This window comes from Carica papaya, chromosome 8 (genome assembly GCF_054855325.1).
Source record: "Carica papaya isolate Zhongbai chromosome 8, ASM5485532v1, whole genome shotgun sequence".
NCBI lineage: Eukaryota > Viridiplantae > Streptophyta > Magnoliopsida > Brassicales > Caricaceae > Carica > Carica papaya.
In genome coordinates, this window is record NC_142316.1 from 9336924 (window position 1) to 9397871 (window position 60948).

Genomic DNA, 60948 nt, shown 5'->3' on the forward strand with positions numbered 1-60948 from the left:
GTTATGAGGGGCTTCGAAGTCAAAACAATGATATGGTAAAAACTGAGTAAGCCTTGCCCAAGGTTTACACTTCAGTCGCACACAAACCTTGCCTAAAGCTAAGACAAAAAGCTAGCAAGGGAGCATTCTTAGTTGACCACGTAAGCCTTACCCACCCTAAGTTTATGACCTACCCTTAGACCCTATGCAATCTATAAACCTTGCCCTAGGTTTACCCTCAAAACAACGAGATCTGATAACTCATGCCCAAGGCTATTGTGTGAAACAAAAAGAAACAAAGGAGAGGAAACCCCGAATAACCCTTACCCTAGGCTACAGCCACTTGGTGCCCAAATTAAAATTTAAAAACAAAATTCATAAGAAAACCCTAACCTCCCCACTTCCCCTCTCCTCTTTTAACTCCAGATTCTCCTTTCTTCAATCCCTAACTTCCATTTTCTCCTTTTTGGTGCCAAATTAGCATATCAGGCATCCCTAAACCACCTGCAAATGAGGCATAAGAGATTTGTATGGAAGACAAGCGGCCTTCGGCCCTTCGTGCGTTATCGCACTCTAAAGGCAGTGCCATAATCTCTGTCAACCGATGCGAACATATCTATGACCTCTATTTTGTCCACTCAAAGCCCTATCATCGACATTTTTGATCCCCTTTGCAGACACCACTACTCACGAAGCCAAAACAAGTCAGATGACTGAGACCCAACACCCTCCATCACCTACTACCAGCAAAGCCGCTGAGGAAGAAGAAGCACCCGAAAGAGCACTAAAGAGGGCCCAAGTCTGAAACGACCAACTGATCCACCAACCTGTTGAATCTAAACTTCATTGGTATCTCATCTTTGAAGATGACTTAGAGAAAGAACAGTACAAAAATATCCACAAGCTATCGATTGTCGTAGGTAAATCTATTCCTGATTCAACTCTCGAAACCCTCCATATCAAAACAGGTGTTCTGAAACTGATATATGCCATCGGCTAGGAAAGTTTTTTCACTGCTGAGATGCCCACTTACGTGAAATTGGTTACGAAGTTTTACACAACCTTCTAGTTTCATAAATCCACCCAATTCAATCTCCAGACCCCAAATCTCATCTCTTACCATCTCCAAGATAAAGGTTTCCATTATTCTATTACACAGTTCAATGATGCCTTAGGATTTTTTAAGTGGGAAGCTGAACACCCATATTGTGACTTTTATAAAGATTTTGAGCATGTCACTGTCTATGATGAACTCTATGACAACCCAGTAGCTGCATATGACCCCAGCAAGTCTAAGGACCTCTACTTGCATGACTTTTACATGGAAGTACATTCACAAGTTTTTAGCCTATTCCTTTCCAGGCCGCATGGTTGTATCGAACATCATATTTAAAACTGAGATGTACTTTCTATGGGGCATGTTACAGCGACGCCGGGTGAACTTGGAATATTATTTTGCATCACAATTTGCCAACGTCATCTCATTACAATGACCGTTAATCTTAGACTCGATTATTACCAAAATTGCTATATTCACCACCCAATTTGACGTAGATGAGACGGATCTACACAATACATGTCCACAAGCACCTTTGGATCTTCGGCCCCTAGACGATATGAGCCTTTTTGAAATAAATGATGGCCTCCCCTTATTTTTCACCATTTGGGCCATTGTTGCCCCGAGATAGAAGAATATATAGTTAGCAGCATGAACACCACACACAAGCCACCCCAAATACCCCACCACCCAACTTCAAGGAATTCATGGACCATACCCTGTTGTACATATGAATGATTGATGGTAACCTGTACTCCATCTAGCAGTCTTTACGCAAATTGAACGAGAAAGTTGAGACCCTGACACACTTGATAACCCAAACTAAGCACACAACCGCACAACCCCACAACAAATGGACACCAAGGGAGTCTCCCATCCCTTCTTGTTTTACTTTACTTTTAATTTATTCTTATTGTTGTTTTGTTATTTATTTTTGCTTTTTGTCTTCTTCATTAAATATTATTTATCTTGCATCATATTGGGGACAATGTGTAGTTTAAGTGTGGGGAATAGGCATTTTACATTCTGCATCTTAAGTAACTAGTTCTTCTTTTTAGTATCTCATTCTAGGTGCTTTGATCTTGCCTAATTTTTGCCAAACCACACATACACCTCCAATAATTTTTGTCACCAATCTTCACAACTATCTCTATTATTTTTAAATAACTTAAATGCGATATTTCAAAAATTGAATTACACTTATAACCATATCCTAGGAATTGCAGCTTATCTTTCATTTTTTTACATATTGAATAGTTATATTTCATCATGTATTTTAAGCATGACTTATTTGGGGATTTCTTATTAAAATTAATTTTTTCTTATTTTTGAGTGAATGTCAATTTTTAGAAAGAGCTCTACTACAACTTATCCGGATTTGTGTCCCTAGAATTCTAGGGTGCATGTCTAGGACTGCATATTGAACCACAAAAAAACTAAGGTTTGGATTAATATAACAAATTGCCTAGCATGTGATGGATTAGATAGAGCGTAAATCACACTCACTATTAAAAATATATTTTGGGTAAAAGTGTGAGATGGAGTATAAAATACACTTATAATGAAAGAAATTATGAGAAATAGAGCACAAAAAATAGACTACTCATCTACTCACTTGAAATCGCTACTAATTGAGTAATTGGGTGCATTCGTCATAAATGTTTGTCCTCACGTCAAAAGATTTATGACATTTCAAGCAAAAAGATTAGCTACAAATATATTTTATATTTTTAGCTGAACTAGTTGCATGAAATCCTTATTTAGACATGTTTGTAGCTTTTCTACTAGGTATTGGTTGTTCCTCTCAATGAAACTTTTTTTGTGTGCTAAAATTTGCAAATTTCTCTCATGTTATGTTTGGATATTAGTCAAAGTGATTATTTATTGGTGTGGTTCCCTGAAACTCAAACCTATAAACTACTAGTTGATGGTTCTTTTTATAACTCGAGGGTTAAGGTGTAACATGTGAATTGTGATGGAATTATTGGGTTAGGCGAGTTAAAGGTGAAGATATGAGAATTGGTGATGTGTACTGTGTAGTACTTGAGGGCAAACACAAGATAACTGTGGGAGAGTTTGATAGTGTGCAAAAACAACATCCTCATCATGTACATTTTTATGCTTATTTAAATTGCTTACTATTTAATTTAAGTTATTTTTTCTATTTTGACACAAGATAGGAGACGGAGCCTAAAATCTAGAAGAATAACGAAAAAAGGAGGAAGAATTATAGAGCAACTATCTATCACAATTTCAGCCTTGGGCAAGGCTTAGTCCCTACAATAGCAGCAGACTTTGGCCCACACACTTAACCCTCGGGCAAGGCTAAGGCATTGACAGGATCATAAATCTCGAATATGCCCAAGTAAGCCTCTCCCCAAGCTTATGCCTCAGTAAAAAGAATAACCACAGCCAACCCTTGGACGCAGCAAGTAGTCAAGGCAGTAAGAGGAAGAGATTCTCGACCAAGCCTTGACCAAGACTAAGGCAGCATATAAGTTCGCAAGTCGCGCATAACCGAAATAAGTCTTACCCAAGGCTAAAATCTAGAAGAATAATGAAAAAAGGAGGAAGAATTATAAAGCAACTATCTATCACAATTTTAGCCTTGGGCAAGGCTTAGTCCCTACAATAGCAGCAAACTTTGGCCCACACACTCAACCCTCGGGCAAGGCTAAGGCATCGGCAGGATCATAAATCTCGAATATGCCCAAGTAAGTCTCTCCCCAAGCTTATGCCTCAGTAAAAGGAATAAGCACAGCCAACCCTTGGACACGGCAAGTAGTCAAGGCAGTAAGAGGAAGAGATTCTCGGCCAAGCCTTGACCAAGACTAAGGCAGCATATAAGTTCGCAAGTCGCGCATAACCGAAATAAGTCTTACCCAAGGCTTGTGTCGCGAACAATAGCTTACTTGAAGAAAAAGATGATTTTTTGAATCCAAAAAAGATCACATTTTAGCTGAGATTTAAGCATTAAAAATCAAGGAATATTATTTTGAAAAGATAATGATGAGCCGAAATCAGTGGAAAAGATCTTAATCAAAGAAAAAAACAACCTTAGCCTCGTTTGGTTATAAAAATTGGGGTTGCCAAGTAGAAAAGATCATCTATCTTTCTCTAGCTGCCGCTCGTAACTGCATCCACAGCTGTCGCATCTTCTTTCTTATCTTTGTTCTTAAGAAACTTGTTTTGTATTAAAATCTACCATGAGTGGTTGATTTGCTTTCTTTTCCTAGTTGACGTATTTAACAAACTTTAGTAATCTATTATGATATCGAATTGAGTAATCTAAGTTTTATTTGAATCTTCGTACTTATTTACTTTTTGCACCTATATATTGTTGTCTTTGAATAAGTTTGAACATGGCTCATCAAATGTGAGGTGAAATTGCAAACAACTAATTAAACCACTTAAATCCATAATTTTTTGAGTAGTTCTAGCACCTAGTGGTGATTAGTGTTGAACTGAGAAGGTAAGTAATTTGGTTGACTGGTTCACACGGATGAATATAACAATCTGAACCAGGTTCTTTTAGCTCTCAAGCTCGTTGCCAGATTAAATCTTATTGACGTTGCCAGGATTATTTGTTAGCAAAGAGCTAGCAAACAAACTTTTTTTGTTTGGTTTAGGAATAAGGAATGATTGGTTAGCGGAACATTTTCGACATCTATAATTGATTTATCGTATTTTTTTAATACAATTAATTTTTGCATCTATGATCAACTACGTAACTTGAGCTTAAATATTTTGTTAAGTAAGAATATTTCTTATAATTGATTTACGCAAGAATATTTCTTATAATTGATTTACTTTCTAACTTTCACATACAAGTTTTTTTAATTGTTTGATGCTATTCTTGTTTTATATTTTATATTTTACTATTGATATTTAATCCTACAAAAACTCCTATTGTTATTTTTCATTCATTGGTCAAGAGAGATATTCAGTTTCAAATCCCCTGTGGATTTGATAATTAAGATTTTATTTTTGATGGATTCGGCCCCATCAAGTAGGATAGTAGATCGACATAGCAATAGTATGGTTATTGAAACTAAATTCTCATAAGGAGTTTGGTGAGTTTAAGTGAGAGGATAATGGGTCAAACCAATATATTAGCGTTGGTATGTGAATTGGAGCTCTAATTGTTCTTATTGAACATGCATGACTCACTAGTTTTTATTATTTCTAGAGCAAGGGAAACATGACCAAGTCAAGGGACCATCATAACCGTGAAAATTTGTGAAAAAAGAACGGAAGATGGAAAACCCTCATTTATATAAATTTGATTTTCCATATTTTAAAGTGCTATATGACCTTTTAGGATTTAAGGTGTTTAAGGAGTGTTGAATACCTTTCAGTATGTTATATGTAACACCCCAGAAACTTTTGTGCTTAATTGTATTGTAAAACCTCTAATTATTCGAGCCCTAAAGTCATTTGAACCCTTTAAATTTCATGCTCTAATTTTCGAATGAAATAGTTTAAAGTTTATTTTAAATTTTACAAAACTAACTTATTTGTTGTTTATTTAATTAAATAATTGTTTAAATTATTTTATAATTTGTTGAATTGTCTAAATTTGTTTAAAAAAGATTTCAAGAAAAATAGAGAAGAAAATAGGTAGAAAAATCCAGTAGAAAAATCCTACGAGGTGTGCAGTCTGCTAGTGGCCCTGTGTGCCCTATGCGCGCACCTACATGCGGGATTGGCTGGCGCAGCACGCACTATGCCTTGGGCATCGTGCGCTGCCCATTGGGGGACGTGCACCACTAGTTGGGCGGCACGACACTGTCATTTGGGTGGCATGCCTTCGATTTTTACACTGTCATCATGTCGCCATCGTCACGTCACTCATCCATCAGTCACGTCTATTAGTGGTCCCGTTGAATCAATTCACCTTTTCCTTTCCTCTCTCCTCACAAGATTTCGTCACTTTGTGCAAATTTAACAGTTCCTATTTTTATAAATAGGGATCCCACTTTACGATTTCCTTACCACTCTAACTTCATTCTTCCATCCACCAAAGAGTTCTAGAGAGAGAGATAGAAAGCTAGATAGAGAAGATGAAGAATTAAAGGAGAAAAAAATGTAGGAAAAACTCTAAAGTTTCGGTAAGGAACTTAGTATTTATTTTTACCTACTAAAGAGTATTTATAGATTAATTTGACAGAATTTTAATCGATTCGTTGCATGCTTAATTTTATATAATTTAACTTAATTATTACGTGTTAATACATGTTTATATGAAGGAATATAAGTCAGTTATTTGCATGTCTAAGTATAATTAATTAATTTGTCTATGATGAATGTTAATGCATGTTACGTTGTATGATGACAAGCATGATGTTATATTATAAACATGAGAAATATATATTGGTATTGGCATAAATTGTTTATAAATGACATGATTCGTTAGCCTTTTTATCTCTGAGAGGTTTTTGCTCTCCTCCATCTAGTCTAAAAAGACGTGAGAAGACCGCTCCCTGTGGATGACGGTGTACCCTTTGACGAGAGTGGTGACACAACATGATTGTAGGGGTCACCTTTGGTAAAGTACAACCGTGACTATAGCATACGTGTAGGACCACTATGGTTGGCAAGGCTGTGGTCATAGATTGTATCACGGTTTGATAAGTGGTAAATGTGTTGTTGATTTATCAAGCTGCAAATTACTGATATGAAATAAAATAAATTGCTCGTTCCACATGGGTAGTCGAGAGTTTGTATTGCCCTTAGTAGATTGAAGGCAGAACGACTTCGTGTGAAGAATAAAATGAAATAAAAGCATGTCATAATTTGTTTGATTTTCTTTATTTTTCAGTATGATTGATTTGATTGACATGATATGATTTGATATGATTGATTTGATATTTTTGTTAATAAAGTAAATTATTTTCATAATTACTGAAGTAGCCCTTGACAAAATTTCCGATGGTAAGTAATTATGGTACTCTATTTATGTCTAAATTACTTTTGAAATCTTAGTAATGTTATTTAAATACTATTTTTTTTATGAGTATGTGGAACTCACCTCTTTCCATGGCCCCCTCATATGAGGATGATAGTGAAGAATCAGTTGTTGACTTGCCTCTTAAAGCTTTAGAGGATCCTGTGGATCTATGAACTATTATGAATGCATGTTTTGTTTTGCACTCTGATGAGTCCATCTTTGTAGATGCTTGTATTTAAATTTTGTTCACCTTAGAATTGTAAGATTTGAAACTTTATTACTATTTTGTAAGAGATTGTAATATTTTATTCCGTTGCATATAATTATCTTAAATGCACTAGTATCTATTTCTATATCTGACACCCTTATGCTTTAATTACTATTTGAGATGTCGCAAATAGTATCAAAGCAGTTAAGGAGAATAATCCCTTACAATTGAGGCTGTAGTTAGAAAACCACTCTAGAATACTTAGGATATTTCTTATTTTCGAAAACTAGACCATCAACTCGTGTTTTCCTTTTCTTTTCTAGGAATGATGTGAGGAAGACCTTCTATTGAAGGAATTGAGAGACTCGAGGCCCAAGATCATTTGACCAAGACCAAATTTATCGAGCTTTTTCGAGTCATTCAAGGTCTAACTGCAGCTATAGGCCAAAACCAAAGAAACCACTACCAATACCCTCATGCCTCTGACCGTTGCCCAATCGAGAGATCTATTTTCCATAAATATAATCGAGTTTAAGAAACTTAACCCACCTCACTTTAAAAGAGGCCCCGACCCCTTAACAGCTGAAGTCTAGACCCTGCAAATAGAGAAAATTTTCTCTGTCCTAGACTTGACCAAGGAAGAAAAGGTCCCCTTAAGAGCTTTTATGTTAACCAAAGAAGTCGAACACTAGTGGCGGCCTAAGAAAAATGTCTTACCTAACCCTACTACCTGAGAGGTTTTCATGAATGCTTTATTTAAAAACTTATTCCTTGTATATGTTCGGAAAAAAAAAAAGAAGAATTTTAGGACCTCTGTCAGGGAAATAACGGTTGTCTAGTATGTAGGTCGATTCATCCAGCTGTGTAGGTTTGCCCATCTAATGGTCACCCGTAAAAATCGTAAGGGTAGGAAATTCCTAAAGGGCTTTCATGCCGATATTTACGACCGGGTCGCAATGTTGAGACCCAACTCTTATGTTGAGGTGCTGGAACATGCCTAGTTGGTTGAAGATCTTATCTCAACTCGACACTAACACATTGCCCGAGTTCATACCCAATAACATTAACACAAACTCCAACAATAAAGGAGAAGATTGTCTAACGTAGTTAGTAGCTACCCTGATAAACGACCCAAGTTGACCCTCCTCTTGCTTTGTCTCCACCTACTGGACACCTCGATCGACCTACCCAACCATGTCAGCATTGTGGACATTTGCATGGTGGCATATGAACAGCACCTACTATACATGCAGAATTACTTAACACTTTGTGGAGGACTATCTCTAAGGGTCGAAGGATAGGATCAGACCAGTAGCCCAGGGCTGTACGTACCATCTTGATGAGCCCGGTTCCCTCACCATTCCTGCTATTGTTCAGAGTATGCTTTCTATCTGTGATACTACTACTCGAGCTCTAATTGATATAGGTGCTATCCACTCTTTTATTTGTTGTTCTTTTGCTTCTAAATTAAATGTTAAGCCTGAACTTCTAAACGATGTATTAGCAGTAGAGACTCCCTCTAGAGGTCTACTAAAAGTTCATTGTGTATATAAAAATCTCAAGAGTAAATTTGTAAGTAGATATTATACTCTTAGATTTCTCAGAGTTTGTTATCATTTAGATATGAATTGGTTACAAAAATATAGAGCAATCATTAACTATGAAGGTAAAGTTGTAACTCTTCATTCACCAAAAAGAAAGTAAAAGTTTTATGAGTTTTGTTTCGTTATTTTCTAACCTTTAAATAAACATGAATATTGATGTTGATCCCATAGTATATGCGATCCCTACTGTTTGTAACTTTTTCAGATGTCTATATGGAGGAACTACCCAATCTACCTCTCCCACGAAAGATAGAATTCTCTATCGATCTGTTTTTCAAAACTCAACAAGTCTCAAAGCCTGCATATCGCATGAGTCGCACTGAACTCCCTGAACTTGAGCACCAACTCTTCGATCTTCTTGGCCAAAGACTTATTCATCCCACTCATTCCCCTTGGGGTGCCCTAGTGCTATTTCTAAAGAAAAAAGACGGATCCCTCCGACTATGTATTGACTATAGAGAACTCAACCGAGTGATAGTAAAAAATAAGTATCGTTTACCCCATATTGATAATCTCTTCGATCAGTTGTAAGGTGCAACAGTTTTTTCGAAGATTGATTTTAAATCGGAGTACTACTAGTTAAGAGTAAAAGAAGAAAATATCCCTAAGACAACCTTTTTTATGCCGATATGGTCAGTATCAGTTTAAGGTTATACCCTTTGGACTGATAAATGCCCCTATTACTTTTATGGATCTAATTAACAGGGTCTTCCGGCATGCACTGGATCAATACGTCATTGTCTTTGTTGATGACATCCTGGTGTATTTAAACAATTATGAAGAACATGCAGACCACTTGTCCTGAGTGTTAAAGACCCTCTGACGGAATCACTTATATGTAAAATTTAGTAAATGTTATTTTTGGTTAGATCGAGTCACTTTCCTCGGTCACGTAATTTCTAGCGAAAGAGTATCTATTAATCCACTTAAGGTTGAAACTATGATTAATTGGAGCCTGCCAACAAATGTCATTGAGGTACATAGTTTTCTTGGTTTAGTTGGTTATTATCAGCGATTCATTAATGGATTTTTCATGATTGCAACTGTGTTAACCAGTCTCACCAGAAAAGGCATACCTTTTATTTCGGATTACGAATGTGAAAAAAGTTTTGCTGAGTTAAAGTATTGCCTCACCTTTGCTTCAGTGTTAATCCTTCTTGATAATGCTAAACGATTTCATGTTTGCTATAATGTATCTCACGTGGATTTGGGATGTGTTTTGATGCATCATGGTCGAGTAGTTGCTTATAGATCAAGATTGTTGAAACCCCATGAGTGTAACTACCTCATGCATGACCTGAAGTTGGCTGCTCTAACCTTTGCTATGAAGATATGGTGCCATTATCTATATGGTTAGACATTTAAAATTTATACTGACTATAAAAGTTTGAAGTATATATTTTCGCATAAAGAACTGAATATGAGATAGAGACGCTGGATAGACCTTTTAAACAATTATGATTGCAAGATCCTTTACCACCCGAGTAAAGGTTATGTGGTTGCTAATACTTTAAGGTGGAAGGAGTCCGCTTTGTTGGCCCAAACAATGGTCTCCAGTTGGAAGCGAGTTGGTACAATACAGGCACTCCGCCATAACCATTATGGTAATGGTGCCTATTTTGCCCAAATTCGGGCCTTGCCTAATCTTTTCATGAAGATTTGGAAAACTTAGTCCATCGACCTAGAGATAACAAAAAATCTAAGTAATTTTACTTCTTACAAATTTCTTGATTTCAGGCTCACCGATGATGGCTTGTGTTGGTTCCGGGATCGTATTTGAGTCTCTATTGCTGTTAGAATGGATGTTCTCAAGGCTGTCAATGCCTCCAAGTTATCCATTCACCAAGAAGTACCAAGGTTTATCGAGACCTGAGGCATTAATACTAGTGATCTGAAATGAAGAAAGACATTGTTGATTATGTTTCTCGATACCTTATTTTTCAGCAAATTAAAGCCAAACACAAGAGATTTAGCTGTTTGTTACAAGGCTTCACTATTCCGGAATAAAAGTGAAAACATGTGACTATGGTTTTTGTCACCGGTTTACCCAGAACCATTCCGGTTGCAACACAATATGCGTCATTATTGATAGGTTGACCAAGACTGTCCGATTTCTAATAATTGGAATAACAGACTCTACTAACAAGTTAGTCTGCCTGTATGTCGAGGAGATTGTTCGACTCCACGACGTTGCCTCATTTATTATTTCAAATAGAGATTCTCGATTCACCTCCCATTTCTGGGATAGTTTTTAGAAAACTCTTGGTTCAGAATTGTACTTCAGTAATACCTATCACCCTTAGATCAATGGTCACTTTGAACGTACCATTCAGACGCTTGAAGATATATTGCACACTTGTGTTTTCGACTTTAATGACAACTAGTATGAGTACCCTCCCTTATATGAATTGTTTATAATAACAGTTGTCATTCCAATATCAGCATAGTTTCGTATGAAACCCTGTATGATAGGCCTTGTCAGTCTGCCACTTGCTATAGAATGAACTAGCGTCACTTGAGACCAGATTCCATTCAAAAGACCATTGAGAAAGTCGCCATTATCCTAAAGAACCTAGTTGCCGCTCAGAGTCGCTAGAAAAGCTATACTAATAACAATAAAAGACCCTGAAATTTGTTGTTGGCAACTATGTTTTCTTCAAGATCTTCCCTTACAAGAAAAAAATACAATTCAGTAAGAAGGGTAAGCCGACCCCCCATTATGTAGGAACTTTTCAGATCGTGGACCGTATCAGACCCGTGGCATACCTCCTCACTTTACCTCTAGAGTTTGCAAGTCTGCATGATGTTTTTTATATCTCCATGCTTAAAAGGTATCATCCTGACACTTCTAACATCATTCATCACCAAGAGATGCAACTCCAAGCCGACATGACTTATAAGAAGCTCCCCACGGAAATTTTTTGTTGGACTGATAAAGTTTTGCGCAATAAAAGGATCCTGATGATGAAGGAGCAGTACCAACATCACACACCAAAAGAGGGACGTGGGAACTAGAGAGTCAAATGCGAGAGAGGTTTCCTCATTTATTCATGACAAATTTTGAGGACTAAATTTTCTAAATCTGGGGGGAATGTAACACCCTGGAAACCTTTATGCTTAATAGTATTGTAAAATCTCTAATTATTTGGGCCCTAAGGCCAATTGAACTCTTTAAATTTCATGCTCTGATTTTTTAATGAAATAGTTTAAAATTTATTTTTAAATTGTACGAAATTAACGTATTTGTTTTTTATGAAATTAAATAATTGTTTAAATTATTTTATAATTTTTTGAATTGTTTAAATTTGTTTTAAAACAATTTCAGGAAAAACAAAAAAGAAAAACAGGGGAAAAATCCTGCGAAAAAAGTTGCGAGAAGGCCTCCCTATCTACGCGGGTCCTGTGCGACACAAACACTTATGCATGCGCGGCCAGCATGAGACATACTCTAGCGCGCATGTCCCATCTGTGAGTAGGCGCGAGGTGCGCGGTTTGCGCACATCACATCACATGCAGACAAACACACGTAAGGTTGGGGCGGCACATGCTGCCTTGGGCAGCGAGCGCCGCTCTTTGGGCGACGCGCGCCACTCCTTAGGGGGCGTGAGCCGCTGCCGCTATCGTTTCAGTGGTGTGCCTTTAGTTTTCGCACCATTGCCATGTTGTCATTGTCACATTGATCATCCATCACTCACGTCCGTCAGTTGTCGCATCGCATCAAATCACCTTTTCTTTTCCTCTCTCCTCACAAAATTTTGCCATTTGACATAAATCTAACAGTCTCCATTTTTTATAAATAGGGACTCCTCTTCACCATTTCATTACCACTCTAACTTCATTTTTTCATCCGCCAAAGAGCTCTAGAGAGAGAGAGAGAGCTAGAGAGAGAAGAGGAAGAATTAGAGGAGGTAAAGACGTAGGGAAAACTCTAAGGTTTTAGTAAGGAATTTATTATTTATTTTTAACTACAAAGGATTATTTTTAGATTATTTTGATGGAATTTTAATCGGTTGGTTGCATGCTTAATTTTATATGATTTAACTTAATTATTACGTGTTAATACATGTTTATATGAAGGAATACAAGTTGGTTATTTACATGTATAACTATAATCAATTAATTTGCAAATGATAAATGTTAATGCATGTTATGTTGTATGATGACAAGCATGATGTTATACTGTAAACATGATAAATATATATCGATATTAGCATGCATGGTTTATAAATGACATGATTTGTTAGGCTTTTTATCGCTGAAAAGTTTATGTTTCTCCCCCATATAGTCTGAAAAGATGTGAGATGACTGCTCCCTGTGGATGACATGTACACTTTGACAAGAGTGGTGACACAACATGATTGTAAGGGTCACCTTTGGTAAGTAAACCCATGATTATAATATACATATATGACCACTGTGATTTGCACGGTAGTGGTCATAAATCGTGCGATGGTTTGACAAGACGAAAGTATGATGTTGGTTTAACAAACTGCAAATTATCGATATGAAATGAAATAAATTGGTAATTCCACATGGGTAGTCAGGAATCCATATTGCCCTTAATAGATGGAAGTCGGAACAAATTCAATTGAAGAATAAAATAAAATAAAAGCATGTCATGATTTGTTTGATTTTTTCTATTTTTAGTATGATTGATTTGATTGACATGGTATGATTTGACATGATTGATTAGATGTTTTGGTTAACAAAGTAAATTATTTTCATAATTATTGAATTGGACTCCCGACAATATTTCCAATAGTAAATAATTACGATACTCTATTCAAGTTTAAATTGCCTTTGAAGTCTTAATAATTTTATTTAAATATTGTTTTCTTTACTGAGCATGTGGAACTCATCCCTTTTCATGACCCCGCAGATGGGGACGATAGTGAGGAACCGATCATTGACCTACCTCTTGAAGCTTTTGAGGATCCTGTGGATCCATGAACTATTACGAGTACATATTTTCTTTCGCACTCTGATGAGTCAATTTTTGTAGAGACTTGTATTTAAATTTTGTTCGCCTCAGTGTTGTAAGATTTGGAACTCTATTACTATTTTCTAAGGGATTGTAATATTTTATTTTGCTACATATAATTATCTTAAATGCACCGTATCTGTTTTTGTATCTAATACTCTTATGCTTTAATTAACATTTGGGATGTCACATTATGGTTTCATCATGATAGATTAATTGAAAGGATGATAGTTACGTTGTAAGCATATGAATTTTATTACTTATTATGATGAATGAATGAAAAGTAACAATTGTGATTGCTCATGAAAAACTAGGTTGTTACAACATTAGGGAAAACAAGCTTTCATATATCTCATAAGAATGATGACTATAGGAAAAAACTCAATGTCTTTTAAGTTCATTTCCTTACTTGCATCATATATAGGAAAAAACTCTATATATGGTTTTCTGTAAATAGTAGGAGAACTCAAACAAAGGAGATTACTATTAACCTCACTGTTGGTTTGGGACCTGTAAGAAAAAATATTCCATGATAAGCTCCATTTCTTGAATTATAATCTTCCATGTTTCCATGTCAAAAATTTTATATCCCTTGATTCCAGAGGTATATCCCATGAGACACTCTTTCTTGCCCTTGGATCAAATATGTGTTTGTTGTTGACTGAAGTGGAGACAAAAGCTAAACATCCTGAAAACCTTCAGGAGTGTGTTTGTTGGCTTAGTTTTGAATTACAATTCAAATTTTGTTTAGTCATCTATAGTGTATAGAAAAGCCTTATTCACTAAATAAACAACAATAAGGATGAATTACTCCAACATTTCAAATTAAGGCAATTTTGGAACTTTAGGGCTCTAACAATGTTTAATGGACAATTCCTTTTTCCCAAAAAAAAATTCTTCATTTTAAACTCTTTCTCATTGTCACGTCATATGGTTTTGATCTTTATGTTAAACTGTGTCTCTACAAATGTGTAAAATTTTTGCAAGTAAGTCCTACCTTAAAGTGTGACCTAAGTAGGTATACCCAAATACAATCATGAGAAAGTTGTGATATCTATCATAATAAACTTCATTACAAAGCCCCCAAGTGCCACAATTATGAGATCAAAACAATGTATACTTTTATGTTACTTTTATATTGGATAATAGGAGATGAAAGTTTATAAAGCTTAGTAAAGGGACAAATATAATCGAAGCTTATATTTTATATCATTGAATATCTTTAACAAATTAATTATAGGTAATTAAGAATGTCTATGGCTGTAATGCTAAACATCAAAAGAGTTCATCTTCATTTGTGTTAGAAATAATTGTTTCCGATAATGACTGGCCAGATATGGATAAAGGAATTTTATGCTACTACAACTAATACAGATAATACCTTGCCTAGCCCATCTTAATTGTTTTCCAAGCTCAAAAGTTTTCTATCATAAAATTGTTGTGAGAAGACGAGATAAAATTTTAAGTCATGGCCCAATCTTCTAATAAATATAAGATTAAAGTTAAAACATGGAGAACACAAAATATTGTAAAGAGTTAATTAATCAGTAATATTCATGGTTTAATCATGAGACATATTTACCCTAGCATTAGTTGGTAAAACAATTGGAAAAGAAATGTTTCTTGTAATGCTTGTGCATAAAGAAGGTGTGGATATGATGTGATATAAGGCATTAGTATCAATGATCTAATAAACAATGCATGTTTATTGAATTTTATCAATGATTAGAGAAATAGAAAGATATACCAAAGAACCTAGAGACATTTGATCTTAACAAGGAGCAATAAGTGATTGTACCATATGAACTAAATAATGATTTTGTTACAGTAATACCATTTTTATGCATACTGATCTTGAGTGATTGGAGATTGTTTTTAGGATTATTCTATTCTTGTGGGGACAATATTGACCCCTTAGTCAGCATTGTGCGCCTTAATCTTCCCATAAAGCATATGTCCCTTCAGGCATCCCTGTAACTTCTAGATGGTTTATGTAGTGTGCTCGAACATGTTACAATAAAAACATGCATACTTTCCTAAATTGGCCTCGAAGCATCGATTAAATCAAGTGACCTACAATCTTATATTGAGAATAATAATACACTTCATATATATTTTGTTTGATTCCCTTATGTTAAAAGCAAAGGTCATGTTTGCTGAGTTGGCCAACAACATTTCTCCATTTTTTTTTTCTTGTTGGATAATGAAATACACTTCATAGACTAAGGAAAAGATTTTATTAGTAGTATTGTGCTTAGATGGCTTTGTACGACTCATTTAGTCCCATGAGAAATTTCATCTTTAGTCCCCTTCTTACTATTCGACTACAGCTCTTAACCCTCACATGTAAAATTTATGATTGATTCGTAATTTAGCAATTCATCATAGTTTCAAAAAATAAACACTTATACTATCTTGATTCTATAACTGTCTATATATTTTAATATATTCACATAATTGTTTATATATTAAAATGTTACATATTAAGATATGTTATATAGACAGTGGTTAATAATGTCACAACACAACATTGAAAAAATGGCATAGTAAAATCTTTGAGATACAGTAGATATATATATATATATAATCAAGTACACAAGGTTTGAAGGAAGAAAGATTATATTAATGAAAAGATGCAATATCACTAAACGATTACAAAATCCTTTAATAAATAACATAAAATAAGATGCCTCTTATTTTAGACCAAATCCTCACTCATACTAGAAGCCGAAACCCTAAAACCAAACATAATCTAAAGATTAATTAGGAGGCATTTATTGTCTAGCAAAAATTTAAAAGCTATTTTAAATAATTATCAAAAGTTTATTTAGAAGAATCTTTGGTGAAATCCATGATACCCTGGAGGCATCATGTTTGGATTGTTGAATAGAACAACGCTAGACCTGAATCCAGCCGGCCTTGTCTCAGATTGAAGCCCTGTTCCACTAGAAGAATTTCTCAGAAAAAAAGGATGATGAGGTTGATGATGATGATGTGGAAGATGAGGATGAGGAAGATGAGTATTTGAGGTATGAAGCACAATATTCTCAGCATGCTTAGCCACAATCTTCTTCGTCTCATCAAGAGAGGCCTTTAATTGTTGAAGTTGTGCCAAGCTTAGATCTTCCTTAGGACCCATCCACCAACATTCATTCTCATTGGCCTTTTTCGTTTGGTTAAGCTCCTCGCTTCGCGTCTTTTCAATTTCGAGTTGGTTAAGAATCTATATATGTAGCAGAATTAATATATAGTTTATATTGAAAATATTTTATTAAAATAGAAAAAAATCAAAATAACCTGAGTAAGCTGCATGTTGAGCTCATGAAGACTGGTGTTTCGATGAGCCTCAATGAGTTTCTCAGTTCCTGAAGTAACCTGTGGTGGATTACCACTAATGAAACGTTCCACCACGGTCTCAACAGAAGGATGGCCAAAAGAGAAAACTTTTCGACCAGGTGAGAAAACGATAATAGCAATATCAGCCCCACATAAGGTGCTCAATTCACTTGCCTTCTTGAAAAGTCCGGCTCGACGTTTAGAGAAAGTGACTTGGAGATTGCTTTGATTATTCATCTTCACCATCTCAACCTTTTGTCGTCCCCTACTCTTTCTCACCATGGTCACAAATATTGAATATGTGTAGAGAGAAATTAAAAGAAAGATCACAGAGAGAAATAATTTGTATAGAAAAAGGGGGAAATGAGTAATATTTATAAGAGACTGAAATCAAGGTTGAAAATTAATATTTTAGGTAGATATCCTGTGTAGATTTTCTTATTTTTAATAATTTATTTGTTTAGGGTTACTTGAGAATCTCCTCCTTATTGAAACATATGGTAGGAAAAATCCGAATAATTAAGGTTAAATTTTAGCTATACTCTTATACAATTTGTCAATTTATTTTTTTATTAACATATATAGATAAATAGATAGATAGATATATATAAGCATAAAATCTTCTTGAAAATTGTCACTTTTTTACATTATATATACAAATATATCTTCTACTTGTAGATGTCAATTCGAGATTGAAAAGGTAAGGGAGCTACTTTTATTTTTACTTATTTGCCTTTATTACAAGATAAGATAACTCAATTACTTTTCATAACAATTGATAAAATTAAAAAAAGATTGAGATAATTCTTTTTTTTTTTTTTTTGCATTAATGAAGAGATATTTTTCTTTTTGGTCAAGATAATTTTGATTTCCATTATGAAAAAATAGAATCTCAGCCAAATGATTCAAATAGAAGGACTTTCAATTTTTAACTTCTTATATGGATAAAACGAGCATAATTAGTTATGAGTTGTTACAAAATGTGAACAACGTATTTAATGAATGCATTCATTAATTTTACTCGTCTATTATTAGCTTAATAATTTCTAAAACATAAGTAAATTATTACTAATAATTTAATAATTATCATAAATAACAATAATTAGTCATTTGTCTAGGTTAATACCTCGAACTATTACACCATATTCTTAAGAGCATTAAGGTCATCCTCTACAAATAGAAATCATTTAGATATGATGACTTCTACTAACATACAATTGTTTTATAAGTGAAGTGCTATACATTTAATATTTAATTGTATCACTTACAACTAAACCCAAAACTTTTTAAACCCAAGCCCAAAAGAGTCAAACCCATTAAATTTCTAAAATCAAATCCATCATTATTGCTATCCTTCCATTAAAACAAATCCATTCGACTTATTAAAGCAAACCTAAGCTTGACATCAATTAAAATTCCATTTGAATTTTCATCCTCCGAGTAACTATAATTTATAATTTTATATTCATATTTTGAATATGTAGATTTTGTATATGCATAAAAAGTTACTTTATTCACAAATTATACTATTATAATTAAACATTCTAAAGTTGATTTCAAATTGTTAGAAAGAAAATAGTCATTTGAAAATAAATATAACAATAAATAAATAAATTTAAAACACGGGAAATTTGGGAGTAAATGAAAAAAGAGAGAGAGGTCTCAAAAATAAAATAGAGCTAAAATAAATTACTTGAATACTTAAAAAAATAAAAATATTGAGAGGTTAGATTGAAAGAAGAGATTTAATCATTTAAAAATACATAAAAATAAAAGTATATATCTATTATAATGAGAATATATATGGTCGATATCACCTTTAACTTTAACAAAAAGAAACAGAAAGAAAAGGCTAACGAGGGCTTTTAGGAAAAATAAAAAGGGCCAACAAATCTATTACATAGGTGAGATATTATGCAAATTTATTGATAAAAGCAATATAGCTCATACGGTTTGTAACATAAGTAAACATATACTAGATCAGTTCGTTTGATTAAATGATTAGTGCAAGTTATCTTTATAGAAGTAACATAATTCATGTTAAAGTAAAAAAAGTAAAAATGTACTATAAAATATACCAAAATTTAAACAATATGATGAACTCTTTATAAATTAATTGACATTAGTACATCATAAAAATTTAATTTTGTTTGCGACTATTATAGAAGGACCTACATTACAAATGAAACTTAAGTTGATCGATTATACCACAATATGAAAAAATTTAGTTCTATTTATAACTATTAATTGGGTCACATTTAAAATTCAAATTGATTGACATTTACAATAATAAAGTTTCTAATTCCCAAAACAACGTCATTTTAGCTTTTCTTGCTTCTAAGAAGTAGGTGGGTTTAGTTTTTTTCTCTCGGACCGGGTTGTTACAATCTCTCCCCCTTTAAAATAAATTTGATCCTCCAAATTTGTTGTGACTAGGTGGTTTAAAGACATCCTTACTCATCTGCAAGTTTTCTCTTTAACCTAATGGTTTTGTTGTAATGTTTTTACTGGTAAGATCTCTTTAGTTCATAGTCAATTCTTTTCTAAATTCGATAAGTAAGGTACAGTTGCCAAGAGCTCGTCTTATAAATTTGATATTTTATTTATTATTATTATTATTTATTTTTTATCTTTTTTTTTAGAACATTTACTCTATCTACAAAGAATGCCATCTAGTGTTACAGTGATCCTCAAAGTTCACTAATGTTCCCCAACTTCATATGTTTGAATTAAATTATCGTTTTTCAACTTTTGAGAACTTAATATGTGGTTACTTGGAATATACCACCTATTGGATTTAATAGAAGGTATTAATACTGAAACATTTCCGTCATTCCTAAGAACTTAGGATTTCTTACTTCTAAATCTTGGCTTGTGAATTTTGTAAGGTATTATAGCTTTCAAGACTTTTTCCCTTCCATATTTGATGACTTGATGTCTACTTAGATTATCCTTTAACTAACTTGTATACTTCCTCTAATTTCATCAAAGATTGAAAATTCCTAATACACTCTTCATTCTCTATTCTTCACAAGGATGAGTTCTTAATTACTTGAATATCCCAACACTATGATATGTTTACCGTCCCTCAAATTTTCTATGTTTTAAGTGAAAATCATTTGTATCTAATTTCTAAAAATTACCTTTAAAAATTTTTAAAATATTTTAGTACCGAGACTTCTTCCTCCTTACTCAATAGGTCTGGTGCCTAACTAAGTTACTCTTAGTTGAGCCAAATTGTATTTCTACCCATCAAGGTTTGAATGATTCCCAAGACACCTCAGTACTTGATCGAATTTTTTTTAAATTCCTTTTAAGTAAGCGATTATGAAGTTCCAACTTCTTAGTGAAATTTATTAGGAGTCTTTGATAGAGGGGTCCTATAATGGGCTAACTAAAATTAATAATATTCTCTACTTATTCTGTTCTTTTTATTGTGGTTAAGGATTACACTTTTCACTTCCTAATGTAGCAAGTGATTATTCTTATGTATGACACTAAGATATGACTCGTGGGTTTGTCATAGTCCTTGTTGACTTGAAAAATATTTCTTCATATGTTAAAATTTTAATTTGAGAGTGTCTACCTTGAAGATCTAGTTTGATATATTTGTATAATGTACAAATTTTTCTATGCCAATTTAAGAATAAAAAAACAACATGCGAGGGTTAATGGCTAATGAAGGTTTGGTTGGGTTAATTCTGGTCATCTGAATTTACTATTAATCGTACTATGTTTAGAAATTTTAGTTTTAGTACAGTCGGTCTGTAGTATCCTGATTGAATGTCGATCTTATAGGATACTGAATTGACAGTTCTCTTCTCTCCTTTTTCTTCATCATTGGTCATAATCATGGAGCATACTTTTATTAATGGTTGAGAAAATTTAAGGTCTTTTCTAGATGAGAGAGTAGGGAGGTCATATACTTTTGTATTAGAATAGTCTGCAGTAGTAGTAGGGCTAATCATAGGGTCTTTATTATGCCTAGTTCACTTATAGTGATTTTTAGATGGTTTAGAGAAAAATCTTTCATGTGTGGTGGTTTATGGATCCATGCCACACTTCCGTTGTGCCACTTTGAATAGTGTTTACATCGAAAGTTTATACGGGTGTATTGCATCATTTTTAGGTTACCTTTTGGCATAAGAGAATTATATTATGAGTTATTACATTATTATTAATGACTTATAGTTAAAATAAGTCCATAGGATATCCTCTTCTCCCATGAAAATTTAATTTAGTATGGATAAGGACATTAAAAAAGAAGAGTTCTAATTAGGTATACTCTCATCATCTGATACAGAAGTTATCTGTCCATTAAGCATATGATGATTTAATGCTTAAGGTTTTCTAAAGTAGCATTAAAAATCCTATATGACATCTCAGTAAGGATTTGGAACAGTTAGGGTATTCATTCTTTCTAAAGAAGATTCACAAGAAATTCTATATTTTATCAAAATACTAAATAATTATTTAGTCTCCCAAAATGCTTTCTTTTAAGTCTACTTGTTTTAAGATTTCTTTCCTTCTTGGTCTCTAACGAATTTAAGAAGGACTCTTCCATCTCATAACGAATTATTTGGAGGTAAATTACTGACTGATCAAAATATCCGCAATAGTGGTTATTGCTAAAGATAACCATATTGAAGCATTAAAAACCTAAGCATTTGTAAAAACATAGGTACGGAAAATATGAGGCTACAAGCTTTCTCAATTTGGGAGAATATCTATTATAATGAAGACTCGAATAATCTCCACATGATAAGTAAATCAAGTAAATAGGTCGTGTCAAAGCTCTCAAAAATAAAAGAATGGACCAGACCTCTAAACTCTCTATTATGTCATGATTTTGATGCAAACCATGACATTATCAGCAATAACAAACTCCTTGGTCATTTAGTTCACAACATAACAAGTTTATAACTTGTAATACTAATCACAATCTTACATTCAATTTTTCTATACAAACTGGAAATTGGTTGGGTGATGAGATATGGTTGGTTGAGAAAGATAAGAATTGTCATAAATAATTATGAATAAAAACAAGTGTATCAGTAAACATTAAGGAAGAAAACTTGAACGATAGGATTCCACAATGGACTAAATAGCATAACTATCATAATCAAGTGTAATGGTAGCAAATGCTTAAGCCCAAATGCCTTGTATTGGTTCGAAAATGCATCTAAACAGGTTCTCAAGTATAACTCGAACTATTCCTTTGAACACATTATCACATTGTTAAAAAGGAATTATTGAGAACATATCAACATGGTCCAATAACTAGACACTTCCTATTTGAATACATACGGGGAGTCTTCCCAGACCCACTTACTTGGGGGGTTTTCTTCCACTTAGGAGAATTTTCTCTCACCAAAGGTCATTCTCCCATTTGAGGGATTTTCTTATTGCTTGGGGAATCTTCCTATTTTAAAATTCATTCCCCGACTTAAGGGAAATTCGTAGTCTTCCCCAAAATTTATTCACTTGCTCCTAGTAAATAATCTCTTTTGGTAGTATTTAAGCTTTCTATGGTTTCATGTAGTACGATAGATTATGGTTATTGCTTATTCGCCATCTCCAGTTACCTTTGAGGTGAAACCCTAATTCTTTGATCTCTAGATTTACTACATTCTAACCATTGTTACCGTTTCAGGCTTTTGGAACTATAATCCTACTTCTTCAAATCTGCAGGTGTTTTAGAGGAAGTTTTAAAACATCTCCTAAGATGTGTATTACATAATTTTTTGGGACCCTAAATCTCATAAGAATCCTAAACCTCATGATACAAAGGGATAGTTCTGAAGAATGTGGGCTCTGATACTAATTGTAATGACCCACTTTCTCCGTTGAGAAATCTCATAAGAATCCTAAACTTCATGATACAAAGGGATGGTTCCGAGGAACGTAGGCTATGATACTAATTGTAATGACCCACTTTCTCTATTGAGAAAGGAGCACTATTCTTCACACATAACCTAGTAAATTTACGCAGCATTAAGCAAAAACTTAAGATTCAATCATCCCCTATACAGAATTACAAGTTTCGAGGCTTACAAAATTTCTTACATTACATTGATATAATATAATTAAACTGACTTTACAAGATAAACTCTTACTATCACTAAAGATTCTTCAAAGTCTTCCTTCGACCTTGAACTTACTTTTGATTTGGACTAATCTGCATTGGAGGTGTGAATTGGGGTGAGTTTCACAGACTCAGCAAGGAAAAAGGGCAGTGCCCACAACAAAGACATGTACATACTCAATCACCAAATCTTCTAAATTAGTTTATTTAGTAAACATTCAGAATTTCTTATTTCGGTATTATAACTCAGGGCATAACAGTTCCTAAATAGTACAATTCAGTATTCAGTATCACAATTTAAGCAGTAAGCAGTTCAGTAAATATTAGTTCAGTATTTCAGTATCGTAAACTTTACCCAGGACTTTCTATTCCTTCCTATCAGTTTTTATCTTATTAAAAATAGTTTCACCGCGCGATGTCATTTCTGCCAGTATCAACGAATGCAGTAAGGATCCCCTCTACCACGTGAATATGTTACAATTCAGTCCACAGTTTATAATTTGCAGTACACAGTTCTTATCGCTTTGCTACATCTAGCTAAAGTTGTATCCACAATTAGGGTTCACTACAATCACATGCCAAAAAGATACACACACACTCACCCATCAGTGATACTGATTAGACAGATTTTCTCATCTTTTAAAGATTTTTATGTTATTCTTTTACTAATCAGGTTCGCCACTAGATGACCTACTCAGACATACACCTATTTATACATCATATATATTATACATCAACAAGCCTACACAATAATCACAATATATATCCTTTATATGCACAGTTATTGACTCAGTTAAGTATATATAAATACGCAACATATACAACATGAATATACTTGTATATCTACACAAGGCATATATGTATTCTATAAGTAGACATATACAAATTGTTCACTCATACATACACACGTTGTACAACCTACAATTATGCATATACATATATACGCCACACACACCTATAACTCGATAATTAGTATGCATAAAATCTGCATATACATATAAGTAACAATATGAATACATAATTATATGGCATTCACAACATCATGTAGGTTTCTAATCATATGCAATTGTACACACGCGAATATGATGAGTTCGCAAAACTCATGGTAGAAAATGTGAACAGTTTGTAAAATCTGTAAATAAGTCATTTCGACGGAAAACAAGGTTTCATAAAAACATGGGGGCCTCTGAATGAGATTAACGCAATCCCTAACCTACAAATGAGTCTAAAAAAGTGTTAGAATTTTTATTAGCTAGAGTCTACGCTCTCCTCTAAATCTTCACTGTCACTTGGTTAATTTCCTTGTTCACAAATACATAACATGTGTATTAAATTATGAGAGATTTTTAGAAACGAACCCAACAAAAAACTAGTTTTACCTTGGGCACACGATCCCACTCACTGGAGTCACAACGCGCCACCACCCGTGTGCTCCTGGTTCACCACGCGCCATCGCCAGAGTGCCACCCGCCACCTCATGTGCAGCCACCGAAACTGGAACACACAACCAACACTAGTCTCAAACGCTGCCTATCGACTGGAGATCGCCACAAAACCACTCGCGCATCCAAATATGGCATGGATCTTATGGAATTGGGCTAAGAACGCACCACAGATCGCAAAGTCGTACATGGGCACCAAGCGGGTCTCTTTCTCCCACCACACGCAGCTGCGTTATTCCCTTTTTGGCTTTCTATTTTTGGTGCAAACGGATCAGTCTCTTAGATCCAGCATCTAGTTTCGCGCATCGGATAACCCTTTCTGCCATACACTGGTCTTCTTCTCCAATTTATTTTCTCTCTCTACATGCAGTTCTCTTTCTCCTCACGCACGAGATCTCTCCTCTCCATGGTTTCCTCTCTCTCTATTTTTATAGTTAGAGAGAGGAAAGCCCATACGGGCCTTCCTCCTCTTTCTTCGGTGGAGGGAAGAGGCGTACACACCTCTAATTGCCCTAATTTTTTTTCTGTCACCAAAACAACGTCGTTTTACTTGCTTCTATTTTTTCTTCCTTCATATCAAAACGGCGTCATTTTTTAGGTTTCCCTAAATAATCTCGTTTTGGCTTTTCCTGCTTCTAAGAAACAGGTGGGTTGGGTTTGTTTCTCTCGGGCTGGGTTGTTACATTTATGGTTAAATATAACTCTTGAAATGAGGTTGGCCTTAATCCATTTTCTATGATTTATTCTAGTACACTTACCTTGAGCTCTAAACTCTCTTAAATCTCTCGAGGTATGGTGTATAATAAATACAAGACAATAGAAAACTATATATATACACACATATATAAATATAAATTTATAATAGAGACTAAATTGTCCTATAAATTGGTGTTCTAGGTTTCCTAACAAGATTTCTCTGTATTTTTTTTCTTGTTGGACAATGAAATACACTTCATAGGCTACGAAAAGGTTTTATTAGTAGTATTGTGCTTTGATGCTTTATATGACTCATTTAATCCCATGAGAAATTTCATCACTAGTCCCTTTCTTAATATTATCCTACAACTCTCAATCATCCACAAGTGCAATTTATGATTGATTCATAATTTAGCAATTCATCAAATAACTGCTTTCAGTTTCAAAAAATAAACACTTATAGTGTCTAGATTCTATATTAGTTTGCCTATGGCCTCTTTTACTTCAAAGATTATGGGAGCATTCTGTTGTACATGTCTTTATTCGAGGTCAACCAAAAGTTGGTGAGTAGTGTTTGTATAGAAAGTGTTATACTTAATATCAGCCAACATAACATTTTATATTCATATGATAACATCGGTAAACCTTTGTTTATTTTTTAATTCTCATCGCATGCTTCATGGATCTGGCTCAAATGTAATATTTGCTCATGTCTAGTGATTGTGTTACAAGTAGTGTGTCCGAGTTTTTGTTGGCTTTGATATAATATGAGCTATTTGGATTAGAAGGATCAAGAATACTTCCACTTTAGGAAGGTGTATCTTGACAAGAGGATGAGTTTACAGTCTGATTTGAGCTTTCATTCTTCATGATCTACTTTGATGCCATCAAAGTTATCTCTTAAACAAGATAAATTTACCTATTTAATGATTTGTAAAAAGAAAAACAGATGAGCACAACCAAAGAAAAGAGAAGTAAGAAGAGAGAGCTAGAATCAAATAGAGAAAGACGAGGAAAAACCATAATAGGGTTAGTTTTTATTTATCTCAAATCTTCTCTCTCTCTCTAGTGGAGAAACCAATGTTCGTATACCTACACGAAATGAGGCATAATACACCTCTAAAACACATAATTATTTTTCCCCTTACCCTAAAATCTCCTATACATATACATGCATACACATTACCCTAAAATCTCCTATACATGCATAAAATGAAGATTTGCATCCCATTTCAACTCGGATTCCTTTCGAATTGGTTAGACCTACATTTTGACACCTCTCTCCATCTTATGTTTTTGTTCAAGTAAATTTTTGTGGGATTATGATATATTGTCAGTTTTGATTAGAAAAAGACCATGTTCTTTTTTTCTTCTTCTTCTTCAACAAAGAGAAAAACTTAAAAGATATAGAAAGCAATTGAGAAACGAAGAAACAACCAAGTGAATTGGGAAAAAGATTTTGAAAAATCAAACACTAGATAAACAAGATGATTTGGAGCAAAGTACTCCGCATATTTAAATTTTCTATCCTACTCTCTCATTTTTCTACAGTTTTTAAGCAACCAAACATCTGTGTTTTAGTCTTAATTCTTGACTTTAACTTTCAAATCCAACTGCAATATTCGGGCTCAGAATTTGACCCGAGATAATTTTTCTCATTTACAAAATATATAGAAATAATTAAAAATTTTATTTTAATTTCAATTTTATTAAATTATTTAGAAAAAATGAATTAGGGACGAAATTGAAAGCAATTTTGAAAACAATTAGTGAAATTGAGAATAAGGTGGGTGTTTCTGAGAGAAAAATTAAAAACATGGGGTAAAATTGCAAAAAAAAAGTTTGGCCACGTGGGACGGCCTAGCCAGCAGTCACGATGAACCAGAGCACGCTGTATGGTAAACATGTTTACATCGGCACCATGTGCGAGGCCACGTGGGCAATCTGCGTGCATGGCGATCTAACGGTCTAGATCACATCCTGTGCGCATGGATATCCCAAATATATTTTCTCTTAAGGCGTTATCGGACGGATGTGGTTGATCGCGATAGAGGACCTAGATTCGTCCACACAATCAGCCTAAACAAAAAATCATCGAACGGTCCTCCTCGCTCCACGTCGACTCAAACAAGCGGCCTGCATCGAATGGAGAGGAGTATTTAAACTCCTCTTTATTGGGAATTAAAATCCTAGCTGACAGATGGGTGACTAGAGAAGAAGAACAAGGGCGATCGGGGAAAGTACCAGATGCTAGAGAATGAGACCAACCACCGTCACCGCCACACCGGAGCTACCGTCGATGCCAAAACATGTATTTTTTCCCCTTCCCGCTCAAAATTTAATCTCGAGTATCTCTATATCCATATCGGAGCCAAAGGATCAATGGGTGAGCCGAAAACAGGTTAGTTGAAGAGGAACTCCAGCCGCAAAAAAGAACCAGCGAAGCTGCTGCTCCTAGAGACCCCTTGCCGCTAAATTTTAATTTTTGCCTTTTCTGGTCAACCGAGGCTTCCTAACCTATCTTTTGTAGATTTACGTGTAAAACCAATAAAAACTAACCTAAAACGGCATAAACTGGCCCAGCCAAGGCGACTCGTTGCTGTAGGCGATGGAGCCAGTGCCAGAGCATGGCGCTGCCACCGTGCCGGAACCCTAAAATTTGCCAAAAAGGTTTTAAAATGCCTATTTTGGCCTTTTAGGGTATTGTTGGATACTTGATGAGTGTTTTGAATTCTACATGAAAAATCCAAGAAACCTGAGGACCACCAGGAAGCGCAGTAGATAGTACAGTATTTCGAACACCTATCCGGGATAAAAATCTCTCACCCTTTTTTCTGTTGCAGTAAATTGAGGCTTAATAATTAATAATTTTGTGTTTTGTGAAAATTAAAAAATCCTAAAATTAATTATAGGTCACTAGTGGAATCGAAATCGGTCAATGCATATTCGTCCTAGTTTATTATTTTTTTTCTCTTATACTGTCTAAAATTCTTACTATTATGTTGTGTGCGTTAAATTGCTAGTTTTTGTTGCCTTCTCGCTTATCTAGATTATCTAACTACATAGCCTCAATTTTTGGTTCAGTTGTAACAAGTGTCTCAATTATGTTGTCTTGACTTATGTACCATCTCTTTGCTTAACTTATTGTTGATTGATAAGTATGGGATATTGATATAAAATTGAAAATTAGTTAATAATGAAAATCTATGTATGAAAGTTTACTAGGTATCCTGGGAAAGGATAGACGGACTTGGTACATAGGAAAAACCCTACTGTAAATGTTACTTCAGTTGGACGGGGCTGGAAAGCCCCATACTGTAAGAGTTTGGAATATGGTTCACCCTCATACCGGATGGGGTATCGAGGCAATAATATATTTGGTGCCCATTACTATATGGGGTATGGGGACGGCCGATTGATTAATAAATTTGGATATTGGGTTCACACATAGGGGGGACATCCCTATGGACCCCTAGAGGTACCAGTAAGCAGGTAAAAAGGAAAGTTGTTGTTCTTGCTCATCTGTATATGAAATCATAAGATTATTTGAGTTATTGTCCTTATAGGTCGATTTTGAAAACTCGTAAAAGTAAGTATGGAATAAATAGTTTTATGTTAAATGAATTTATTTAAAAAAAACAAATGGCTCCAATAGTTGTTTTATAATTTTTACCAACTTTCGATTTTTGTGTCAGTGATTAATGTGCTATTCTTACTAAGCTAGTGTAGTTCATCCCCCCCTATTTAACCATTTTATATCGAAAAATCAAGATCCAGATCCTGAACAACAAGAGGGTTGTGAGTAAAAGTTACCTCCCGGACCCATCAAAATTACCAGTGGAGGTTAAACCCATAGAATTTTAGCTTCATTTCTGTTTCTGTTGTTTTAATTCTTTTTAGGGATATTTGTGTAGCCCTATTGGGTATCCCAAATTACTGTGTAAGGAATGTAAATCCTAATTATTATTTTTTTTCGCTATTTTAATATATATTCCTTTCCTTAAGGTATTGGGCCTTTACACCAACTACTTTTTTCATTTAATCAAGTTTGAAATGGTCAATGACTGATTTCCAATCGAGTCAACAAGGAAAACAAAAATTAAAAAAAAAATCATTTATATGCATTGATAAACATCATCCTCTATCAAAACTTCAACCACTATCGTTCTCTGCATGTGAGCTCTTTCTTTTGCAAACTAATAGAGCAAGACTTTGATGGCTTTTTGGATGAGATGTCAACACGATGGAGAAGTTTGTGAACACCAACATAGTTGCTCCTTTTTATTTATTCATGAATTAATTTTGTGTTTGGTTGTTAAGAAAATATAAGAAAAAAAAAGGGGTGGAGATAAGTTTTTTGCTCTTTTTTTGGGTCATTTTCTTCTTTAGAAAATCATTTTTGGATTAAATTTCTTTCTTAAAGTTTTTCCTTTATGCAATATTTGATTTATAAATTTTGAAAAATAAATAAGAAGACTTCAACTAAAAGATGAAATAGTAATAAACATGGAGAGGGAGAGAAAGAGAGAGAGAGAGAGAGAGTGCGCGTATGTGTGTGACGAAAGAAGAGAGAGCGCTTGGATTGAGGAAGGAGATGAAAAAAATAGAGGAGAGAGAGGAATACTTTTTTCTTTTTCTAAAGAACTTTTAATTTTTCTATTAAAAATTTATCCTTAGTCTATTAAAATCAAACAAAAAATTCAAAGACTAAACTGTGTAAAAAATATTTAGCATCAAAATATAACATTTGATATGCTTTAGGGACAAAATTGACTATTTGTCCTTTAAAGTTTTGATATAATTGTCATATAATAAGACATGTCTAAGTAATTATTATTTTAAAAAATGTCAACAAAACAATTTGTTTGAAATAATATTTATGACTTGATTATAATAACTGAAATATTATAAATTAAATTAAAAAAAAAGGAAAATCAAACAACATTTTTACAGTTAAGATTATTTTAAAATTTTGGCAACTAAAGTTTGTTATATATTGAATTATATTTCAATTGATTAAAAATAGTTTAGTCTTACTTAACTATGTAAAAACAAAAGGTTCCATAGTTATCTATATTTACTTAAATTAATATATTATAAATTATAATTTGATACTAAAAATATTAGATAATTCCTACAATTACTTATATATTTTTACTAGATAATTCTCACAATTAACTATATGTTTTTACATTTATATCAAGTTATTTTTAATTTTTACATAAAATTTTTTAATTTTAATATTTTTCTCCTTAAATAATATTTTAACTATTCTTGTAACACCCAAAATTATTATTATTTTTATTAATATTATTTTATTTTATTTTAATTTTTTTTAATATAATGATTTATTATGTAATAATATATAGTTTTAATTTAGTTTAATTTAATTAAATGGAAATAACAATAATAATAATAAGGGATAAAATTATTTTTGAGATTTAATTAAAAATAATTTTGGGAAAAATGAGTAAAAATTTGGGTTCTGGGGGTGTTTTTGAAAAGAAAATTGAAAATTGGGGGTCAAAACGCAATTTAAAAAAATTACACCAAGTCAGCAGCCCCGGCCTACCAGGACACGCCGCGTGGCAGAGACACTGATGCGGGAGGCCACACGGAAGGGCCACGTGGGCGATCCGTGTGCGCGCGATCGAACGGCTGAGATCCGTTCCTGCGCGCACGGACGGCCCAGATCAAAAACGCGTACGAACGGCCCAGATTGCACGCGTACGGATGGCCCAGATTGAATCGCGCACGGGGACCCCTATGGATCCTGGTAGGCTGATAAAAGAGGAAAATTGTTATTTAATAATTGAAATATAAAAGTATAACATGTGCTATGTTAAAGAGTACGTATGAATTCATGATATCTTTGATGTTATTGTTTCTATGGGTCGTTTTCATAAATCTCATCGAGGTAAGTGGATGGTAAATAGTTTTATTATTGATTAATGAATTTGTTAAAAATTGTGCTCCATTGGTCGTTTTTGTTTTTCTACTAATATTTTACTTCTGTGACAGTAATATAGTGCGACGTCTTTACTGGGCTAGTGTAGCTCATTCCTTACTTAACAATTTCAGATCAGAAGGACTTGGTTCCCGAGCCCATTCCGCAGGAAGACAGTGAGTAGATGCCTAAATATTTTATAGTTTTCTTTATAGTATTTTATTTCTAGTATTTCCTTTAGTTCACTTATTCTTTCATATTGTTAGTATGTTTCGGTTATTGTGTAAGAGATATTAATCAGAACTTTTTATTTCGCTTCCGCACTCAAAATTTTTATATACATTTCCTTTTTAAATTTCTGAGGTCGTTACAATTCTCTCTCTCACCTCTATCTCTTTACAACTCCTCTTGCTCTTCTTCATAACCATTCATCATTTTTTTAAAAAAAAATAAAAATTTGGATTAATCAAAATAATAATAATAATAATTACAAAATGATCAAAAGTGAGAGATATATGAGTCTCTCACAGCCTGTTATAAGTGTCATTTAAGTATATTACAAGCTTAAGAATTATATACTTTTATAATCGATTTGAAAGTATCTAAAATAAAAATAGATTCATATAGTATTTGTTAAATAAACAAAATTTGATTTTGAGAAGTGAAAGAAACAAGAAAATGTAGGCAAGAAGTTTCTTATAAACTTTAATTAGAAGAATATTTTTCTCTCTTAAATTGCAAATGGACTCAAGAAATTTTATTATCAAGATAAAGTTTTTAAATCACATTAAGCAATTATAATTGCAATTCATGGTTGCTTTTAAATATCATAACTCAACAAAAGGATTAGAGACTAAACGAAATGAGAAAAAAAAAAAGTTTTTTAAAAAAAGCCATTTTTTTAGGCAATGGAACTATCTATTTTGAATTCAAACTAAAAAACTATTTTTAAAAGATAAAACTTTCCGTTTAATTTTATGTCAACAATTTTAATTCAAAACAGTTATTGAGTACATTTTTCTCTTGTTTTTTCCTTTACCCACTTTTGTGTTTTTTCTTAATTCTTTCCTTTATTATCTTTCTCTCTTTCTTATGCAAGCATGCAAATATGATATATTTCAATTTTTGAAATATATATAAGAATTACTCTAAATATAATTTGAAGAGTAAATATGATATTTTCGAAGAACCAAAATTTTTCATTCTTCTTTGAAACTCAAGTTCTTCTTCAACTTCAGTTATATATTCTTTTAGTAAATACTCATATATGTATACTATATAACCTTATAAATATCAATTTATATGAGTCAAGGATTGGAAGATTTTGTGAATACGTGACTTAATCTTAGCTCAATCTTGAACTGGGCTTGATTTGAGAAATGTTAGCTTTAAGTTATGTGATACCACAAGTCTTGATATAAGTTTTGTTTTACAAGTTATTATTCAGACTTAACTAGGGTTTTCATCAACTAAGACCAAACTTAACAAGAGATAGACCTACACTAAATTAGTCTTTTAACCTTGAGTGGTGCTTAAATTGGTAAGACTAATAGGTGAAATTGTCATATATCTCCATATTTGTTAATAAAGAGCTTTCTTATAAAAAACACTACGTATTATAGTGAATAAAAGAGAAATAAAACTAAAAAACTTAAAATAATGGTTCAAAATAAAGAATAAGTACAGTTTTAAAAATTTGTCATTTACATTGGACTATTTTTATATAATCTAATATCTTAAGCAATGTACAATTATTTTAATGACTAGATTTTAAAATTAAATTTTATGATATTATTATAAAAAGAGTTTTAAAACATTTTGTTATTAGATCCTTTATCACTTGTTGTAACGGCCTAGAACTTGAAATGAAATAAATTATAAATTGAATGCAGAAGCGAAATAATAGTGTTAGGGTTTACATTCCTTACACAATAATTCAAAATATCTAATAGGGCTACGAGAATGACCATTCTAAAAGAATAACGAAAAATTAAAGAAATAAATAGAAAGAAAACAACTGGACATTCTATTCGCAACCCTCTTATGGATCGAGATCTGGATCTTGATTCTTTTGATCTGAAATATTTAATGAAAGAGTGAGCTACACTAGCCTAGTAAGAATATCACACTACTCACTGATACAGAAATGAAGATTGGTAAAAATCATGAAAATAACTAATAGAGCTCTTAATTTAAGTAAATTCATTTACCATAAGTAAAATCATTTATTGTACACTTACCGTAGCAAAATTTTCAAAATTGACCTATAGAAATAATAGCACAAATAATATCATAATCTCATATTCAATTAACTAAAACAATAACTTTCTCTTTTTATCTGTCTACTAGTATCCATGGGGGTCCATAAGGATGTTCCTATTACGCGTGAACCCTTATTCAACATTTTCAAGTAACCAGCTATCCTCATACCCAGTCCGGTATGAGCGCCAAAATTACCATTCCTCAATACCCTATCTGATATGAGGGTGAAACAGGCTGTTCTCATACCCCGTCCGGTGTGAATACCAAAATACCATCCCTCAATACCCTCATCTAGTATGAGGGTGAAACTGACTATTTTCATACCCCGTCCGGTATGAGCGCCAAAATACCAATCCTCGATACCTCATCCAGTATGAAGTAATGTTCACGGTAGGGTTCCCTATGTACCCGGTCCGTCCACCATCTCTCAAGATATCCAATAAGGCTACCATTCATTCATTTACTTAATTAAATAATTTTCTGTTTACATTTAATTTTTAATTTTATAATTTAACTGTAAATAACGCAGAATAAGCAATACATGCATCAAGGAAATACTACTGAATCATCATACAAACTCCAGTGTAATATTATGGATTTGAAACAGTAAAATCAATCAAACAGGATCAACAGTGAATAATAATCGGTTCTGCCTCCATTAGTAACCTATAATTAATTATCAAGATTTTTAAATTGTATAAAATATCACATTATTTATAATTAAACTTCAATTCCATAACAAGGAATAGGGTGAGGGATTCTTACCCGAATCGTTGTCCGAATGCTAAATTTTCAGCTGCGCTTACTAGCGGTCCCCGAATTCCCTAAATTTTCATTTAGAGATTAAAACGCGCTCCAGGTACCTAGAAATACCCTGAAAAAAATTCAAAATCGGTGTTAAAACTCTATTCTGGCCAATTTTGAAATTCCAACACGGTAGCACCGCCGCGCTGCCTGTGGCGGCGGTTTGCCTCGGACTGACCATTTTCGATCAGTTTCAGCCGATTTCGACCGATTTTGTACTCATCCCTGCGAGAACACACGTTAAGGGGACTCGGTTGGCAAAAAAAAATCGAAAAACAGAAGCTTACCATGGCGGAGTTTTCCGGTGCTGTGGCTCTGCCGGCTCACCTTCGCGGTTGGGCGTTTTCTTTCGATCAACCTATGAAAAACAGAATGGTGAATACAATGGTAGAAAAATTACATAAAATGGGAATCGAGAAGGGCCTCATCGAAAGCGATTTTTTATTTTTCCTGCGACGGCGCCGCCGGGCTTTACCCGCAGTTTCCGACTCATTCGTCCGTCATTTTACTCCGATTTAGGCATGATGGTGTTCAAAATCAAATTTCTAGCGAATGAGAAAATTTTTACCTCTTTTGGCAGTTGGAGGTGGCTCTGGCACGGTGGCGGTTGGCAGTTGGCTCTCACTCCCGGCGACTGATTCTTTTTCTCTGGCGGCTAGGGTTAGGGTTCAGTGTGAAATGAGGTATTTATATCTGTCTCCCTTTAATTTGAACTGTCTATCGCATTTAATTTTGACTATCCGATCGTGTTTAAATAAAAAATAAATCTGAACCGTTCATCATTATTTGATTTTGACCGTACGATCGCGCATGAGGAAGAAATGAATCCGGACCGTCCACACGCGCAGGAATAATTGCAGACTGTCCGATCGCAAGTACACGGATTGCCAACGTAGGCCTCCCGTGTGGCACTACGTCAGCGTGCCTTACCATGCGGCGCGCTCCGGTTCGTCAGGCTTGCTAATTGGGCAGTTTTACGTGACATATTTTTTTTAAATTATGTTTTAACTCTTAGTTTTCGATTTTTCTTTCAAAAATACTCTCAGAACCCAAATTTTCACATTTTTTTTTCAAAATTATATTCAATTTCATCATCCACTTATTTTTTCTAATTTTTACATTAAATAAAATTCATAAATAAAAAAATTATATTTTATACATTAATTTTAAATTTTTTAAAAATTTAATTACGAGTATTACACTTGCTATATCACATATGCTATTTTTTTTATTTAATGTATAAAACACCTTTTATTTCTATTAATTTGGTTTAGAAAAACTAAAAGAAAAAGAAAAAAATATAATCAGCTAGTTATTTTTTAAGAAGTAGCTTTAACTTATCTAATATATTTGTTAGTTATTATTATATTTTATATTTTAAATTATAAATTTCGTTATCTAATATATTTCTAAACTAAATATTTTAGTTATAAATATTCTTTTTTTAAAATTTATTTTAATATTATTGTAGTTATTATTGTTATGTGATAAATACTAAATATCCAAACAAATATCTTTACACAAATAATTTAGAGCTGTAATTCCTTCGAAGGGCTTATCGAGAAATACGCAGCAAGGGGAGTTGAAGCTACGATGATACAGTGATGGTTTCCGCCTACACTTGGAAGCTCTGTCTTCTTAACAATGCAAATGGCGGCTCCTGTAATCTCCTCAAAACCCCTCTTTACTTTACAAATGCCCTAATTCACCCATTTCCTCTGCTGCCACTTCGCCTCGGGTCATCACCAACTCCTCTCCACTCTACATCCATTCCTGTCTCCACCATTTCCAATCCTGTAATTGAAATTAAGAATCGTCTGCGCTGGCCGCTTCCGGTTCTCGAATTCGTCCATGGTGATGGTGGCAGCAACGACAACAATCAGAATAACAATGGAGATGGTGGGTCTAATAGTAACGACGACAATAACTACCTATTTGATGACGGCGATGGCGAGGATTCTTCTCGGTTCTTTCGTTTATTGCTCTCCTCTTTTCTTGTATGCTTTTGCTGCTTCTTCAGTTTCCAATTGGCCTCGGCCATTGCTATTGCGAGAAACATAACAACGGGCGCAGACTCAGAGCATGTGGTGTGGGAGGTAAAAGGGAGCAAGTGGACTCCATTCTTCGCTGATTTTTCCAAGGACGCGTTTGTCGCCGCAACATCGTCTATGCTGTCTGTCGGAGACTTCTGGGCGCACTGCAGGAATCTCGTTGTGCGATTGTTGCTTCCGGAAGGGTTCCCTGGAAGCGTTACAGCGGATTATTTGGACTACTCGCTCTGGCGAGGAGTTCAGGGTGTCGCCAGCCAAATCAGTGGTGTGCTAGCTACACAGGTATCCACTTCGATTGATAATTCTTTTTATTGAAATGGATCCAATACCATGTGTACGTATACGTGTAGGCGTTGCTTTATGCTGTTGGGTTAGGTAAAGGAGCCATTCCTACTGCGGCTGCCATCAATTGGGTGCTTAAGGACGGAATTGGGTATTTGAGTAAGATTATGCTGTCGAAATATGGGCGCCACTTCGATGTTAATCCAAAAGGGTGGAGACTTTTTGCTGATCTTCTTGAAAATGCTGCTTTTGGGATGGAGATGTTGACTCCTGCTTTCCCGCATCTTTTTGTCTTAATTGGTGCTGTTGCTGGTGCTGGCCGTTCTGCTGCTGCGCTCATCCAGGTTACTCTTCCATCTTCATCTTCCTTTATTCTTCTAATATTACAAAACCCTCCTGTATATGCTATGATCTTTCCCAGAGTTGTTGTCAATTCTTATAGATGTTACTCAGGTAACTTTGCTTGCCGTTAAAACCCTCCTTCCAGGAATGCTTGACTGATTTTATGTTGTTTTTCACTAATTAGAACATCGCAATGTTGCGTCTCTTTGTTTTATGGTTCCATGGTGTGAATTCGTTCTATTGGAAGGAAGGTCATCATATTCCATTTTTGGTGATTACTGTCTTGATCAGATGTAATCACACACAATAACCATTGGGATTTGATGTTCATCATCACAGGCTGCTACCAGAAGCTGCTTCTATGCTGGTTTCGCTGCTCAAAGAAACTTCGCTGAGGTTAGCGTACTTCAATTCTCATTCCTTTTCCAGAAAACAAAAACCAAGAAACTGCTCATACTTCATTGTTCATGGAATTGAATTTTTTTTTGGATGATGCTAACATGCATTTACTTTGTATTTCCTTCTTTGGTAGGCATATGCTTGATCTACAGTTTACCTTTTCTAATAGTAAGTGTTGGTTGTAGGTCATTGCAAAGGGTGAAGCTCAAGGAATGGTTAGCAAATCTATAGGCATCATGCTTGGAATAGCATTGGCTAACTCCATAGGCACTTCTACAACTCTTGGGCTTTCTTCATTTTGTCTCATAACATGGATCCATATGTACTGCAATCTCAAGTCATACCAATGCATCCAACTAAGGACGTTAAATCCCTATCGTGCAAGTAATTTTTTTCTTCAACCCATGCTTTTGGACATTGTTCCTACTTCATCACTGTGATGCTCTTTTCTTTATATCTTGTTTGCCATCTCTCACAGTGGGTATAAGAGGCAAAAAAAAAAAAATGAAGAGAGAAGATGGATATATATTTCCTGGTCATAAATATGTATATGCAAGTTTGCATCTTGCCATCTTCTTTCTTTCCTTACACATTGTTAGCAGACAGCCGTTAAGCTTCTGTTAACTGTTATTTTTAAAAAAGAAAAAAACAAAGCTTCTGTTAACTGTTGCACAGACTGCTAACTATTTCTGCATGGATGAGAAGTTTAAAATTCCCTATGGTGGCTGTTGATATCATAACCGCCAATTTTTTTTTTCCTTGAGAAAAATTATCATCTTTATTATTATTAGCATCCTTTGGAAAAGAAAATAAGTTGACCATATGATGGGAAATTGATTTATTGGTTCTGTTGACAGGTTTGGTTTTTAGTGAATATCTTCTTAGTGGCCAAGCTCCTCCAATCAAAGATGTTAATGATGAAGAACCACTTTTTCCCACTCTACCATTCCTTTGTATAAGATCTGCCAACAAGGTGACTTATTTTTGTCCAACTTAAGCACACCCATGATTTGACTGTTTTCTTTTGTAGAGAGTAAGAAACAAAAATGCTTGATATTTGACTCAAATAGTTCTAAAACTGAGCTTAAACCATTTAAGTTCTATCTTACAAACTTCTTTTTGCCTGTATTTCCATCAATTTATACTGGAGATATTATTGAACAGAAGCACAATATATATGAGATATATCATGAATTTCATTGATTGCCTTTTGGAAGTTGATACAAGTAAATTTTGCTTTTCACTGCAATTTTGCACTTTAGACATGAATTTAATTCAAGCCAAAATTAAGCTTCAACATTACCTTTTCGAACCAGGGCTCATGTTGTATTAGTTTCTATTTTATTCTTATCAAATGGTATTTAGATTTTCTTAGAAAAGTCATTCTAGGTACTTTTTAATTAAATCATCATTTGTGAGTAGAGTTACTTTTATATCGAAGTAGTGATTAATTTCTTTGAAGTCCACACAGTTAACTCTGCTTGAACTATTTAACCATAAAATGCTGAAGTAGTCTTTGTCTAATAAGGGCAGAAACTTCCATGGGCAAGCCTCTTTAAGATGTAGTTATGGATTTTGGTGCAGTGCATCTACATATTTGAATTTACCTGTCTTGATAGTGGATTGCAGTTTGATGGCATCCTGATATTTGGCGATCATGGTAAATAATCGGCCGTATCCAAATTTTCCACTTGCACTCTTCTCAACTCAAAGAAATTAGGAATATCTTTGTACTAGATTGGAGTTTTATGTATATATTTGTGTCACGACACCCTTTTCAAAGCTTAGAAATTCTGCCTTCGGTCTTCTCGAGAAACAAAAGAAATTTTCCATTTGACAGTTGGAATAACTAGGATAGCTGTGACTGGGATTAACTTAATTTTGACTAGTATATGACATGTGGCTGTGTCAATTTATGAAGTCAATCATTTAATTTAATCTTTATACATATATTGCTTTGTTTTAGGCACAACCTGTTTCATTATCTTTGGAAGCAATGAATGCAGCAGCCAAGATTGACCGACGGTTAGAGTTGGGATCCAAGCTGAGTGATATTATCTACAGAAAGGAAGATGCTCTTGCACTGTTTAATTTGTATAGGGACGAAGGCTACATTTTGATGGAGCACAAGGGGAAATTCTGTGTAAGTGAATCATCACCTTCGTTGTAATCTCTTTCTTGTTTCCTTCTTTAGTTGGTTGGTGGAACAGAATAGGGGTGTGGCGGTTGATCTTTGTATCCTCAAGCTTGTATAATTATTCCCAAGCTTATTGATCCCTCAGTGTCTCTGGTTACGGTTGAGGCTTCTAAGGGTTTGTTATAATTTTTACAGGCAAATTATTGTTTTACTCCTTGAATCTGACCCATTTTAAAATAAAACCATGTGATACGTTCTATGACAGCTCACTATGTTGAAGTTTTGCTATTGACAAAAGGGATAAGTATGCTGACATAAATCTCAGATGACTTTAACATCGTTTTCTGTTGAAGAGATCTTATAATTGCCAAGAAGTGAATGCAATTTAATTTATTCTGCTAGTAATCTAGAATTTTCTTAAGAAAACCCCACTATTTTGAAATTTGGAAAAGAAAGGTAAAATGGTTGTCAGTTAATATCAATTTTTCTTTTTTCCTTTTGTTATTTCATTTCCCTAGAGGTTGTTCTATCCTTTCCTTTCCAGCTATCTTTGTTGGGATTTGTCTCAGTATTGTGCATGAATATTTTTCCCTTCCTTTAGAAGTGCATGAATTTTAACTCTTTCTAGCATCTCCTATTGTCAAAGGTATGTTTGCACGGGCTCCAGAAAAGTTTTAGGGGAAACTTATATAAGAAACAAGAGGGACTTGGAAACCCCAAATTTACTTTTTCTTAAGGAATAAAGTGAGAATGTTATCTTAAAAAAAAAGGAATAAAGTGAGAATGCAACATAACCACCAACCTGAATTTTGATTTGGGAAGTTTTCTCCTGTCAAGCAAGGTATCATTTTAATTGCTAACAATTATTTTTTTTATTTAATTGAATATTGATTTGGAACAGATAGTGCTGAAAGAAAGTTCTTCGCCAAAAGAAATGCTCAAGTCATTATTTCAAGTGAATTACCTATACTGGCTGGAGAAGAATGCAGGAATTGAAGCAAGAGGTGTCTCTATGGATTGCAAACCAGGAGGGCGGCTACAAATGTCCTTAGACTATGTGCGAAGAGAATTTAACCATGTCAAGAATGATAGTGAATCTGTGGGTTGGATTGCTGATGGGCTCATCGCGAGGCCTTTATCAAATAGAATTCGTCTGGGATATGCGGGCTCTTCACCTACAAGCTGATTCAAAAGTAAATTATCCATCCTCTTCCAGAGCATTTTGTTTTAATGGAAGGAGGAGTTACCATCATGATCAGAAGGATTCTTTATCAACTTTGCTCCTTTCATTCAATTACTTGCTCCCTGCTGCCAAAAGCATGAAGGTTTTTCTTGCAGGGGAATTCAGTGGTAATCATTATTATCTTAACCAGAACAGAGAGCATTTGAACTCAGGTAACTCTTAGCAGTAAGTAGTGCATGGTATCCTATAGGTGGACACAACTTGAAAATATTAGAAGCAGAAGTTGGTTGAATTTTTTTGGGGAAGAGATACTTAAGCAAGTTGGTTGGTACTTTGGCCCGATAGAAGTGGGGAAGGGCATTTTGGGATTTCTAAGGCAAGAAAAAGAAGAAGAATTGAAAGGAGAGATCGACAAAGAGAAAGGAGGCTGAGTGAGATTGAAGAGGTCCGTTGAAAAAAAACACCAAAATTTTTTCTTCTTCCCCCGTGTTTTCGGCCAGCCTGAAGCAATCGCGGTATAACTTGACTGTGTTTTTTTGTTTTCTTCTAAATTAGATATGGGAGGTATAGATTCAAACTTGGTTTAGAATGGGTTGAAGTGCGATGGGTGTGTGGATGGTTTGGTTTATCAGCAAGAGTCAGAAATTAAAAATTTGTTTTCCTATTTGTTTGGTTTGCTTCCCCTAGTTTGATTGTAAGATGGTAAATTTTAAATGAGTTAGAGATCCTTGGTTTTATATTTAGGCATGAACGTAATTTGTCTGGTGATTTTATGCTTGGTTTAAGTCTTTTTTCCCAAAACCAAGTATTATGATGATATCAATTATATTGCAGCCAAAATTTACATCCCATACATATGTACAAAATACTGTATTCTGAGACATACAAGGCTATTAAATACCCTAATTTTCTATACATTACTCAAGCCTCCAAAATTTTTCATTTCTACCCTTCCTGGAAGGAGTCTAAACATTGGATTTGAGATGCGTTACTCAAAATTTCATAAAATTACATATATATATATATAGTTAGTCTAATATATGTACCTTATATATATATATATATATATAGATATTTGTTTTATAAGTTTTTAAAAACATATAGAATAATGTTACAGAAAGAACTTTAGATAATATAAAATTAAAAAATTGTAAATATAAATACATTGTATGAAATATTATATTTGAATGCTTACAAATTATTATCATTTACTAGATAAAATAATAATTACTATTGGAGAATTTTATATAAAAACTAAAAGTAAAAATATAATTAAAATTTATAACTTCCGTTTATTTTTAGCGAATAATATTATTATCTCATTTCTTTTAGTAATTTCTGCCACTATACCATGTATATACATACACATCATATATATATATATATATATATATTGAGGCAATAAATAAATAATATATATGAACTTTATTTAAAAAAGATTCCAGTCAGACACCCTCAAGAGCGTGAATGTTTTTATTTTTGTCCTTAATCATGGATCCAAGGAAATATATACATAGTTCAGTGTATAGACCACAAATACAAATTTAGCAGCAGCTCCAAGAATACATATATATATATATATATATATATAGATTTACATGTTTATATATTAGACACGTGCTCTTAATATTATTTAACTGCCCTTGTTAACCTCCTTAGGCATTCATTGGCTTTGGATTCTCTTCTCTCAAGATACCACAACATGCTGTTAGAGTTTTGAAGTCATTTTTCTCTCTTGAAAGACTCAAAAATATATATATATTTTTTATAAACTTCCTCAATTCTCCCATGGATTTTCTTCTCTCTTAGTATAAATAATACGTTTGCAGCAACTAAATTTTTATTTATTATTAATTTCTCATTCACTTATAAAAAATAGTTATGTCTCGTAGAATTATGTCACTTACTTCATTTGTGAGAATAAAATAAGATTCTTGATGATTTTATCGGAAAGCCATATGATAATAATCGAAATCTGCTTAGTTCTTGAATTCATAATAATAATGTTGTAATTTTTTGGATCTTGAATTATGTATTTAAGGAAATTTTGGCCAACATTCTCTTCTTTGATTATACTACTGAAATTTGAACTAATTTCTAATACTACTTTCAACGAAGCAACGATCTTTAACTTTTTCAACTACGAAATTATTTAATTAATCATTTACAAAATTAAAACTCAATTAGTATATATTTTACAATATTAAAAGCTTTTTGGGACGAGCTAAACACTTAGGACTAGTTTGTTCATCCAACAAGTGCACTTGTAGGGGTGTAGCCGAATTGAATAACTATTTCAAAACAAAATATATTATTTTGTTCTTGATGGAATTAAATAGTTTTTTTAAATTTCAGAGTTAGATATTCTTATTAGATCATCAACCTGCGATTAATAAAATATTTTCTTTAACAAATTAAGAAGAGCATCAATGTCAATATTGCTCTTATGTCTGTAAACATGGTTGACATAACTTTTTCACTTAAGGCTGAGAATCTTAAGCAGCAATGCATTGATGGAAATAAAACCTAAAGTAGGAGCAAGTCCTATTGCACATGTTGCAATTTTTATGGACATACCAATAAGAAATGCCATAAAATTCATGACTCAAGTATAGACATAGGCAAATGTCTCATCTCGTAAGTATGTTTGTAGACCAAGTCTTATCTCATCCTAAAGATTAACCTAATCATATTGACATTTCATTCTTTGTTCACAATCTCAATTCATCCTGTTATCAACAACTAATAGGATTATTATTAAATCATTCTTAGTGATTCTATAATTTTTTTGAAAGTTAAGAAAAAATATATTATCTCAAGATCTTTGGTTGAGACTGAATATAGTGTGTTGACATCCACCATTAGTGAACTGATATGGATATGTTAATTACTTCATAAATTTTGAGTAAATAACTCATAACCTATGATTATTTTTGTGGTAGTCAAACAGTTATTTATATGCTACCAATCTAATGTTCAACGAGTGAACCAAGAACATAAAAATTGATTGTTATTTTGTTGAGCATATTACCTAAGACATGGTCAAGCTAATGCCTATTTCTTCAAAGCATCAACTTACTCATATTTTCATAAAATTCTTCTTTTCCATGTGTTACTTTTTTTACTATCTAAGATTACTGTAAAAAAAATGTATATTATCTATCTTGAGGAGAAGTATTAGACACGTCCAAAATAAATTGTGAAAGATATTATTATTCATATTAAGGGAGAGTATTACACTAAGTGTTTTAATATTGTTTAATTACTTCTGTTAAGCTCGTTAAGCTTTAGTTGTAATTTCAGTTAAATAGGAAAGATGGTGTACACTTGAATGAAAAACATATATTCTCTCTCCTCAAACACAAATAAGTAAACACACACACACACAGAGGCAATGCTGGTGGAGAAAGTGATATTCCCTGCACCATCGGGGCTGATGATGGCGATTATAGCGATAACATTGATAGGAATGACGAATTTAGCGATATGGGAACTGAGCAGCAAACACATCCAATACTCCAAATTTATGAAGCCTATTTCTTCGCAAACTCAATTTAAACTTAAAGAGATTAAGGTGAGAAGTTGAATCAGCATGCTTGTCTAATATACTCCAACATTTCTCGTATGCCTCACTTTCTTCGAACTCTTTCCTCATCACGACGAAAATGATGGTCTCTGCCTCAGGTTTCTGCTTCTCAAATCAGCTCTTACTCTCCATTTCCTCAAGAGAATCTTCAAGGTCAGATAGTTAATTTCCTACTATTAATTTTTACCAAATCTCATTATCGCCACTGTAATTTTTGAATTAATATTTGAATTTGTATATAATTCAGGTGCAATTTGTTCACAAATATAGTTGGGGAATGAATCTTGATAAAATAGTTCTTATTATTTTAAGTTACTTTATGTCAAATGTTGTATAGTCAACAACTTACAAAAAGAATCGTGGAGCCTAAACTAGATTTGAAGTGGCTTGGAGTAGTGTTATTTTTAATAGGGATTTCTGGCAACTTCGATCACCATTATCTTATCTCCAAGCTCAAAGATGATGAAAGTAGAGACAGAAAATACAGGATTCCAAGAAGAGGTTTATTTAATTTAGTAATATGCCCGCATTACCTTTTTGAGATTTTAGAATTTTGGAGAATCTCTTGTATTTCTCAAACTTTATATCCTTCTTGGTTTTCTCTAAGCAGTACTTTTTTCTTAATGGTAAGGAATTATAACACTAGGAGATAGTACCTTTCTAAATTTAATAATTTTCCCAAGGATGTTAAAGCCCTAATTTCCTATGCATTCTAAATGATTCATGAAGAAGTTCGAATATGGTTATATTCATGCACAGTGTATTAGTTATGAACACATTTATTTAAAGATCATAGCTAATATGATAGTTATGACTATTGATTACAAAGAAAAAATAAATTGATTTATCCTAAATTATTATCTTTCTACATAGTTGATAGCTAGTATATTGCTTGTATTGTTAATAATATGTTTTATTTCATTTAAGTAGCTTGTTTACTAGAACTTAAGATAGAAAACAAACTATTTGAGTTTGCAAACAAGTTCAAAAATTATATAAGAAGACTTAAATTAAAGCAAATTGGTTAACAATAGAGCTAAATTTAGCAAAGCATAATTTAGGCCTTTTTTTTTTTGACATATATTTGAAATAAGTTCTATTTACAAACCATACTCTATTTTTATGTCGCATTATTTCTAACTATTAAATTGTCTATACGAGTCACAATCTAATAAATCCATGTATAACTAATTGCACAACTATTTGAAGGCAGGTAAATATAATCTCAAATATGCATCACTTGTAAAAACTTAGAGCTTTTTTACTGTTATCTTTTGCCAAATAAAATAAAAATTTTAGGAGGAATATTCGATCATTAAAAAATGAAAGTTATCAATGAAAAGATTCACATTATGCATGATGACATTTTTCGTTCTTGATTCTTTAATGAAAAAGTACTTCGTTAATAAATAAAGAAATATATTTTTGTAAAAAATAAAATTTAAAAATGCATTTTTTAACATAGAAACATAAATATTTTTTACATATATCAAAGTTTGTTATTGCTTTAAAAGAAAAATCTACACGTGATTTTTTCAAAGTTTTCTTTATACAAATGTATTATTAATTAGTCAAATATTATTAAAATTAAATATATATATATATATTAATATTGCTGTGCAAAACAATTCAAAATAATTTCTTTAGATAATGGATTTCAATAACAATAGTTTTTATATTTAATTCGATTCATTAATAAATAAAATATAAATTAAAGCAAAAATACTTTTTATGATAAATAAATTCTTCGTTGAATATATCAAATTTTGTTAAAAAGAGTTTTTGGACGAAGAATTTCATCATTATGCTGGTTGCAATACGGGTGTTGCTGAAGATATAAAAATTAGTCATGGAAAAATAAATCTTTTTGTGACAAATATTTTAGTTAAGAAATTAATTTTTGTTTGCAAAATTTTCCTTAAGTGCTAGCTAATATCAATATTTAGACACTAATGATTTTTTTTAATGGAAAATACCTAAATTAAGGGGAAAAAATTTATTTTTTGAGATGATTGATTGCTTGGTAGCTTGTAACAGCTCGAACTCTCATCTAGAGTCCTAAGCGCATACCCACAATGTAACAGTAAAATAATCTATAGAAATATTTTAAATTTTAGAAACGTAAAAGTACATCCCTTGAATACTTAACCCAAATGTTCAACATTCACAAAACATGTCTAAACTCTAAAATAAATGTTCACTAAGACAAAATAAATAATTAATACCAAGTACTTTTCGAATTAAAATAAAAACTAAACGGTCTTCTAGTCAATATTTTACTGTTCAGGAACGAGATTTCGGGTATCTTGTTCTGGAATAGATGAATAATAAGGGGGTGAGTTTAATATGTTCAATAAGCAAGTAAGTGCCAACAAATAGTAGAATAATCTATTCAAGTGGGTAAAAAATATAAAACTATCGACGGAGACAGTTCAAAATACTTTTCACTTTAATTCAGAAAATATTTAGTGTCTATACTCTGGTTCATTAACCAAACCACATAAATAAGTTCATTCAGTAAGTATTCAGAATTCCTTATTTCAGTATCATAACTCATGCATAAACAATTCAATAAATAGCATAACACAATATTAACTGTCACAATTCAAGCAGTAAATAATTCAGTAAAAATTAACTCAGTAATTCAGTATCATAGACTCTACTTATGACTTCTTGTTCATGCCTATCCGTTTATTCTTATTAATAGTAATTTCCTTGTGTGATGCTGTTTTCGTCGGTATCAATAAGAGCAGTAAAGATCCTCTCTACTACGTGAATATGTCACAGTTCAGTTTACAGTTCATGGTTGTAGTATACAGTATACAGTTCATAGTTCTTATCACTTTGCCACATTTGGCCAAAGCTGTATCCACAGGTAAGATTCACCATAGTCTCACGCCAAAAAGCCACACACACACCCACCCCTCGGTGATACCGGTTAAATGGATTTTTCAAATCTTTTAACTCTATTTATTCAGTTTGACTCACTAATCAATTTTTCAATTTAATAATTCATGTATTCTATACATATAACATACATACTGTAACCAATCATCACCTTAGACTCCTCTACGCATTTTTAATACTCAGTTATATAACAACCAGTACGCATATAATTCCAGTAGTAAACATAGCATAACAATTCATCACAATTTCAGTAAATAACACAAATAAGAATACAACAATCAACAGTACAATTCCGTCGGAATCCTGCGTCTTTTTACCAATTATTAAGCATCATAATTTTTAATATATTAAATAGGTTAAACTACCATTTGGAAACACCTACATACTTACCTAATTTGCATCTAAATGCTGTTTGTGAAATTATCCCGATGTGAAGTGTCAACCTGCTACAGGGATATTCGGATCAGGTTAGTAATAAAATGATCGTCCCCTAATTTCAAACACCCGTATACACTTATCCCTAATTTTAAATCGGATAAATAATTTATTGCATAATAATTAAATATAAATAAATCTTAAATCTAAAACGGGAACCCATCAGGGTTTTTAAACTCACTTACCCAAACTGGGTCCCTAGGACCCACCGTGAGCAACCACTGGAAGTCGACGCACTTCCGCACGTTTTACCATCGGACTGCCATGCGTCGCCGTCGGTTACTGCCATCCGCAGCTGTTCCCACTGCGAATCTGTCGAAACTCACCGCAAAATGCCTCATGACCTCAAGTTCGGCATCGATCTGGTGGAATCATGTCGAGCCACCGTCGCACCCGTTGCGTGCCTTCTTCATTTTCTTCTTATCCTTCTTCCTCTCCTTCTTCCTCTCCTCCCCTGGCTGTGGCTGATTGACCCTCTTCCCTCGGTCTTTTTCTTCTTCCTTCCTCCCCTCTTTCTCTTCTTTTTTCTCTCTTCCCAACCCACACTCTTTCTCTACTCGTTCAACTCTCTTTCTCTTTTGTTCTCTCTCTCTCCTCATGCCTGATTTCTTCATCTTATTCCTCTTTTATAAGAGAGGCCGGGAGGAGTCCTCTTTCGGCTCGGACTCCTCCTTCGATCGGTGCCCTTTTTAATATAATCTAGTCATTTTTTTATTATGATAATATTTTAAGTTAGTATTTATTATTTTACTAATAAAGTCATATTGTACATTAGTAATATATAATTTTGTTAAAAAAAATACAATTTATTGATAATATAATATCTACTTTCAAAATTCACATTTTTATAAAAATGTTATCATCAAGCAATCCTTATAAGCATTGAAGAAATGATTTAGAGAGTGAATGCAATTATAAAGGATAACAAAACTTAAACAATGATGCCTTTACCTCTAGGTGAACATGCTATTGATTGACTTTGGGTCTAAAAAATCAAACACAAGTCAAATGGCTCAATTAGACATTACAAAGCCTGATGATTCTGTTGAACGTTACAAAGCCTATCTAGTTATAAAAGGATATACCCAACAAGAAAGAGTTAGCTTCACTAAGGCTTTTTCTCTGGTTGCAAAGCCTATCTAGTTGTAACAGTCTGAACTCTCATCTAGAGTCCTGAACGCATACCCACGATGTAACAGTAAAATGATCTATAGAAATATCCCAATTTAGAAAAATAAAAAGGTACATCCCTTATATACTTAACCCAAATGTTTAACATTCACGAAACATGTCTAAATTCTAAAATAAATGCTCACTAAAACAAAATAATTAATACCAAGTACTATTCGAATTAAAATAAAAACTAAATGGTCTTCTAGCCAATCCTTCACTGTTCAGGAGCGGAATTCCGGGTATCCTATTCTAAAAGAGATGAAGAATAAAGGGGTGAACTTGATATGCTCAGTAAACAAGTAAGTGCCAACAAATAATGGAATAATCTGTCCAAGTGAGTAGAAAATATAAAACTACCGACGGAGATATTCAAAATACCTTTTACTTTAATTCAGAAAACATTTGGTGCCTACACTCTAGTTCATTAACCAAATAACATAAGTTAGTTTATTCAGTAAGCACTCAGAGTTTCTTATTTCAGTATCATAGATCATGCATAAACAATTTAATAAATAGCACAACACAATATTAATATCACAATTCTAGCAGTAAATAGTTCAGTAAATATCAACTCAGTAATTCAATATCATAGACTCTACTTATGACTTATGGTTCATTCCTATTCATTTATTTCTTATTAACAATAGTTTCACCACGCGATGCCATTTTTGCCGATATCAATGAGAGTAGTAAAGATACACTCTACCACGTGAATAGGTCACAATTCAATTTACAGTTCACAATTGCAATATATAGTATATAGTTCATAGTTTTTGTTGCTTTGCCACATTTGGCCAAAACTGTATCCACGAATAGGGTTCACCAATGTCACACGCCAAAAAGTCACACATACACCCACCCTTCAGTGATATAGGTTAAATGGGTTTCTCAAATCTTTTAATATCTATTTATTCAGTTCAACTCACTAATGATTTTTTAATTTATTAATTAATGAATTCTATACCTATAACATACATACTGTAACTATTCATCACCCTAGACTCCTCTACGCATTTTTAATACTCAGTTACATAACAACTAGTACACATACAATTTCATTCACAAACATAACAGAACAATTCATCACAATTTTAGTAAATAACGCAAATAAGAACACAATAATGAACAGTACAATTCTATCAGAATCCTGAGTCTATTTACCAATTATTAAGAATCATAATTTTTAATATCTAAGAAAGGTTAAACTACCATTTGGAAGCGCCTACGTACTTACCCGATTTTTATCTAAATCCCATTCGTGAATTTATCCCTATGTGCAGTGTCAACCTATTACAGAGATATCCGGATCGGGTTAGTAATGAATTAGTCATCCCTGATTTCAAACACCTGTGTATACTCATCCCTAATTTTAAACTGGGTAAATAATTTATTGCATAATAATTAAATAAAAATAAATCCTAAATCTAAAATGGGAACCATACAGGGTTTTAAAACTCACTTAGCCAAACAGGGTCCCTAGAACTTACTGTGTGCAACCACTGGAAAGTCAACACACTTCCACATGCACTGCCACCGAATTGCCACGCATTGCTACTGTCGTCGTCGGTCATTGTTGTGGTCCGCTATCGTCAGCCACCGTTCGCCATTGTGAATCAATCAAAACTCACCGTAAAATGCCTCGTGACCTCAAGTTCGGCACCGATCTGGTGGAATCACACCGGAATGAGCTGCGAAAGGGCTGAATCGCACCTACCAGCCACCGCGCGATTCCTTCTTCTCCAAACATTGACGCGCGTAATGTTGTGCCTCATCCCGTTTTCTTCTTCTCCTTCTTCCTCTCCTACTTCCTCTCCTCCTGTGGTCGAAGTTGACCGATCCTCTTCCCTCTTCTTCTTCTTTCTTCTTTCCTCCCTCTCTCTCTCTCTCTCTTTTTTCTCTCTCTTCCCCTCTCTCTCTCCTTTTTATCGCTCTCTCTCTCCCCCTGATCTCTTTCTTCTTTTTTTTTTTATAACAAAGGCTGGGAGGAGTCCTTTTCTAGCTCGGACTCCTCCTTCTTCGGTCGGTGTACGCCTCTGCCTTTTCAGCTTCCCCATCTGGTTCAGGGAGTTGCTTTATTTTTTATTCTTCTTGCCTAAAATGGCATCGTTTTAGGTTTTTCTAAAATGATGCCATTTTGGGGATGTTCAATCTATCCCCCTTAAAAAAATTTGATTCCCCCAAATTCATCGTATTAATGTAAAGTATCATTACATAAAGTTAATTTAAATTATAAAATATTAAATAAATGGGGATACTTGTCTCGAATTTTCGTCTCTAGCTCCCAAGTGGCTTCCTCTCAGTGTGGTTTCGCCACAAGACCTTGACTAGGGGAATCACTTTGTTCTGAAGTATCGATCAATGACAGTGGCAGGGACTTTTTCATAGGATAGATATGTCTAAATCGAAAGAGGCTCGTAAGGTATCACATGAGATGGATTAGGATTGTACTTCTGTAGCATCGATACATGGAATACATTGTGAATTTGAGATAGCTCTAGGGGCAATGCTAGTTAGTAGGCGGTTGCTCCAACTCTCTCCAAAACTTCAAATAGGCCAATGAATCGAGGGCTCAACTTTTCCTTCTTCCCGAATCTATTGATGCCTTTGAGAAGTGTGACCTTCAGACAAACATGATTACCTACCTTGAACTTTAGGTCCCTTCTTCGGTTATCCGCATAGTTTTTCTGTCTATTATGGGCTACCTAAATGTTCTTCCTGATCATAGCAATCTTCAAAGCAGTTTCGTCCACCAACTCTAGACTAATTGACTTCCTTTCACTAATTTCTTCCCAGCAAATAGGTGACCTACAAGGTCGGTAATATAATGCTTCATAGGGGGCCATGTCAATGCTTGCGTAGTAGCTGTTGTTATAAGTGAATTTTATTAGTGGCAAGTGGCCATCCCAAGATCTACCAAGGTCCAAAACACATGCTCGTAGCATATCATCCAATATGCGAATGGTTCTCTCTGATTGTCTATCTGTCTAAGGATGAAAAGTTGTGCTGGAGGATAGCCGGGTATCCATGGCTTGCTGAAAGCTTGTCCAAAATCTAGAGGTAAATCTCAAATCTTTATCAAACACCACTAAAATTGGGATCCCATGTAGTTTCACAATCTCGTGGATATAGATCCTAACTAGCTTGTCCAAGGAGTCTGTCATCTTCACTGTCAGAAAGTAGGAGGACTTGGTTAACCTATCCATGATCACTCAAATAACATCATGGCCTACTCGAGTCCTAGGCAATCCCATCATGAAGTCCATGGTGATATGTTTCCATTTTCATTTAGGAATTGGCAAAGGTTGAAGGGGTCCACCAGATCGTTGTTGTTCTGTTTTCACCTGCTGACAAGTAAGGCATTTAGAAACATACTCAACGATATCTCTTTTTATAAAATTTTACCAAAACGGGGATCTCAAATTCTGATACATTTTAGTACTACCCGGATGCATGGTGAATATGGAGTAATGAGCCTTAGTCAAAATGTTTTTCTTTAATTCATCGTCATTCAGAACATATACTTTGTCATTAAATCTAAGTAACCCATCATCCGACACTTTGAACTCTGGCTTCAAACCTTCCTCTGTGTCTTTTCTAATGGTTGATAATGTAAAGTCAGTCAATTGAGCATCTATGATCTGCCCAAATAACACCTTCAGCCTGATCATGAAGTTGAATTTCCTGTACAACCCCTAAGAGTTTCCAATTAGAAACAATCATGCAAGCCAGTGTACCTATATTCTTCCTGCTGAGTGCATTTGCTACCACATTATCCTTACTTGGATGATACAAGATTTGACAGTTATAATTTCTAAGTAGTTCTATCCACTGTCTCTGATGGATGTTGAAATCCTTATGAGTGAAAATATATTTTAGACTTTTATGGTCAGTGTAGATTTTAAATATTTCACTATACAAATAATGACGGCAGAGTTTCAAAGCATAGACAATTGCAACGAGCTCCAAGTGATGAGTAGGGTAATTTCGTTCATGTGTCTTCAGTTGTCTAGACCCATAAGCTATGACTCATCCATATTGCATCAAAAGACATCTCAATCCTTGATAAAAGGCATCACTGTATTGTAAAGCCACCAGTTCCATTCGGCAAAGCTATCACAGGACCTATGGTCAACCGTCGTTTGAGCTCTATGAAATTTCTCTCACATGTTTCATCATATTCGAATTTGTTATCTTTCTTTGTAAGTCGAGTAAGAGGAGCTGCAATCTTAAAGAATCCCTCCACAAATATGCAATAATACCCAACAAATCTAAAAAATTCTCTGATATGCTTAACTGTAGTAGATCTTTCCCAATTCAACACAGTCTTAATCTTGCGGGGATCCACTAATACACCATCTTTTGATATCATATGTCTTAGAAAGGCAACCTGATCGAGTCAAAAATCACACTTATTTGACTTTGCATACAATTTTTTTCCCTTAGAACCTGTAAAACTTGAGCCTGATGTGAAGTATGTTCCTCCTTACTCTTAGAGAATACTAAGATGTCATCAATGAAGACTATACAAATTGATTTAAAAACGATCTGAAGAGCCTATTCATCAAGTCTATAAAGATTTTTGGTGCATTAGTCAACTCAAACAGCATAGCCAGAAACTCATAATATCTGTACCAAATTCGAAAAGTTATCTTTCGAATGTCTTAGTCTTTATCAGTCTTTATCTTTATCTAATGGTACCTAGAATGTATATCAATATTCGAAAATACTCGTGCACCTTGTAATTGGTCAAAGAGATCATCAATTTTAGGGAGATGGTACTTATTTTCAATTGTCACTCTATTCAACTCCCTATAATTTATATATAGTCTCAATGTCCTGTCATTCTTCTTTGCAAATTTGACTGGAGCACCCTAAGGGGACACACTATACCGAATGAAACCCTTATCTAAACGTTCTTAAACTTATTTTTCCAACTCTTTCATTGCAATTCGGATCAACCTATATAGGGCCAAGGAAATCAGTTGAGTACCTGCCTAAAGATCGATGGTGAATTCCACTTCTCGGTCTACAGGCAATCCTGGTAGGCCATCAGGGAAGACATCTAGGAATTCCTTAACTACTAGGATTTCTCAGATATCAGCCCCCTTACCTATCTTGCCCTGAATCACGTCAAGGGCAGTCTCAACATCCTTCGTTGTAATGGCATAAACTCGGCCTGAGACTGTTGGTCTAGCTTCCGACTGAGACTAGGGACAATAACGGACACGATGATCAGTACTCCCATATCTAAAATAGACATTGTTAAGTCGGTAGCATGGGACATCTCCATAATTTTTGCCACAATGAACACAACTCCGTCCTTGGCTGGCTCGAAGAGTCTGTAGTGGGGCAGGGTGGGTCTCTTATTCTGATGATCCTGACCTGAAAGTGGCTTCTTGTAAGGGACTAGAGGCTTGGAATTATATGTTGCCAATGCAAAGGTCCAAATGGTACTCTTAATGAGTTGTGTCTTGACCAAAACTTGTTGATAGGTACGAAGCTCAAGTACTACAACAGGTTCCTAATATCTGGATAGAGACCCCACTGAAATCTTCGTGTCATCCTTCCTTCATCAGATGCAATTTCAGGAGAATATCGGCTAAGCTTTGTGAATCTTCTAGCATAGTCAGTAACTGAAAGGCTTCCTTGGGTAAGTTAGGCGAACTCTATCTCCTTTTGATCACGTATATGGTTAGGGAAGTACTCGGCCTTGAATGCCTCTAAGAAGTGTTCCCATGTGATGGGTGTGGGTAGAGTAGTCTACTTAACTTCCCACCAACGCTCTGCTTCTCCTTCAAGTATAAAAGTGGCGAGGATAAACTTTTGTTCATCAGTCATTCCCAAAACTCTGAAAGACTTTTCAATTGCCTTCAACCACTTCTTAGCCTCATAGAAAGTGGATACTCCTGAAAATGGGGCTAGATTCAGGCGTTTCTACCTCTCAATATAACCTGGATCCATCACTATCAGAGCTAGGCCCTGTCGAGGCAGAGAAGGAAGTGAAGGATCTGGTAGGTCTCCCCTTGTAGGAACAGAGGGAGGATCAAGAAGGTCCCTCCCTTCTTTTTAAGCCTATTGACCAGTAATGAGTCTCTCTACCAGATTGTACACGATCAACATCTTCCTGTAATGATTCTATATGGGAAGCTCTATTTAAAGGGACTCGTACTCGCCTCATTTTCATCTGCCTATATCATCAAACAAAAGTCGTAAGACTTACTCTTTTGAAATTATATTCCCAACTATAGTCCCATCCTGAAGTCTCATGGTCAAAGATGGTTCCAAAAAATGTGGACTCTGATACCAATTGTAACAGCTCGATCTCTCATATAGAGTCCTGAGTGCATACCCACAATGTAATAGTAAAATAGTTACTGATTACATATTATATTTATTACATATAAATTCATCAAGTATTTGTAATTCATATAGAATGCTTGAAAACAAGAACAATTCGACTCATCTGAACGCTGAGGCATACAAGACAAGCAAATTAACAATTATATTAAATTAATTTATCTAAAAATACTCCTTAAGATGTCGAAAAAAATATTGTATTCCTTAACAAAATCTTGATGTTTTCTCTCACTATACTACTATCTTTCTCTCTCTCTCTCTCTCTCTCTTTAAACTTTTAAAAAATAGAATAATAGAAGTGTGGAGAGGAAGAAAAGGGGGAGGACAATTTATAGAATTTTGATACCGTTGGATTCGTAACAAGTGGCAAAATTCGGTGAAGAGATAGGAGAAAAAGATGCTCGGAATGAAAAATGAGGGAGGAGGGCTCCTCCGTTGGCGGCAACGCATTGCCTAAGGTGGTAGTGCACCAGCCGACACAGATCAGGCTAGCCTGTAGGCGCACAGGCCTCCTCTCGCACGCACAGGGCCAAGGCTCACTAAGCGCCGCACGTGTAAGCCTTAGGCGCACTGGGCCTATCCGCACAAGCTTGCTGCGGGGACAACGCGCACATAGTGTGCAACGCCTGTCCGCGCAACAAGTGACATGGGGGCAACCCGTCTGCACGTGAAGGACACACGCACAAATCCTAACCACGCGCTGTGTGTGCAAATGGGACATGCACAATGTGCGCACGTCCTGTGCTTGCGTGCGTGTGGAGGGGATGTGCGCACTGTGGACACATCCCATGCGTGTGCGCGTGCAGATGGGATGTGCATGTTGTGCGCACGTCCCGCGACCACTGTGCGCGCATGCGCGCATTCACAGTGCCCAGCACCCATGTGGGCAACCAGCCTTCTCGCGGGAATTTTTTTCCCGTTTCACTATTTTTCGATTTTTTTCTAAATTTTGATTTTCAATATAATTTAGTTAAATTAAAATCATTTAAAATAAAATAAAATAAAATTTAAATAAAAATTAAATTAAAAAAATCAACCAAAATAAAAAATCACGATAAATGTTAAACATCGTAAATTAATTAAGTTCAAAGCGGCCAAAAGCCTGAATAAATAGAGTTTTCAAATTATTTTAGCACAGTGATGGGGTAGGGTATTACAAATATAGTATAAGAAAAGCACAACATCATTTTCTAATATATTATATATAAGTAGACTTATATAAAATTGATTAATAATTAAGCTAAATTTAGCAAAGCATAATTGAGGTGCTTTCTTGACAGCTATTTAAAATGATGATTAATATTTTTTGTAAGAATAATAGGAATATAATCAAGAGAAGAAATTGTATGAGCAATAGAAGTGAATGTCTCCTTATGAACAATGCTCCATTTTTGTATTGCAACAATTTCTATTATTATTTCTAACTATTGAATTACCTATATGAATTACGATTTTGTAAACTTATTTACAATTAATTGAACACTTATAAAGATAAGTAAGTTAAACCTTAAATATGCATACTTATAAAAATATAGAGCCCTTTTATTGTTACTTTTGGAGCATTAGGTCTAAGAAAAAGTTTACTTGAAGCCCCTTCTTAGATATCATAAAAATGTAGAGCTGAAAACTACTTATAATAAGTTGTTTTATTCACATTAGTTATAAATTAGTAATGGCACTTGACTTATGTGGATAGTCACTTCTGAATGGCGATTTACAAGAGAAAGTTTTCTTGAAGCCTCTTCTAAGTATTATAAAAAAGGGGAGCTAACAACTACTTATAGTAAGTTATTTTATTCGCTTACATAAATTATTTGTGGTCTAAAGTAAGCATCTAAGTAATATTATTCTAAAGTCACTAAATTTTTACTACAATTTAGTTGTTTGAAATTTAAATATGATTATTCATTTTTCACCAGAGGTGGGAGCTCTTTTTTTATTGCCTTATTGATATATCTTAATGATGTAGTCATTGCATATCCTTGTAAGGATCTTATTCAGTATTGGAAGGAATTTCTTCATGCTTATTTAAAGTTGAAAGATTTCTTGCACTATTTTCTTGGTTTGAAAATCACCAAATCTTCAACCAGTATAGTTTTATCTCAAAGCCAATATGTTTTGCAACTATTAAAAGATGTTGGTTTCTTGGCTTTAAAACCATATGCAATTTATACGGATTCAAAGATTTCTTTAAATAATCGGGATGAGAATTTGCTATCTGATCCTTTTTAATATAAAAGATTCATTGGTAAACTTTTATATTTGTGTTTGACTCGCTCATATATTATTTTTGCTATGCATAGATTGAGTTAATTTGTTTCTCACTCTTGTATTCATCATCTCCATGCTCTTCACCATTTATTGATATACTTGAAGGCCAATCATGGACATGGTCTATTTTTTTCTTTCCAAAATTCTCTTCAGCTTAGAGCAATTTTGATATAAACTAGGTTGTTTGTTTGGATTCCCAAAAATATGTTCAAGGTTTCTGTGTGTTCCTTGGTGATTTTATGAGTTTTTGAAAAGTTAAGAAGCAACCAACCATGCTCAGGTCTTCAACTAAAGCTGAATGTCGTGCATTGACTTCCAGTACTAATAAGCTAATATCGTTACACTAATTACTTCATAATTCTCAAGTGAACACTCCATTGCATCCTCCTCCTCCTATTATTATTATTATTATTATTATTATTTCGTGATAGTCAAGTAGTTATTCATATGTGTCCAATTGGATGTTCTACGAGCAAACTAAATATATAAAAATTGACTGTTAATTTTGTTTGTAGCATATTGCTAAGAAATGACTAAGAATTAGCCTATTCCTTGACATCATCAACTTGCTGATGCTTTTACAAAAGTCATTTTTCTTCTATTGAAAAAAATGATTCAAAATCATAAAAATTATAGATTGTTGGTTACGAGTGAAATTATAAATTAGTGGTTATAAAAAATTAAAGTAAAATAATGGAAAAATATATCGCAATAAATGAGCAGTTAAATAACGATAAATAGACGACCTATCACTACCTATATATAGATTGTAGATTGTTATATATTTGCATCTCATTTTAATTGAATAGAAGCATTTTATATTTTCTCTTCTAATAATGGTATCAAAGCAAGAAAAAAAATCAGTTTTTTTATTATGCAGCAGCAATAGGCAGTCATAGTGTCGGAAAATAGTTATGTGCAACTTGTAATCTTAGATTGAGAGTCAAAAGGCTTTGTGGAAAAAAAAAAAGATCACCATGAGTTCAAAGCAAACATGGACAATTCTGTAAACAAAGTTTCAAAACTCATCAAAAGTAATAGTCGTGAAGCTCTAAACTCTTTAGCATGAGTTTGAAACTTTAATCATGAAAGGTAATGAATCAATGCAAGATTTTTTTCTAAAACAATGATAATAGTTAGTCAAATGAGTTAGTTGGAAAAGAATTAGCTGTAACATGAAAACAATATTTAAAGAGTTTGATGAGACAGAGGAGATAACAATCAAGTTTATAGATAATAAAAATATTCTAGTTTAAAGGAAATGTTGAACATATAGTTGATATATTCACAAAAATCCTTCCATGTCAGAAACATGTCTACTTCAGATCATTATTTAGTAATTACAATTTCAAATCAATAAGGAGTGTTAAAAAAATGATTCAAAATTATGAAAATAATAAATTATCAATTACGAGTGAAATTATAAATTAGTGGTTATAAGAAATTAAAGTAAAATAATAGAAAATTAAATCGCGATAAATGAACGATTAAATAACGATAAATGGACGGGTCTATCGCTACTTATATATAAGTTGTAGATTATTATGTATTTGCAACCCCCTTTAATTGAATAGTAACCTTTTATATTTTTTCTTCCAACATCTTTATATAGCACTTCCCTCACTATCTAAGATCATTATCAAAGACGTATATTATTAATCTTAAAGAGAAGTATTAGACACGTTTAAAATGACTGAAAGATGTATATTATTCATATTGAGGGTAAGTGTTACATATGTTGTTAATAATTAATACTGTTTAATTACTTTTGTTAAGGTCATCAAGCTTTAGTTGTAATTTCATTTAAACGGGGAACATGGTGTACACTTTTGGATGATTGAATGAAAACCATATTTTTCTTCTTTTCTCAAACATGCCATAAATTAGTGGCTGTGATAGAATTCATTATGATCTAGCCGGAGCAAGTGAAGACATATCTATATACATGTATATAATAAAAGAGAAATGAGTGGCTATGATAGATCTCACTCACTCTTAAGTACGAATATATGTATGTACATATGCCATGAGTAAACAGGGAGAGAGAGAGAGAGAGAGAGAGAGAGAGAGAGAGAGAGAGAGAGAGAGAGAGAGAGAGAAAGAGGCAATGTTGGTGGAGAAGGTGATATTCCCTACACTGTCGGGGCTGATGACCGCGATTATAGTGATAACATTGATAGGAATGATGAATCCAATGATATCGGAATTGAGAAGCAAACATCTCCAATACTCCAAATTCATGAACCTTGCTTCTTCGCAAACTCAATTTAAATTTAAAGATATTAAAGTGAGAAGTCGAATCGAGATGTTTGTCCCATACACTCCAGCATTTCTGGTTTGCCTCACTTCCTTCGCACTCTTTCCTCATCACGATGATGATGATGGTCCATGTCTCAGGTTTCTGCTTCTCAAATTAGCTCTCACTCTCCATTTCTTCAAGAGATTCTTCGAGGTTAGATAGTTAATTTTTTTCTATTAATTTCTTACCAAATCTTATTATAAATGCTACAATTTTTAAATTCAATTTGAATTTTTATATAATCCAAGTGCTATTTGTACACAAATATAGCAGGGAATGAATCTTGATACAACCATTTTTATTAGTTTAAGCTACTTTCTGTCAAGTGCATTCATGTTGTATACTCAACTTCTTACAGAAGGATTCATGGAGCCTGAACTAGATTTGAAGTGGCCTGGACTGATGTTATTCTTATTAGGGATTTATGGCAACTTCTATCATCATTACCTTTTTTCTAAGTTTAGAGGTGATGAAAACAGAGACAAAGAATACAGGATTCCAAGAGGAGGCTTATTTGATTTGGTAATATGCCCGCATTACCTTTTTGAGATCTTGTATTTCTTAGACTTTATTTGCTTCTTGCTTTTCTCTAGGCAGTACTCTATACTTGATGATAAGGAGTTATAACACTAGAAGATGGTATCTCTCTAAATTTGATAATTTCCCAAAGGATGTTAAGGCCCTCACTCCCTATGTATTCTAAATGGTTCATGAAGAAATTTGAACATGGTTGATTCCTGCATAGTGTGTTAATTATGAACAACTGTATCTAAAGATCATAGTTTACATGATAGCTAGTAATTACTTATAATGTTAATAATATGTTCTATTTCATATACATAACTTTCCTACTAGAACTTAAGGTAGTAAAGAATATGCTATTTGAGGCTACAAATAAAGTTAAAAAATTATTGACTATGTTGATGAATTTCGGTACGGATAGAAATCAAATATGCGATTAATAGTGCTTGTGAAGAACATGATGATGAAAAGAATGACAATGTTTATTTTTTATATGCTTTAAGCATTTATAAAATATGTCGATGTGAATTATTTGTCTTATATTTCTTTAAATAATCTAAAGAAATAGTATAAAAAAGGAAGATGTGATTCATAATCATAGAAGTTCAAATCCGTCAAGAAACCTCATGACTTAATTTTAGTAGTGGATTAGA

General features: G+C 33.8%; 1 protein-coding gene and 3 pseudogenes across 1 annotated transcript; 3 read left to right on the plus strand and 1 right to left on the minus strand.

Moving 5' to 3' along the window:
- Positions 1-16606: 16606 nt before the first annotated feature.
- LOC110814513 (agamous-like MADS-box protein AGL62 pseudogene) lies at positions 16607-17397 on the minus strand (annotated as a pseudogene).
- Positions 17398-35867: 18470 nt separating this feature from the next.
- On the plus strand, positions 35868-41488 carry RUS1 (root UVB sensitive-like protein (Protein of unknown function, DUF647)). Its single transcript, XM_088209623.1, has 7 exons — positions 35868-36684; positions 36753-37028; positions 37366-37422; positions 37611-37809; positions 38283-38398; positions 39392-39568; positions 40464-41488. The coding sequence occupies exons 1-7, from the start codon at positions 35956-35958 to the stop codon at positions 40746-40748; spliced, it is 1839 nt and encodes a 612-aa protein (XP_088065749.1). The 5' UTR covers positions 35868-35955; the 3' UTR covers positions 40749-41488.
- A 2651-nt stretch (positions 41489-44139) lies between these two features.
- Positions 44140-45047, plus strand: LOC148240475 (uncharacterized; annotated as a pseudogene).
- A 14534-nt stretch (positions 45048-59581) lies between these two features.
- On the plus strand, positions 59582-60476 carry LOC148240476 (polyprenal reductase 1-like; annotated as a pseudogene).
- Positions 60477-60948: the final 472 nt, after the last annotated feature.

Coding starts and splice junctions, on each gene's coding strand:
- RUS1 (XM_088209623.1), top strand. CDS start 35,956: ATGGTTTCCGCCTACACTTGGAAGCTCTGTCTTCTTAACAATGCAAAT. Junction 37,810..38,282: donor GTTAAATCCCTATCGTGCAA/GTAATTTTTTTC, acceptor TTCTGTTGACAG/GTTTGGTTTTTAGTGAATAT. Junction 39,569..40,463: donor AGCACAAGGGGAAATTCTGT/GTAAGTGAATCA, acceptor GATTTGGAACAG/ATAGTGCTGAAAGAAAGTTC.